Source organism: Aegilops tauschii, chromosome 5 (assembly GCF_002575655.3).
Source record: "Aegilops tauschii subsp. strangulata cultivar AL8/78 chromosome 5, Aet v6.0, whole genome shotgun sequence".
NCBI classification, from domain to species: Eukaryota; Viridiplantae; Streptophyta; class Magnoliopsida; order Poales; family Poaceae; genus Aegilops; species Aegilops tauschii.
The window spans coordinates 141,061,954-141,134,042 of NC_053039.3; positions in this window are offsets into that span (position 1 = coordinate 141,061,954).

Consider the following 72,089-nt stretch of genomic DNA (forward strand, 5'->3'; position numbering starts at 1 on the left):
ATCTCACATGTCCGTATCGGATTTCTAAAACCGGTGAACACATGGTAATCAAAGAATGGAAAAAATGTATGGGAAGTCATAAGGAGGTTCTTGGAAGCAACATTGTGCGAAAGGCAAGAATTGGAGACAGGATAATGTCCATTCTCCAAAATGGAGAGTCAGGGGCCATCTTGTTTTATGCTATTTTACCTAAGAGAATATAGTTGGTCCTAAGAGAATGTAGTAGGTCCTATGTGGTACAATGTTTATTATGTGGTACAATGTGTTAGAGTTGATGATGAGGAGTAGTTGTGATTATGACTAGTGACCAAGTTGCTATGTGATGTCTCATTGATGAAAACGATGATCATGAGGAGGTGTTATATGACAATGATGTATTATGATGATAAGTTGTTAATGATATGATGATGATGATATTTATTATATCATTGGGTGAAAGAACCGCGGATTAGTTTCAAGTGGATGTCTATCCACTTTAAACTAGTCCACGGTTCTTTCACCCAGTGATGTAATAACTCATTATGATGTAAAAACAATCTCTAAATTGCTGTTGTATGAAAACTTGTATAAAGGTGTATGAATACAACATGGAATAAAAAATAAATAAAATACGGAATAATAGTAGTAGCGCGGGCTGGGAGAAGCGCTACTAGTAATTACCAGTAGCGCTCTTTGGATAAAGCGCTACTACTAAGTCGATATAGCAGTAGCGTGGGTTAACCCACGCTACTGCTAACCTTTAGCTGTAGCGTCGTACCAGTAGCGCTCCTGCCCGCGCTACTGATAGGCCTAAAACACGCACTAGTGCTAGGCTTTTCCCTAGTAGTGTGAGCAGGCAGATGGATGTTCTTAGAATGGAACTAGCAGGCTTCACATTTGGTGACTAGCTCGACCGCATCTTGGAGGGTTATGGGCCAATAGAATCCTTGCCAGAATGCTTTCCCAACCAACGCCCTCGACCCGATGTGGGAGCCGCACATGTCTTTGTGTATTTCTGCCAGCAGTTCCTTTCCTTCTTCCCGACAAATGCACTTCAATTTCACACCATTAGGCCTTCTTCTCTATAGTGTGTCATCGACAAAATGATACATACTGGCCCTCTGGGCTACTCTTCAGCTACTTCTTGCTCTTCGGGAAGTTCTCTAGTTTGGAGGAAATGGAATATGTGCCTTGCCCAAGTTGGAGCCTGGGGCTCGGCAATGAGGACTAGCGGCACCTCCGCATTCATGGGAGCGCATTCCTCGACCGCAAGGACCAGTGGCCTGGCAAGAGGGTGCAGCCTGGCAATAAAGGGGAGTTGTTTCCGGCAGGGTCTCTGCCAAGAGCCTAGAGAGGCTCTACCGGGAGAGGCTTACTGCAGTCCAATTTTCTCGTCTTTTGGGCCATTGTTGCCGGGGATACGGAGGGCTGAGTAAGATGGAGAACAAAAGTTCCTGGTTCCATAGGAAGCTTTTGCACAGTGCACTTTGACAGATGATCAGCAATTATGTTTTCCGCACGGGTTACGTGCTCTGTTTGCAATCCATCAAAGCGCTCCTCCAGTCTTCTCACTTCCTCAACGTATGCCTCCATCAATGGACTTTGGTAATCCTTGTCGACTTGTCTCACCACAAGTTGTGAATCTCCTCGAATGATCAGCTTCTTGATCTCCAATTCTGTGGCAATCCTGAGCCCGGCAAGGAGCCCTTCATACTCTGCTGTATTGTTGGTCGCCTCCTCCCTGGGAAAATGCATCTGGACGACGTACTTCAGGTGCTCTCCAATGGGAGCAACGAGAAGCACGCCAGCCCCTGCACCTTGCAGGGAGAAGGCACCATCGAAATACATGATCCATCCTTAGGGTGCTTCCTTGCCAGGGACGACTGTCTCCAGTACCTCTTCAGCAGGGGTTGGTGTTCATTCTGCAATAAACTCTGCCAATGCTCTACTCTGAATTGTTGATGTGCTTTCAAACTTCAGGCCCAAGCTGGATAACTCCAATGCCCACTCCACTATTCTGCCGATAGCCTCAGGGTTTTGGAGTATCCTTTGCAAAGGAAAGCGGGTGACAACCGTGATCTCGTGGGCTTGGAAGTAATGGCGCAGTTTCCTTGAGGCCATGACTAGAACAAAAATCAACTTTTGCACACCAGAGTACTTGGATCTAGCCCCCTGCAATAGGGAGCCGACGAAGTACACTGGGCGCTGCATCACTCTATTCCTTGCCGCGTCCTTGGGGTTGTCTCCGCTGTCGTGCTCTTCTTTGCCTTGATCCATGTCTGGCCCTGCCGGCCGTGCTCACTCTCTCCCCCGAAAGGGACACTAGCTGGGCCTGCTGCCTCTTCCACTTCCCGCTGTGCCACTAATGCTGCACTAACCACCTGATTACTTGCCGCCAAGTATAGTAGCAATGGTTCTTGTGGTTTGGGAGTAACCAAAGTGCACACAGAGGATAAGTAGGTCTTCAAATCTTGCAGTGTTACATTTGCTTCCGGAGTCCACTTCATGGGCCCTGCCTTCTTCAAAATTTTGAAGAACGGCAAGGCGCGCTGTGCAGACATGGAGATGAACCTGCTAAGCGCGGCAACGCATCATGTGAAACGCCTCACATCCTTAACTGTCTTAGGTGCCTGAATCTGCTCAATGGCCTTGATCTTATCAGGGTTGGCCTCTATCCCATGATGGGACACGAAGAAACCAAGTAGCTTGCTGGAGGGAACGCCAAACACACACTTCTCCGGGTTTAGATTCAAGTTGATCTTGCGCAACTTAGCAAACGTCTCTTCCAAATCCTGGATGAGGGTTGATCTGTCCTTGGTTTGACCACAATATCATCCATATAAGCTTCAATGTTCCTGTGCAACTGCGATTCAAAACCAATCTGGACTACTCTTGCAAAAGTGGACCCGGCACTCTTCAACCCGAAAGGCATGCGCACGAAGCAGTATGTGCCACATCGGGTGATGAATGAGGTCTTCTCTTCATCTTCCTTGGACATAAAAATCTGATGATATCTAGAGTACGCATCCAGAAAGGAGAGCAAATCCCATCCGGAGGTGGAATCCACAATCTGGTCAGTGCGCGGCGAGGGAAATGGGTCCTTCAGGCACACCTTGTTTACATCTGTGAAATCTATGCAAAGCCTCTATTTTTCGTTTGCCTTGCGTACGACCACTAGGCTTGCTAACCATGTTGGATGTAGTACTCCTCTGACCAAACCAGCTGCCTCAAGTTTCTTGATTTCCTCGGCAATGAATTGCCACCGCTCCAAGGCTGGCTTTCGGACCTTCTGCTTGACGGGTCGGGCATGTGGGCAGACAGCAAGGTGGTGCTCGATTACCTCCCTGGGAACACCGGGGATATCAGATGGTTGCCAAGCAAACACATCAATATTCACCCACAGGAAGGCAACGAGCGCGCTTTCCTATTTGTCATCAAGGGTGGCACTGATCGTAAAGGTACCATCAGCGCCAGCTAGTCCTGCCGGGACCTTTTTCACACAAGGTGCAGCAGCCTTGGATTTCTTACTGTTGGAACTCTCTGGCAAGTCCTCAATAGGCGCAGCATACTCCGAAGATGTACGCTTCTTAGATTCCTTGCTGGTTTCCCTGCTAGCCTTCTTCTTTCCTTTGCTTTCCTTGTCGGGAACTGCGGCTTTAGCACCCTCTACCGCGACTGCATCCAGGTACATCTTATCCACGCAAATAATTGTGTCCTTCTCGTCTGACGGAATGGAAATGACACCCACCGGCCCTGGCATCTTCAAGGTGTTGTAGGCATAGTGGGATGCCGCCATAAATTTTGCCAGAGCTGGGCGTCCCAGGATTCCGTTGTATGGCAGGGGAAGGTCGACCACATCAAACACAACCTTCTCAATCCAATAGTTCAATTCTCCTCCGAAAGTCACTGGCAACATGATATTTCCCTTAAATTTAGAGAAATTAAAATCATGAGACATATCCCCTAGACCAACAGTAACAATATCTTTCTCGCAGTCTATCTTAGCATTAACAATATTCAAGAAGGGTCTACCAAATATAATGGGATAAAGCTTATCTTGTGGGGAACCAAGAACAAGAAAATCAGTAGGATATTTTTTCTTCCCACACAAAACTTCAACATCTCCAACAATCCCGATTGGTGATATAGTATCTCTATTAGCAAGCTTAATAGTAACATCAATATCTTCTATCTCGGCAGGTGCAATTTCATTCATAATTTCTTTATATAATGTGTAAGGAATTGCACTCATACTAGCACCCACATCACATAAGCCATGATAACAATGATATCCAATTTTAACAGAAACAACAGACATGCCAACAACAGGTCTATGTTTACCTTCAGTATCGGGTTTAGCAATTCTAGCAGCTTCATCACAGAAGTAAATAACATGCCCATCAATATTATCAACCAAGAGATCTTTAACCATAGCAATACTAGGTTCAACTTTAATTTGCTCAGAGGGTGTATGTGTTTTAGTATAACTCTTACGAACCACAGTTGAAGCTTTAGCATGATCCTTTATTCTAACAGGGAATGGCGGTTTCTCAATATAAGCAGTAGGAACAATAGGATCAGTATTATAAGTAATAGTTTCTTCTTCAACTTTAACAGGTTCAACTACTTTAACTTCAATGGGAGGATGATATTTAATCCACTTCTCCTTAGGGACATCAACATCAGTAGCAAATGATTCACAAAAAGAAGCTACTATCTCAGAGTCAAGTCCATATTTAGTGCTAAATTCACGGAAAGCATCGGTATCCATACAAGATTTAACACAACCGAACTTAAGGTTTATACTTGACTCCTTACCTTCGTCGAGATCCCAATCTTCAGAGTTGCGTTTAATTCTTTCCAATAAATTCCATTTGAATTCAATATCCTTCTTCATATAGGAACCAGTACAAGAAGTATCGAGCATGGATCGATCATTATGAGAAAGCCGAGCATAAAAATTTTGAATAATAATTTCTCTTGAGAGCTCATGATTGGGGCATCAATATAACATTGACTTAAGCCTCCCCCAAACTTAAGAGATACTTTCTCCTTCACGAGACCAAAAATTATAGATATAATTCCGATCACGATGAACCAGATGCATAGGATAAAACTTCTGATGAAATTCCAATTTCGATCGGTTGTAGTTCCATATCCAATATCATCCAATAGCCTATACCATGTCAATGCCTATACCTTCAAAGATAAAGGGAAGACCCTCTTCTTGACAACATCCTCGGGAATACCTGGAAGCTTAAATAATCCACAAACTTCATCCACATAGATTAGGTGCATATCGGGATGTAGCGTTCCATCTCCTGCATAAGGATTAGCTAGCAGTTTCTCTATCATACCCGACGGAATTTCATAATAAATATTTTCAGTAGGTGCAGTAGGTTGAGGAGTAACTAATTGTGGTTCCGGTCGAGGTGAACATACCCTGAACAAACCCCTCAAAGGATTATTTTCCATAGTAACAAGTGACAGTAAATTTCAGCACACTATATAAATGTTTCCTTACCAAATTCCACTTACCAAAAGCACTTCACTCTCGGTAACGGCGCCAGAAAAGAGTCTTGAGGACCCACAAGTATAGGGGATCTATCATAGTCCTTTCGATAAGTAAGAGTGTCGAACCCAACGAGGAGCAGAAGGAAATGACAAGTGGTTTTCAGAAAGGTATTCTCTGCAAGCACTGAAATTATCGGTAACAGATAGTTTTGTGATAGGATAAATCGTAACAGGTAACAAGTAATAAAAGTAAACAACATGCAGCAAGGTGGCCCAATCCTTTTTGTACCAAAGGACAAGCCTGGACAAACTCTTATATAAAGCAAAGCGCTCCCGAGGACAGATGGGAATTGTTGTCGAGTTAGTTTTCACCATGCTCATAGGATTCGCGTTCGTTACTTTGATAATTTGATATGTGGCTGGACCGGAGCTTGGGTGCTGCCGTAAGGTAAACCTAACCATAGCATGAAACGTATGGATCCAAATCAGTCCCTTACGAAGCAACGCATAAGCTTGGGTTTAAGCTTCTGTCACTCTAGCAACCCATCGTCTACTTATTACTTCCCAATGCCTTCCCCTAGGCCCAAATAATGGTGAAGTGTCATGTAGTCGACGAGAGACAACATACATCTCATCAAAATATCGAACGAATACCAAATTCACATGACTACTTATAACAAGACTTCTCCCATGTCCTCGGGAACAAACGTAACTACTCACAAAGAATATTCATAATCATAATCAAAGGATTATTAATTATCATTAAGGATCTGAACATATGATCTTCCACCGAATGAACCAACTAGCATCAACTACAAGGAGTAATCAACACTACTAGCAACCCACAGGTACCAATCTGAGGTTTTGGGATCAAGATCGAATACAAGAGATGAACTAGGGTTTGAGAGGAGATGGTGCTGGTGAAGATGTTGATGGAGATTGACCCTCCCTTGATGAGAGGATTGATGGTGTTGACGATGGCGGTGATTTCCCCCTCCCGGAGGGATGTTTCCCCAGAAGAACAGCTCCGCCAGTGCCCTAGATTGGTTCTGCCCAGGATCCGCCTCAAGACGGCGGTGCTTCGTCCCTAAAGCTTCTCTATGATTTTTTCCAGGGTAAAAGACACCATATAGCAAAAGATGGGCACCGGAGGCCTACTGGGGTGCCCACAAGGTCGGGGGCGTGCCCAGGGCGTAGGCGCGCCCTCCACCCTTGTGGCTGGCTGGTGCCCCCCCTCCGGTTCTTTCTTCGCCCAATATTTTTTTTATTCCAAAAATAATCTTCGTGAAGTTTCAGGACTTTTGGAGTTGTGCAGAATAGGTCTCTAATATTTGCTCCTTTTCTAGTCCGGAATTCCAGCTGCCGGCATTCTCCCTCTTCATGTAAACCTTGTAAAATAAGAGAGAATAGCCATAAGTAATGTGATATAATGTGTTATAACAGCCCATAATCCAATAAATATTGTCATAAAAGCATGATGCAAAATGGATGTATCACTCATCATGCTTACGGTTTCCCCATTTTATGATGACCACGATCAGCCTACGTGATCCGCATCGTAATAGCACTACTCCACCCATCAAGCTAAACAAGCTTAGTTGTACAAATTCGAATCTGATATGATGTCGATATTAGTAAAACTGAGACATGTTTAATTGGTCAGCTAAATGTTCCTACTTTAGTTTCAAATGCATGTGAGCCACATGTGGAGAGACCAGAAGGAATAGCATTTCCCTGTGCGCTCTGGTTCATCATGGGTGGAAACAGACATTTTATAGAAAGACTTGTAATATCTTCAATCTGCTTGCTCTTCTCCTCTTCTTTAACATGATCATCTTCTCTTCTTCTTCTTTAATAAGTATAGTACGTTCCTTGTTGGCAAGAGTAGCAGAGACATTTGCGGTCGACAGGTCAGGTCGAGTTGTTCTTCCTTAGTATATTTTGAATCTGTCAGGTCAGGTCGAGTCGAGTTGTTCTTCCTTACTATACGTTGAAGATGTCATCTGCGAAGTATCATTACTTCTGGAGATCTCATATTTTGAGTAGTAGGCCACATTATATTAATGCACACACCAAATTACAACATGCATGGCATCTCTTAGAGGAATTGCGGAGATAGCACATAGGGGTTTACAGGGAGGCAGTATTGGATTAGAATCACCTATGTACAAAGATAATCTCACTTATTTTTATGTTTTCTTGCATCTAAGGTATTGAACATGATCAAAATGAATATGAGAATGGGCGCACGAGAGGAATATTATGAAACAATCCACTGGCTAACAAACTTGGCATGGTGGAGGATGGCCTATCTTATTCACCCGTCAAGGTGCTTGCTCTAACTTGGCAAGGTTGTATTGGTCGCACATATCTTGCATATGACCTCTTGCATTATGTCTACTTTGTTACACCATCATCTTCTTAGTTTAAGCATCATATATGAGTATATGCCATACCTATCCATTTTCTGTACCTATTCCATGTGTCATCATACTTTGTTTTTTCATTCAAATGTTGTTCTTTCGTAATAGATGTCCAAAAGGAAGAGGGTGAGTGCAGATCCTCAAGGAGTACAAAATAAGTATTTGGAAAAGGCGGTGATACATGTTAAATCATATAGACCAGAGCCACATAAAACACATGCCCAACTATACCACACTTTACCCCTACTCCACTGGCCAAAGCCCTATTAGAACTGCAGAGAGCCCAGCGTCAGGTACTGTCTATGATATCAATTCAAAATTTGAACTCCTACATTTATGCATGTGCCTTACCATCTCTCTTGTATGAAAACTAATTTCAGATGAATCTTCTTTCTCAATGAATCATAGGATCTCACAACAATACTGGGACTGCATTGCTCTTGTCGGTACCTCTTGCCCTTTGTCGGCATACTTACACTCATAGGTGTTTGATTATGTAGCATCACTGTAAATGTTCTCTTCCTTATCCTCACTTTGCTCGAAATTATAAGATCTATATTTACTCTTACATAAATGTAGAATCAACACAATGGTTATGAAGTTCTGGATTTCTCATGTAAGTACCTGTTGTCATGTACTCCCTCCGTATCGAATTAATTGTTGCTCAATTGGATGTATTTAGAACTTAATAGTTCTAGATACATCCATTTGAGCGACAAGTAATAACGGACGGTGGTAGTATTACTGTACTTGCATTGCGAGATAGTTGTTTGTCTAGCATTACTCTACATCTTGTCTACCCTGCCCTCCACTTTCACAAATTTATCATATCTACATTTACTCTTACCAAAATGTTGAATAAAGCCAATGCCACTGCACACGTTGATGTCTGCATTCCTCTTGTCAGTACCTTTTGCCTTGTACGCTCTACTTAATTAATAGCTATTTGATTATGTATCATCACTCCGCACCTGAGCTTCATTATCCTCTATTTCTTCCAATATTATTTGATCTATATTTACTCTTTACAAAATGTAGAATAAAGGCAACGCTTGTAAAGAAGTTTCTTTGGGGAATTTCTTGAATTATCCTTCCATCGACATGGAGAAGGGTTTTGTCCAGCCCGTGTTAACATGTAATGTAAGTTCATCCTTCTCAAGCCTTCAAACTTTGTTCTAGTATATATTTGGATAGGCAACATTTCCTCCACTGCTATTTACTTTGGTGTTTAAATCTGATTGGATGTTTGCAACAACTGCCAGTTTTAAATTGTAGTTGTAAAAACATGTTCCTTATGCAGAACAGATCCATTTATTTTCTTATTTGCCAATATAAATGGGACAGAATTATCAGCACCCTGACTATCACTGCTTATATATTTGTGAAACCTGTTATGTGTCTCCTTGTTTCTCTTTCGGAGTCATATCTCTTAAGCCAGGCAGAACTTTAGGGAAGATAGTGAGCCAAACCATCTTGAAGAGAGAGAGATGACCTCAAGGTCATGTCTTGATGAAGACATTAAATTGAAGCTACTCACCAGCAGCTGTGAGACTACCTTTGTGCAGTTGCTGCCTCAATCAGTTCGACTTCTTCAGTCTCAACTTAAAGCGGAAAGTCTTGGCTCAGCTCAGCTCCGACTTGTTGTCAATGATGTAAAGAAGACCTCAGAGGACAGCCATGCGCGCTTTCTTGCTACGCATCTAGGGTTAGAGCATCTATCGTTGAGACAACTAAGGTCTCATCAGCTTGTGCTGCTGCTTGCGGTGCACATCTAGGGCAGGCCTAATGCCTTCTGAAGTGCTGTCAGTTTTGTATATTCTTTTGTCGGTGCTTTTATATGCACTGGTGGTGACCTTTGATGCCCCGTATATGTAATATGCGGTCTCGTTGCGCTTTATTATCACCGGTGGCGAAGTTTGATGCCTAATGGATGTGATATGTCGTAATTTCTTTATTGTATAGTCTAGGTTTATTCTTAGTCAGTATGTTGTAATTTAGGCCGGAAGCTTCAACGGATCTCAATGTTGTCGGTCTTCAGGTCGTCCCGTAACTCTCTATATATGGGCTAAAACATGGGCCTATAATCATCTTGGGCCATTAGCAGGTCTAAACATATAGTAGTTTTCCGCCTTTAACATGCCGAGTAAAGTTCGGGTCAGCTGGCCAGAGAATACCATGGGCTTTTAACAGGCTAAAAACTAGATTGGGCTGGTGTTGAGCCAAAAAATTCACGGGCCAACACAGGCCGAAACTGACATAGGCCCATGTTTGGCCCAAACAGCAAACGAGTCGTTAATAGGCCAAAATGTATCTCGGGCCTTGTTTGGCCCAATAAAATTATGGGCTTTAAGCAGGCCGGTATCAACGCGGGTCATCGGCCCAAATGTGTCACGGGCCATTAACAGATGGGCTGTAAGCAGGCCGGATTCAACGCGGGCTATAATTAGGCCCAACTATTACACGGGACATTAACAGGCCGGTAGGCACATTGGGCTGAAATTTATCCATGAAGACTATGGGACGTTAAGAGGCCTAAATTCACTTCGGACAAGAAATAGCCCAATTTCAGCACAGGTCATTAAATGGCCTGAAGTGAAACCGGGCCGAAAACTGCCCAGATGCACCAAGGGCCGCTAATAGGCCGAAACGATTATCGGGCCAAACTGGTAAATGGGGATTTAACAGGCTGAAATACAAACCCGGCTTAGAATGGGCCCAAAAGAACAGTGGCCTGTTAATGGGCCTGATCTGATATGGGCCGTAATTTAGCCCAAAACATGACAGGCTATGAACGGGCCAGATCTGTTATGGGCCGTAATTTGACGCAAAACAAGGCAGGCTGTTCTTGGGCCGGCCCACTAGTGTGAAAAATATGGTGGGTATTTAGCTGGGCCGACCTTTTTACCTTAAATGGGCCACTGTTGGGCTGTGCCACATGTCGACATATCATAGGCGTCTTCCGTCCATTGTAGGGATGAAATATGTCTCAACAATGAGCTGACATGTGGATCCTCCGGCGAATGAGAATTTTACACATGGAAAATCCCCATTAGTCCGGGCTGTTAACGGGTTATATGATCCAAACCGGAACCCGATAGCTTAATGGCGACCGGTTATGATGGATGCCACGTGTTGGTTACCCTTGACGAAAACACTTCCGTGACGCGCCATTTATTGTCATGGAAGTGGACACTTCCGTGATGATAATTTTGGTATTGTCATGCAACACTTCTACAACAGCACAGGTATGACTATCTTGATTCTGTCATAGAATCGTCATCGATGTACATGCATGACAGAAAACATGACCTACTGTGACAAACACGTATCATCACGGAAGTGATTTTTTGTAGTGTATCCTGACAAAAAGGCGGTCTTTGCCTGCCCAGCGACCGTCCATGATGCGCCGGTGGGCTCGAGGATGACCTCCGCCCTGTGCACCCTCCCTCTTGGTCCTCTTTCACCGATCAGGCAACCTTTGGGGGTTGCTTTGGGAACTAAATTGATGGCCTTGCTCCCTTAGCACAAAAGGGGTAAACCTCTTCATCTGCACCTGCTGGTACGGCTTCTGCTACCGTTCGTCGCCGCGCACGTCACTGACATGATGGACACGAGAACGCGCGGCCGAGCCGAACAACCCTTGCCTAGCATGCCTCCGGGATGGTGCCTTGGGAGGCAACCTCGGGAAGCCACCTCGCGTGGCTCTCGGTGAAGCCGCTATCTTGCTTGTCCTCTCCAAGAGGAGGGGTCCTCAGGTGGCCAGGGCCTCATGAGGGGTTTTGCTCGAGGTGCCCGCTGGTGGGCCACCTAGTGGGCCTCTACCATGAGTTGCACCCTAGGCCGAAGGCAGGCAGGCCTAGATAACCTAGGCTCCACGGGTCTGACAGTAGCCCCTAGACCCGCGGCGCGCACGTTCCAGCCTATTCAGGGGCAAAACAGCATGGGCCCCAATTGCCTGTGGGCCAGGCACGACGTGTGGTGCATGATGTGACAATAGACGCCCCCACTTCTCCCACAACACCTCGGTGACTGCCCCGCTGACATAAAGCCTGCCCGCACATGACGTGAGACCATCATTACCTTCCTTGTGTGCATGCCGTCATGCCGCGCCTTCCTTCTTGCGCACAACTCCTTCCTCTTTGAAGCTTCGCCACCCCAGATCTTGGTTGCACCACCATGGGAACCTCGGGTAGGAAGGGAAGGGTGAAGGAGGTGGCGGTCGTGGAGGTGGTGCCAGAGCCCGCTGTGCGTAAGCCCATGATCATCAATGCCGAGGGGCTTAGCAAGGTGCTCCCAAAGACCGCAGTTGCCTCTAACGAGTGGGGGGCCACTCAGATCTGGTCGGCTTCGCACCCGACCACCGACCTCGACGCCACCTCCGCCGTCCTCCACCTTCACTCACACTTCCCCGGTCCGCTGCCACCATTCTCCAACTTCTTTCAACGCCATTCTCTTACACTACGAGGTCCATGCGCTGCATCTCGAGCCAAAATCCGTTCTCCCCTTTTCCGCCTTTTCCTTTTTATGCGAGGCCTTCCTATGCGTGACACACTCGGTGGCGCTTCTCTGCCACTTTTTCAGCCTACGGCTGACCGCAGCAAACCAATGCTTCGGGTGTGCCTCGCTCTGCATCGTAGAGGAAACCTGTAACGCCCACGATGTGGCTATATCTCCCACGTGTCGAGGCACGACTTAGAGGCATAACCGCATAGTGGTTTTGTCGCAAGAAGGGTCATCTTCACACAATCCCATGTAATGAACAAGAATGGGATAAAGAGTTGGCTTACAATCGCCACTTCACACAATACATAAATATCATCATACATCATCCAAAATACAATCATATAGACCGGCTACGGTCAAAATCCAGATGAAAATAAGACAACCCCAAATGCTAGATCCCCGATCGTCCCAACTGGGCTCCACTACTGATCATCAGGAAAAGACACATAGTAACGACCAAGTTCCTCGTCGAACTCCCACTTGAGATCGACGCCATTGTCTGCACTGGCATCGTCGGCACCTGCAACTGGTGTTGGAAGTATCTGTGAGTCACGGGGACTCAGCAATCTCACACCCGCGAGATCAAGACTATTTAAGCTTATAGGGAAAAGGAGGTGCAAGTGGTGGAGCTGCAGCGGCAAAAGCATATATGGTGGCTAACTTGCGCAAATGAGAGCGAGAAGAGAAGCAAAGGAACGGACGTCATCTAGTAATGACCAAGAAGAGGTCCTGAACACCTACTTACGTCATACATAACACAGACCGTGTTCACTTCCCGGACTCCGCCGAGAAGAGACCATCACGGCTACACACGCACTTGGTGTATTTTAAATGGATCAAGTGACAAGTTATCTACAACCGGACATTAACAAATTCCCATCTGCCTCATAACCGCGGGCACGGCTTTCGAAAGATAATACCCTGCAGGGGTGTCCCAACTTAGCCCATCATAAGCTCTCACGGTCAACGAAGGATAAACCTTCTCCCGGAAAGACCCGATCAGTCTCGGAATTCCGGTTTACAAGACATCTCGACAATGGTAAGACAAGACCAGCAAAGCCTCCCGAATGTGCCGACAAATCCCGATAGGAGCTGCACATATCTCGTTCTCAGGGCACACCGGATTGTCCAAGCTTCCGATAGGCCAGACCAGAGTTGCCCCTGGTGGCCACCGGCGACTGACAGTTTGGACCAATACTCAGAGGAGCACTGGCCCGGGGGTTTAAAATAAAGATGACCCTCGGGCTCTAGAAAACCCGGGGGAAAAAGGTATAGGTCACAAATGGTAAAACCAAGGTTGGGCCTTGCTGGAGGGGTTTTATTCAAGGCGAACTCTCAAGGGGGTCCCATAAATCACGCGACCGCGTAAGGAACGCAAACTCAAGGAACATAATCCCGGTATAACAGTAACTAGGGCGGCAAGGGTGGAACAAAACACCAGGCATAAGGCCGAGCCTTCCACCCTTAACCAAAATATATAGATGCATTAATTAGATAAGAGATATTGTGATATCCCAACATGTCCATGTTCCGGCATGGAACAAACTTCAACTTCACCTGCAACTAGCAACGCTATAAGAGGGGCTGAGCAAAAGCGGTAACATAGCCAAACAACGGTTTGCTAGGAAAGGATGGTTAGGGGCTGACATGGCTGAAATAGGAGACATGATATAGCAAGTGATAGGTAGCGAGCATGGCAATAGAGCGAACAACTAGCATAGCAAAGATAGAAGTGATTTCGAGGGGTGGTCATCTTGCCTTCAAGATTCTCAGAGTTGTCGAAAGCTTGATCCTCGTACGCGTACTCGACAGGTTCCTCGTTCACGAACTCGTCTCCCGGCTCTACCCAAGACAAGAACACAAACAAACGGAACCACAATCAACAACGAGAAATGCACAAGCAACATGATGCAAGACATGTATGATATGCAAGATATGATATGCGATGCATATGCGTGCTCCGGAAGGAAAATGATGAACATGGCAGTAACTTGGCAAACCAAACATGCCACTGGAAAGATGAGATGATTTCGGTCGAAATCGATATAAAGATCACCGGAATCGGATGCACGGTTTGCAAATGGCAAGCAAAACAAGTATGACACCAATCTGCGATAAACAGCAAGATAGCACTTAAAATGCAACAAGTAACAATGCTACAGCACCCCAACATAGCAACAAAGCACATGGCAGTAATCTACAGGAGATGCTTGACAAAATATGAACACTGAGCTGCGGCTAGTTCACAACATATCAAGCCCAAACAAGCATGGCAAAAGTGCAAAAGATTACATGTTCACAGACTTGGTGAAAAACTGGACATGGCAGAACTCAGCATCAGGTAGCAATGTTCAGAGCACGAAATCAACATGCTACAGGAACTTAACATAGGAAAACAAGGCATGGTAGTGTTCTACTAAATGCACATGACAAAAGTACCTTACTGACCATAAGCCAAAAAGGACCAGAAGATATGATGGAAAGCATGTAAACTTAGCAAGTTTCGTTATCAGGTTTCAGACTTGGCAGAAAACAGAGCATGGCAGAAATATTAATATGTAGGCCTCTTTGTGATCTTTATGCACTCACTACAGAGCAATGAATGACAAACCAAACACACCTACCGCAAGATGGCATGTTTATGAAGCTATCCATGCCAAGAACAATTGCATAGCATGTATGGACCAACTACAATAAGCTTGGCAATAATGCATGTCATGTTAAGAATCTGTCAGAAATATTTTATAGCAAAAGTAGAGCAAGATTGAGTCATGCTATGGTGCTCTAAAATTGCAAACAATTGCAGGAATGGATCACTTACAACTATAGCTACAAAACATCCTTACTGAACATTTCCAAAATATGCATGGATCTCTCTCTAGCATCAAGTTTACATGGCAACAAAATTACAGCAGACAAGGACTTAGAAATCACCAAGTCCCTGAAATCAGAAATATTACGGGCCTACTTTGCATGCTTGTGCTAGTCACCACAAAGACCACAAAAATACATGGACTAAACCACTGGAAATATGGAATGGCATACTTCAAAACACTTGTAGAGCTCATGCTCAAAAGATGCACAGAATAAATGATACAAAAATGACAAATCTCCAAGTTCTGATAAGAACCAGAGATTAACAGCAACTAGCCCTCTTCCAACGAAGCTTTGGGCATCAAGATGACCTCTAATGAACATGGTGCAATTGAACAAATTGTAGAGCATTACGAGACGAACAATTTGACATATTACACGCGCGAATCGGAGCTACATGCAAGAAGTTACGGCATCGGGAACATAGGCACTTGCTGATGGAATTCTGGGACTTGGGAAAAAAACGAGCGAGGGAAGTCAACGGGGAGGCTACCGTACTGGATCGGGTCGAGGTCGGGCGAGCTCGAGGCGCTCGGGTCGGCCGGAGGCAAGGCAGGGGCCGGCGGCGGCCTGGCCGGAGGAGGGCCCGGCGGCGGAGGAGGACGCCGGAGGAGGCGGGAGCCGGCGCGGCGGCGGTCGGAGGCGGGGCCCGCGGCGCGGCGGCGGCCGGCGGACGTCGGGCGGCGGCGGAGGAGCTCGGCCGGCGGCGAGGAGACCGGCGGGCGCGCGCGGGCGCGGAGGAGGCGGCGGCGGGCTCGGGCGGGCCCGCGGCGGGCTCGCGGGCCGGCGCGGAGGGAGAGGCCGGCGGGACACGTGGCGCTCGCGGGTTGGCCGGGCGGCGCGGGCGGACGCGTCCGGCGCGGCGCGGAGGGAGAGGGTTAGGGTTTCGTCTGAGATTTCGTTTTTCGGGATGCCCACTCATTTATAGGTAGAGGGAGCTAGGAGACTCCAAATGAGGTGCGGTTTTCGCCCACACGATCGTGATCGAACGACCTAGAGCATGGAAGAGAGTTTGGTGGGCTTTGGGCTGGTTTTGGAGGGGGTTTTTGCTGGACACTTAAATGGACATTGCGGATGCCCGGTTGACCATTGGAGTACCAAACGACCTCCGAATGGAACGAAACTTGACCGGTAGTCTCCGGGTGGTATAATAAGACCACTTGACAAGCCTCGGTCCATTCCGAGAAAGTTTGACACACGCACACGAAAGAAAACTAGAAGGGTGCACCAGAGGAGATATGAGACGAATTGGAAAACGGACAACGGGGAAAATGCTCGGATGCATGAGACGAACACGTATGCGAATGCAATGCACATGATGACATGATATGAAAATGCATGACATGACAAAATACAAAACGAAAGACAAAACCCGACAACGGAGGGAAAAACATAACACATAGCCGAAAATGGCAAGAGTCGGAGTTACAAATATGGCGAGATACATGCGGGGTGTTACAACACTCCACCACTAGGAGAGGATCTCGTCCCGAGATCTAGGACTGAAAGAACTCCGGATATTCGGAACGGAGATGGTCCTCGCGTTCCCAGGTGGCTTCCCGGTCGGAATGGTGCGACCACTTCACTTTGAGGAATTTGATAGACTTGTTTTGAGTCTTGCGCTCAGTTTCTTCAAGAATAGCAACTGGGTGCTCATGATAAGACAAATCTTCTTGGAGGTCAATCTCTTCGAAGTCGATAGTGCGCTCAGGCGTCTTGAAGCACTTGCGGAGCTGTGACACGTGGAACACATCGTGCACGTTCGCGAAGTTGGAAGGAAGCTCAAGTTGATAGGCGAGGTCGCCTCTTTTGCCAATGATCTTGAAAGGACCCACGTATCTAGGGGCAAGCTTCCCTTTGATACCGAAGCGACGAGTGCCTTTCATTGGAGAGACGCGGAGGTAGACATGGTCTCCGATCTCGAAAGCCAAATCACGATGCTTACTATCATAGTAACTCTTCTGACGCGATTGCGCCGCTTTGAGATTATCACGGATGACTTTACACATTTCTTCAGCTTCAGTGATTAAGTCATTGCCAAGAAGTTGGCGTTCACCAGTCTCTGACCAATTAAGAGGAGTACGGCACTTTCTGCCATAGAGAATCTCGAATGGGGCTTTGCCCGAACTCGCTTGGAAGCTGTTGTTGTAGGAGAATTCAGCATATGGAAGACAATCTTCCCATTTCATGCCAAAGGAAATGACACAAGCCCTGAGCATATCTTCAAGAATTTGATTGACTCGCTCGACTTGGCCACTAGTTTGAGGGTGAAAAGCTGTGCTGAAGCGAATGTTAGTGCCCATGGCCTTCTGGAAGGAGTCCCAGAACTTAGAGGTGAAGATACTTCCACGATCTGAAGAAATCAATTGTGGAATGCCGTGCAAGGAGACAATTCTGGAGGTGTAGAGCTCTGCCAGCTGAGCTGCTGTGATGGATTCTTTGATAGGAAGGAAATGAGCCACTTTAGAGAGCTTGTCAATGACAACGAAGATAGTGTCATTTCCGCGCTTGGACTTGGGAAATCCAGTCACGAAGTCCATTTCGATATGGTCAAACTTCCATTCTGGGATAGCAAGAGGTTGGAGGAGACCAGCTGGTCGTTGGTGTTCTGCTTTCACTCTTCGGCAGACATCACATTCATTCACGAATTGAGCAATTTCTCGCTTCATTCGAGTCCACCAATATGACTGCTTGAGGTCAAGATACATCTTCGTACTTCCAGGATGAATGGAAAGGAGAGAATTGTGCGCCTCGTTCATTATGACTTTCCTTAGATCACCTTTCGGAACCACAATTCGGTCCTCGAAGAACAAAGTGTCTTTGTCATCAATACGATAGCACTTGTATTTGGAAAGACCCTTGTCGATACCACGTTTCACCTTCTTCACCATGGCATCAAGGAGTTGTGCCTCACGAATTTGATCTTCCAAAGTAGGAGATACTATGAGGTTGGCAAGAACGCCTTGAGGAACAACTTGGAGATTCAGCTTGCGGAAAGCTTCACAAAGATCCGGCTGGAAAGGCTTGAGAATTAAGTTGTTGCAATAAGCTTTCCTGCTTAAAGCATCTGCAATGACATTTGCTTTGCCTGGAGTATATTCAATACTCGGATTGTACTCTTGAATCATTTCGACCCATCGAGTCTGCCTGAGGTTGAGGTTGGGCTGAGTGAAGATATACTTGAGACTCTTGTGATCAGTGAAAATGTCCACTTGTCTTCCCAACAAGAGATGTCTCCACGTAATCAATGCATGGACAACTGCCGCCAACTCAAGATCGTGAGTGGGGTAGTTCTTCTCGTTGGGTTCAACTGCCGAGAGGTATAAGCCACAACTTTCTTCTCTTGCATTAACACAGCACCGAGAGCTTGGAGAGAAGCATCACAGAAAACTTCATATGGCTTGGATTCATCAGGAGGAGTCAAGACAGGAGCTGTGACTAGTTTCTGTTTGAGAGTGTTGAAAGCAACGTCACACTCAGGAGACCAGACATACTTCACATGCTTCTGTAGGAGGTTGGAAAGAGGCTTTGCAATCTTGGAAAAATTCTCAACGAATCTTCGGCAATAGCTTGCAAGACCCAGAAAACTGCGGAGCTGTTTGACATTTTGAGGAGGTTCCCAATCCAGAACTGCGGACACCTTTTCGGGGTTTACAGCGATGCCTTTGGCAGAGATGATGTGACCAAGGAAAAGAACTTCATCGAGCCAAAACTCACATTTGGAGAACTTCGCATAGAACTGATACTCTCTGAGCTTGTCGAGCACCAATCGCAAATGTTTGGCATGATCCTGCTTATTCTTGGAGAAGACCAAGATATCATCGAGATACACCAAAACGAATTCATTGGTATAGGGGTTGAAGATGAAATTCATCATCCGAGAGAACACCGGAGGAGCATTGACAAGGCCGAAAGACACGACAGTATATTCATAAGAACCAAAGCTCGTTCTGAATGCTGTCTTGGGAATATCTTCTTCACGAATGCGAATCTGATGATAACCCATACGAAGGTCAAGCTTCGAGAATACTTTAGCGCCTTTGAGTTGCTCAAATAGCTCATTGATGTTGGGAAGTGTGTACTTGTTCTTGATTGTCTTCTTGTTCAATGGACGGTAGTCGACACAAAGTCGGTCCGTGCCATCCTTCTTCTTGACAAAAAGAACACCACAACCCCATGGAGAAGAACTCGGTCTGATCAAACCCAGACGTTCTTGTTCATCGAGCTGCTTCTTCAATTCCTTCAGCTCGTTTGGTCCAAGCTTGTATGGACGCTTGCAAACGGGTACAGTACTAGGCTCTAGTTCGATAACGAACCCAACTGGCCGGTGCGGAGGCATACCCGGAAGCTCTTCTGGAAAGACATCTTGATACTCGCAAACGACTGGAATTTGAGAGATGGCATCCAATTCTCCCTTCTCATTGAGAGAGAAAAACCGAATGGTTTCATCACGAGCGGCAAAAACAATCACATCCTCAGACGAGTGTGTCAGTTGAATTTCTCTGGCAGCACAATCAAGTTGAGCCTTGTGCTTAGAAAGCCAGTCCATCCCGAGAATAAGATCAATATCCGAGTCACCAAGAACAATTGGAGAAGACTGAAATGCATAATCGCCCATCTTGATGGTAACATTCGGAACCATGGAACTTGCATTCATGCATTTGCCCGGAGAGACAACTGCTAACGGCCTAGGCAATCCTTGGAAATGCAATTCATGCTTGGATGCAAAAGGTCTTGAAATGAAAGAAAGAGATGCACCAGTATCAAAAAGAACTTTTGCAGGAATATCGTTAACAGGAAGATTACCCATTATCACATCAGTAGATTCCTCCGCTTGAGCTGCATTCATCATGTTCACCTTTGCAAACTTTGGGTTATGCTTGACCATTGCATTGCTGGAAGATCTGACAGGAGGAGGAGGAGGAAGACGCCTCTGGTTGAAGCACTTGTTAGCATAGTGACCTTTCTGCTGACATTTGTTGCAAGTCACCTCTGAGAGTGGACGGTGATAAGGAGCATTGGACTTGGGAGCTTGATTCTGAGACTTGTTCTGATAGCCAGAGTTGGAAGAGTTTGAAGAACCATGGCCACCTTTGTTCTTCTGCTGGTAAGGCTGACGAAACGGAGGAGGAGGAGGCAACCAGAACTTCTGTTGCTTAGCTGTCACAAGTGAGGAAGAAGAAGACTGAACTGCGTCCCTGACTCTCTTCTTAGAAGCCTCACACTTGAGCTGAGCAGCCTCTTGCTTCAGTGCCATATTGTAGAATTGATCAAACTGAGTGGGCTCAACAAGAACGAGAGCTAACTGCAGATCCTCTTTAAGGCCACCTCGGAAGTGATAGATCATACTCTTCTCATCAGGAACGTCTTGTTTAGCGAAGCGAGCAAGTTTCTGAAACTGAATGTTATATTGATACACAGACATGTTTCCTTGCTTGAGATTGCGGAACTCCTCACGCTTGCTCTCAACAACACTTTGTGGAATGTTGTGCGCTTTGAAGTCCCGACAGAAGTCAGTCCAAGTAATCACACGACCTCCTCTTGAATCTTTGTATTGTTGAAACCAATCAGCAGCTTGGTCCTTGAGCTGGAAAGAAGCGAACTTGACAAAGTCCTCAGGCCTGACATTGCTACATTCAAAATGCTTGTTGATGTCCACGAGCCAATCATCGGCATCCGTGGCCTCGGCACAGTAGCTGAAAGACTTAGGCTGATTTGCGAGAAACTGGTTGAGAGTGGCAAAGTGAAACTGATTGTTGCCTTGACCTTGAGTACGTTCTTGCAAGAGTTGCAGAATCATTTGAGCATTGGCGTTGGTGGCTGCCATGATTGCTTGCCATGCCTCCGGAGGTGGAGGTGGTGGCGGAGGGTTCGCTTGACTCCCTTCATTGCGATCCGGATTCTGACGCGTTGGCGGAGCCATCCTGAAGAGGGTGACATCCGTTAGCATCTCAATAGACAAAAGATAAGTAGAATCAACGGACAGAAATTGCAACATATAGTCTTCACAATAAACATTCGAACGAAGATGAACGAATGAATTCCGTAGTAAATCATCACACTTCCATAAGTTGAGAAGCCACTTGAAAAGGTATGGAATGAACATATGAATTCGAAGTAACTCGAATACCACAATACAAAATAAAACAAAGTATTGGCTTGCAAAATAAGCCGGAACAAACATATGATAGAAATTTCGTCTGAAGTTTTCGTGGTGGGGCCCACACGGGCTCAATCATACAGCACCATCATGTACAAGGCTGTGCACATGACATACGAAGCGTCCCCGAGTCGGCAAAGCCATGGACTCTTTAAGACACAACGAGACCACTGTAAAATCAACCGTATACAGGCGGACCACTAGACGTCGAACCCCAATCTCATATCATGCATTTGTCGGAAAGATATCCTAAGGCTACTTGAATTCCCACTTATAAACTCCCGAAACTTTCTGGTTATGCAATCTGGTGTAGGGGATACAGGGGACACAAATATATATCACCCAAACTAGCAATCCCTAGATCCAGCTGTATCCATCCGTCAACACATAACCAAGAAACCTTCAGAAATCGTTTACCTCAACCTTCGAAAAACATCCGTTATACAAGTTATGGCAATACTCCCGAACTCCCGCCCCAGTACTGGGTGGCGTCGAGGTGATCTCACCAACAACTGCATAAAAGAGATTTCGATGTCGGCGAAACTCAGGTATTCCAGAACTGCAACGATAAAATTGTGACGACAACACCTCGGAGCTCAACTCCCCGGGACACTGCCACAACCCCTAAATGACAGGAGGCACCAAGAACAATGTTCTCGTCACAAATCGATCGGAACGATTCCAAGATACCCGCGTGATCCTAAAAAAAAATTTAGTGAAATTTGAGGAGAGAGTAGTCAAAACTTCTACGTCAGGAGACCTCACCAGAGCGACGAAGGGACTGAGGAGTAAAAGAATCCTACTCTCCGATATATATAATCCTAAGACTCAAAACATTTTTATTCTAGACTCAACAACGTCAGCGATTCGATCAAGCAGGGGGCTCCTAAGTCGGGGATGGCTCTGATTACCAACTTGTAACGTCCACGATGCGGCTATATCTCCCACGTGTCGAGGCACGACTTAGAGGCATAACCGCATAGTGGTTTTGTCGCAAGAAGGGTCATCTTCACACAATCCCATGTAATGAACAAGAATGGGATAAAGAGTTGGCTTACAATCGCCACTTCACACAATACATAAATATCATCATACATCATCCAAAATACAATCATATAGACCGGCTACGGTCAAAATCCAGATGAAAATAAGACAACCCCAAATGCTAGATCCCCGATCGTCCCAACTGGGCTCCACTACTGATCATCAGGAAAAGACACATAGTAACGACCACGTTCCTCGTCGAACTCCCACTTGAGATCGACGCCATTGTCTGCACTGGCATCGTCGGCACCTGCAACCGGTGTTGGAAGTATCTGTGAGTCACGGGGACTCAGCAATCTCACACCCGCGAGATCAAGACTATTTAAGCTTATAGGGAAAAGGAGGTGCAAGAGGTGGAGCTGCAGCGGCAAAAGCATATATGGTGGCTAACTTGCGCAAATGAGAGCGAGAAGAGAAGCAAAGGAACGGACGTCATCTAGTAATGACCAAGAAGAGGTCCTGAACACCTACTTACGTCATACATAACACAGACCGTGTTCACTTCCCGGACTCCGCCGAGAAGAGACCATCATGGCCACACACGCACTTGGTGTATTTTAAATGGGTCAAGTGACAAGTTATCTACAACCGGACATTAACAAATTCCCATCTGCCTCATAACCGCGGGCACGGCTTTCGAAAGATAATACCCTGCAGGGGTGTCCCAACTTAGCCCATCATAAGCTCTCACGGTCAATGAAGGATAAACCTTCTCCCGGAAAGACCCGATCAGTCTCGGAATTCCGGTTTACAAGACATCTCGACAATGGTAAAACAAGACCAGCAAAGCCTCCCGAATGTGCCGACAAATCCCGATAGGAGCTGCACATATCTCGTTCTCAGGGCACACCGGATTGTCCAAGCTTCCGATAGGCCAGACCAGAGGTGCCCCTGGTGGCCACCGGCGACTGACAGTTTGGACCAATACTCAGAGGAGCACTGGCCCAGGGGTTTAAAATAAAGATGACCCTCGGGCTCTAGAAAACCCGGGGGAAAAAGGTATAGGTCACAAATGGTAAAACCAAGGTTGGGCCTTGCTGGAGGGGTTTTATTCAAGGCGAACTCTCAAGGGGGTCCCATAAATCACGCGACCACGTAAGGAACGCAAACTCAAGGAACATAATCCCGGTATAACAGTAACTAGGGCGGCAAGGGTGGAACAAAACACCAGGCATAAGGCCGAGCCTTCCACCCTTAACCAAAATATATAGATGCATTAATTAGATAAGAGATATTGTGATATCCCAACATGTCCATGTTCCGGCATGGAACAAACTTCAACTTCACCTGCAACTAGCAACGCTATAAGAGGGGCTGAGCAAAAGCGGTAACATAGCCAAACAACGGTTTGCTAGGAAAGGATGGTTAGGGGCTGACATGGCTGAAATAGGAGACATGATATAGCAAGTGATAGGTAGCGAGCATGGCAATAGAGCGAACAACTAGCATAGCAAAGATAGAAGTGATTTCGAGGGGTGGTCATCTTGCCTTCAAGATTCTCAGAGTTGTCGAAAGCTTGATCCTCGTACGCGTACTCGACAGGTTCCTCGTTCACGAACTCGTCTCCCGGCTCTACCCAAGACAAGAACACAAACAAACGGAACCACAATCAACAACGAGAAATGCACAAGCAACATGATGCAAGACATGTATGATATGCAAGATATGATATGCGATGCATATGCGTACTCCGGAAGGAAAATGATGAACATGGCAGTAACTTGGCAAACCAAACATGCCACTGGAAAGATGAGATGATTTCGGTCGAAATCGATATAAAGATCACCGGAATCGGATACACGGTTTGCAAATGGCAAGCAAAACAAGTATGACACCAATCTGCTATAAACAGCAAGATAGCACTTAAAATGCAACAAGTAACAATGCTACAGCACCCCAACATAGCAACAAAGAAAATGGCAGTAATCTACGGGAGATGCTTGACAAAAGATGAACACTGAGCTACGGCTAGTTCACAACATATTAAGCCCAAACAAGCATGGCAAAAGTGCAAAAGATTACATGTTCACAGACTTAGTGAAAAACTGGACATGGCAGAACTCAGCATCAGGTAGCAATGTTCAGAGCACGAAATCAACATGCTACAGGAACTTGACATAGCAAAACAAGGCATGGTAGTGTTCTACTAAATGCACATGACAAAAGTCCCTTATTTACCATAAGCCAAAAAGGACCAGAAGATATGATGGAAAGCATGTAAACTTAGCAAGTTTCGTTATCAGGTTTCAGACTTGGCAGAAATATTAATATGTAGGCCTCTTTGTGATCTTTATGCACTCACTACAGAGCAATTCATGACAAACCAAACACACCTACCGCAAGATGGCATGTTTATGAAGCTATCCATGGCAATAACAATTGCATAGCATGTATGGATCAACTACAATAAGCTTGGCAAAAATGCATGTCATGTTAAGAATCTGTCAGAAATATTTTATAGCAAAAGTAGAGCACGATTGAGTCATGCTATGGTGCTCTAAAATTGCAAAAAATTGCAGGAATGGATCACTTACAACTAGAGTTACAAAACATCCTTACTGAACATCTCCAAAATATGCATGGATCTCTCTCTAGGATCAAGTTTACATGGCAACAAAATTACAGCAGACAAGGACTTAGAGAAATCACTAAGTCCCTGAAATCAGAAATATTACGGGGCCTACTTTGCATGCTTGTGCTAGTCACCAAAAAGACCACAAAAATACATGGACTAAACCACTGGAAAGATGGAATGGCATACTTAAAAACACATGTAGAGCTCATGCTCAAAAGATGCACAGAATAAATGATACAAAAATGACAAATCTCCAAGTTCTGATAAGAACCAGAGATTAACAGCAACTAGCCCTCTTCCAACGAAGCTTTGGTCATCAAGATGACCTCTAATGAACATGTTGCAATTGAACAAAATGTAGAGCATTACGAGACGAACAATTTGACATATTATACGCGCGAATCGGAGCTACATGCAAGAAGTTACGGCATCGGGAACATAGGCACTTGCTGATGAACATAGGCACTTGCTGGTTTTGGAGGGGGTTTTTGCTGGACACTCAAATGGACATTGCGGATGCCCGGTTGACCGTTGGAGTACCAAACGACCTCCGAATGGAACGAAACTTGACCGGTAGTCTCCGGGTGGTATAATAAGACAACTTGACAAGCCTCGGTCCATTCCGAGAAAGTTTGACACACGCACACGAAAGAAACTAGAAGGGTGCACCGGAGGAGATACGAGCGCCGGATTGGAAAACGGACAACGGGGAAAATGCTCGGATGCATGAGACGAACACGTATGCGAATGCAATGCACATGATGACATGATATGAAAATGCATGACATGACAAAATACAAAACGAAAGACAAAACCCGACAACGGAGGGAAAAAAATAACACATAGCCGAAAATGGCAAGAGTCGGAGTTACAAATATGGCGAGATACATGCGGGGTGTTACAAAACCGCTGGCTATGGTATCGACATGAGACTCGCCAAGGAGGTAGAGGGATTCAGGTGGCAATAGGTGTATGTGGACGTGGCCCAATTCAGCCCCCTGCTGCAGCTACCGTCGTCTCCGATGGCAAGGAGCTCTAGATGGGGACATAAGAGCCTCGCCGATACAAGACTGGCGCGGGTGTGAGGAGGTTGGCTGAGCTGAGGGCCGCGAAAGTGAAGGTGGTCACGGTTGTGAGGGAGTTCCTCCACCGACACATCGCTCCCCTCCAGCAACACTCCCGCCCCATGTGGGCCTTCACCGTCCTGGAGGACCCAATGTGGCTAAGCATGGACAGCCTGTTGCCCGAGGTATTGAACGGGGTGTTCCACACCCTGACGGTCGAGGAAGTAGATGAGCCACCTGAGGAGGGGCTGCCATCGTATCGCTACCAGAACAAGGTGGCACTGGCCGGGGCGATGTCGTGCTTCGACCAGTGGGGACTGATGAAGCTACGTACCTAGGGTAGGGTCATAAGCCTGTCCTAGACACCCTCCCCTAGGACATCACCCTAAATACATAAGCATTCAAGGGATACCATCATCCACTTGACCAGAAGCATTCCACTCGGAAGAGTCAAGAGATGATACTCACTCGACCATAACCAGAATCACTCGACGGACAGAAGATCTAAAGCCACTCTGCGCAACAACGGTCGGACGTTTACTCTGTAGGCTTAATGGTCATTTATGTCACTTTATTACTGGCGTTACCAGAAACGCCCCACCTTTATGTACCTTAAACCCTGTGTAACTGAGGGCGGGAGGGGTTTGGCGAACTCTATATAAGCCACCCCCTCCTCAGGGACAAGGGTTTGCACCCCCTGTAACTCAACACACATATAATCTAGTCAACCGCCTCCGGGGACCGAGACGTAGGGCTGTTACTTCCACCGTGAAGGGCCTGAACTCGTAAAACCTTGTGTGTAGAACTTCACCATAGCTGGGATCTTGCCTCCTCATACCTACCCCCCATTCTACTACCAGTCTTAGTACCACGACAGTTGGCGCCCACCATGGGGCGGGTGTCTTAGCGACTTTTTGGTGAAGTTGCAATTTTCCGATTCCCATCATCATGGTTTCCGGCGGTGGATTGGCTGAGGGCCGTGAGATCCGTCTCGGTGCGCTCGTCTTTGTTGCCGGCGACTCCGCCTGGCTTCAGGAAGCTCCCCTCGACGTCGAGGCGCTCCCCGTCCGTGGGGCGACGCACTTTCACGCGTGCGTCCGTGGCGTCCTTCTCCAGCAGCCGTCGACCCAATACCGGTCGGCTCCTGTGGTGTCCTCGCTCCCCGCTGTTTGCCGAGGCAAGCGACCCGGTTGGTCGCGGCTTCAGTGGTGGGTGGGACACGCGGTGGCCCGTCAGTCGGCCACCCCACAAGTCGCGGCAGTCGAGCCCGACGAAACTCTCTACGGCCTGTTCGACTGGCTCCGTCGAGACCGCATCCGAGTGCGATAGCAGCGATCCTGCGGCTGAAGTCTTGATGGTCAACGGACCAAGTAGTCCTCCTGGCTTCCCCCGCGACGACGGCGGTGATGGTGGCGGCGATCCATCACGCATCCATGAGGAGTACCGCCACGAACCCATTTCTTCGCAGCAGAGGGAAGAACTTCGCCGCTGCAACATGGATGCACTCCACACGCCCATCGTTGGAGAAACCCCCGAGGCCCGGGCCTTGGAGGAGGCGCGCATAGCCAACTTGGCTGAGCGCACTCGATTGGAGAACCTTCGGCATGCACTCGATGAGCGTGCTCGGCGGAGGATTCCAGAATCCAGTCGACGACAGCTTTTTTCGCCTCAACCTCAGGTATACCGTACTCCGATTCAAAATCTCACTGCTGCGGCCCGTATAGCAGAGTCAATTCAGCCTTCCCAGTCAGAAGCTGGTCGAGGTTTGATGCATATCCGAGCCTTACTCCGGGCAGCCGGTGAACAGAACACAGCAGTGTCTCAGTCACGAAATAGGATTCATAGCAGGTCTGTGATGGCAGATACAGTTCAGTCGGCCCACAACCCAAGATCGCCCCCGCGGCATGAGGGACGCGGGCACCGGCAAGATCAGTACAGAAACCACGAGCAGTAGGATCACCGACTGGGCCGTAATGACCGTCGTCGAGTGCCCACACCTCCTCCGAGGAGTGGATCATATGTGCCTCGGCAGCATGATGACAGACGTCCTCATAGTGGCGAGCGAAGAATACCAGTCGCCCCAAGGTGGTCGCCTACACCCAGTGGGTGGCTTAGCTGTGAATCCGTTTCACCTAAGTCCAAAAATCCTATCGAGTGGTGAGCAAGCCTCTCACTCGGGGGCTTAGCTGTGAATCCGTTTCGCCTAAGTTTTGAAAAATCCTACCAAGTGGTGAGCAAACTTCTCACTCGGGGGCTTAGCTGCAGTCCAGTAGTCGCCTAAGTTTGAAAAGTCCTACCGAGTGGTGAGCAAGCCTCTCACTCGGGGGCTTAGCTGCAGTCCGGTACGCGCCTAAGTTTGAAAAATCCTACCGAGTGGTGAGCAAGCCTCTCACTCGGAGGCTTACCTGCAGTCCAATACCCGCCTAAGTTTGAAAAATCCTACCGAGTGGTGAGCAAGCCTCTCACTCGGGGGCTTAGCTGCAGTCCAGTACTCGTCTAAGTTTGAAAATTTCTACCGAGTGGTGAGCAGCCCTCTCACTCGGAGGCTTAGCTGCAGTCCAGTACTCGCCTAAGTTTGAAAAATCCTACCGAGTGGTGAGCAAGCCTCTCACTCGGGGGCTTAGCTGCAGTCCAGTACTCGCCTAAGTTTGAAAAATCCTACCAAGTGGTGAGCAAGCCTCTCACTCGGGGGCTTAGCTGCAGTCAAGTACTCACCTAAGTTTGAAAAATCTGCAGTCCAGTACTCGCCTAAGTTTGAAAAATCCCACCGAGTGAAGAGCAACCCTCTCACTCGGGGGCTTAGCTGCAGTCCAATACTCGCCTAAGTATGTAAAATCCTACCGAGTGGAGAGGAAACCTCTCACCCGGAAGCTTAGCTGCAGTCCAGTACTCGCCTAAGTTTAAAACATATCCCGATCCGCAAAGACGACAAGGTGCAGGTCGACTGCGACCTTCTCCTCAGAGCTGCGCCATAAGTACAATATGCGCTCCATCCCGATCCGCAAGGACGACGAGGTGCAGGTCGACTGCGACCTTCTCCTTAGAGCTGCACCATAAGTACAATGTGCGCTCCATCCCGATCCGCAAGGACGAATGAGGTGCAGGTCGACCGTTACCTTCTCCTCAGAGCTGCATCACAAGTACAAAAACTATTCCGAGTAAAGAACAAGTTCCACTCGAAGACAAACACAAGCATATTCAGAGATAAACCAAGTTAGGATGAATCCTAAGGTTCCAGACCACAGATTAAAGTACTCGGGCATCAAGCCCGAAGGAGTTTAAGGGTTACAAAACCACTCGGCATCCCGAGGAAATTTAAGGTGAGGCATAAAGTTGGTTCACTCCGCAGGAGGTGGGCTAGCGGGCCCGACAAAGTCATCCAAGTCGATTCCGTTAGCAATCCTAGTGGCGGCAGCAATGAAGGTTTCCATGAAAGATTGGAAGTCGTGCCTTTTGGTATTGGCAACCTTGATTGCTGCTAGCTTCTCTTCTCGCGCTTCCTTGCTGTGGACACGAACCAGGGACAGAGCCACATCAGCACCGCATCAAGCAGAAGACTTCTTCCATTCCTGCACTCGACCAGGAACCTCGTTGAGTTGAGCCATCAGAGACTCGAGGTCATTTTGGAGCGTCGCCCTTGGCCAGAGTGTTGTGTCGATTCGTGACACTGTGACTTTCAGTCGAGCAAGGTAGTCGACAACACCAGCGACACGGGATTCCAGTTGGAGCACATTCATGGCAGCTTCGTCCTTCATAGGAGAGAGGATGGGGTCCAAGCTTCTCTCAACTCGCCCAGTTTCTTCCTCGAAGTTTCGGCAAAATTCTGCACACACAATACAACGATGAGTCAATGGTTATATGTCGAGTCGACAGCAACAAGTCATTCGGACAAAGGAAAGCACCTTCAAGCATGATGAATAGCTTCTTGGCAAGACCTCCCAGATAGTTCTCCAGGTCGTCCCGCTTGCGAGCAATGCCTTCCATCTTTTCAGTCAGATTGTTCGTGTCCTTCTTCAGACGAGTCGCCTCCTTGTTGGCTTCATCAAGTGTAGTTTTTAGCTCGGCATTCTCTTCCTCCAGTTTACCGACTGAAGCCAACTTCTGGTCAGCAAGTGCAGTTTTCTCTTCAGCTGCTTTCTGCACGGCTGCAAGGTCCTGATCCTTCTTCGCCAGAGCTTGGTACATTGTTTCTGAAAGAAACAACACTCAGTTCAGAAAAAGCAAATAACACCCAGTTCAGCAACTAAGCAGTCGACAAGTATTTTACCAGCAGCTTCATCCTTGGCCTTCTGCAAGTTCGTCTTGGCTAGCTCCAGATCGAGATTAAGCTGAATCTGCTTCTGCTCTAGGTCAGCAAAACGAGCTCCAAGTTCACAGGATTTCTGTAATCAACAGATGGTCAGTCGATCGATGGAAAGATTGGTTACTTCAGAGCAATAGAGAGATAAATTCAACAAGTTCTAAGACTACTGCCGAATCAAACATCCAACAGTAGTCTCGGGGACTACACCCAGTGGGTGCATTTAGCGTGCCCCCACTGGTTCAGTTTCCACTCGACATCGTCTGTCCAGGCCGAGTAAAAAAACAATGATGAAGAAGAAGATCGTTCTCAGACCATAATCGACTGCCCGCAGTCGACCACGGTCTCAGGGACTACACCCAGTGGGTGCACTAAGCGTGCCCCCACTGGTTCAGGTTACACTCGACCTGGTCTGTCCAGGCCGAGTGAGAAAATTCCGACTCTCAGACCCCAGTCGACCGCCCGCAGTCAACTACGGTTTCGGGGACTACACCCAGTGGGTGCACTTAGCATGCCCCCACTGGTTCAGGTTCCACTCGACCTGGTCCGTCTAGGCCGAGTGAGAAAATTCTAATTCTCAGACCACAGTCGACTACCCGCAGTCAACTATGGTCTCAGGGACTACACCCAGTGGGTGCACTTAGCGTGCCCCCACTGGTTCAAAGACTCAACCGACATAACTTAGTCGACTCAAGATACAAAATGTCAGGACCGGATTTTCGGGATATTAATTTCCCAGAAAACGGGCTTTGTACTAACCAGCCCCAGGATTACTGTTAGCTGATGAGGCACCAACTTGATACAAGAATTCCAAGCAAAGTACAAAATATGTAGTACAAGACCATTGTGGCCTAGGAGTACAACACTTGGTTTCTAGTGGTTGATGGCGGAAGCGGTTTGTGGTACATCTGCGTCTATGGGACTCCATTTCCCACAAGAACAGCTGACTAGGATAACTCCTATCTTCGCGAGGCTGCTATCGTCATTGCATAGGTTCCGGGGCTGTCATCGCGATGCTTATCTCCATGCGCGAAATCTGGCCAAGACAATAGCCAGGGACAAGCCAGTGAGTACGTTTGAATGTACTCGCAAACATTATGAACACGGGTATAATATAACAAGGGATAATTATGCTCCGAAATATTTAAGATCATAACATCTATCACGAAATAAGGGAAAATCCGTAAATGCACGCATGCGGGAAAAATATGAACATGCAATACGGGGTAGTAATAGAATGCACTGATCGAGTATCTGAAATGACTCCTCGAAAGGGTGCAAATCAATTAGTAATGCCGCAGTCGGGCGTCTGAGCGACACCACATAAAGGGCTTATAAAGGATAATTAAATAACAAGCATGCCGCAGTCGGGCGTCTGAGCGACACCACATAAAGGGCTTATAAAGAATAATTAAATAACAAGCATGCCGCAGTCGGGTGTCTGAGCGACACCACATAAAGGGCTTATAAAGAAAAATTAAATAACAAGCATGCCGCAGTCGGGCGTTTGAGCGACACCACATAAAGGGCTTATAAAGAATAATTAAATAACATGCATGCCGCAGTCGGGCGTCTGAGCGACACCACAGAGAGGGATTATATAAGAATAATCACAGTGAATATCTAGGAGGTAGAACCGTCCCAAGGATATTCAATAATTCAAATAATGTAAATGGTTAGTCCATAATAATGATAAACATAATCCTCATATGTCACAGGTCATAAACAATATCTAGTCTAGCCGTTTCTCCATCCGAAGGCCGTCACTACCATAATCATAATCCCATGATCTAGTCTAGCCGTTTCTCCATCCGAAAACCGTCACTAGACCCATCTCAGATTGAAGTCCTTACCCATGTACATGGCTATCCAAATAGATATGACCTCTGCAGAGGGTGTACTCCTTACCCACGAGTAACGGATTTATTTAGTCCATCGGGACTAATTCCGCCTACGGCCTTTTAATTGAAAACACGCCTGACCTGCACACACCAGCTTAACTTACCGGTGTCTGGAATCACCCACAACACCTGTCAAGCCAAACTCTAAGTGGGGAGGCTACAACCTCGACGTAGCATGGGATCAAATTTATATCGCGCGCTCTAAGGGGTGCCCCCCTCTCGGTCCCAACCGGAAACACCCATGCCCCCGGACCAGGTGGCATGCCTACCGGATGCATCCGGTATCTTCCACCATGGCCTCTCTGTACAGTGTGTGCTTTGGTAAGGGGTTGACAACTTACTGAACCATACCCTACCTGCGGCAGGGACAAGTGGTAGTACAAAACAAGTAGGGGAAATTACTAATCAAGACTCAACCTACGGCCGACTCAGGAGGTCCAAGTATTCTCCGAATAATTAGCATAACCCAAATATTTCCATTACAGATAAACTCACCACTCATCAAGCCTCACCATGCCATACCGGACATACTCGTCTCAACGAGCAACTAGGGACAAGCTCGTGTCTACCCAAGACCACGACTTTCCCGGCTTCCTTCCGGTATGCATGGAAAGCTCACGAGGATGATCACTAACACTAGTATATCCATTTCTAACAGCAAAGCATCTCCAATATGCACTCATGCGTGTGACTTTACCGTTACATAAAAATAACGTATGCTCCAAGTCAAAGTGGTGTTGTAACCGTATCAAAACACCTCACGAAAATATTATGCCAGTGTTCAGAATGCTTGCCTTCAAGAGTATGCAAGGGGTGCACTCTTTGGAAAGCTTTCCTTTCTCTCCATTTCCTATTTTGAAAAATATTCAAATAACAAATATTTCAAACACAGTGCAAAAATTTGTCCCAATTATTTTTGAAATAAATCTTAAAATAAACTAGATGAAATTTGAGAGAGGTAGGAAAAAGAATCAACTCATTTGGAGTTTTATTTTAAAAGATGTAGCCAGTCAAAGTTTGGTCAAAGTTCTGTTTTAAAATAAAACAGAAAAAGGAAACGTTTCGATACAGAATACGCTTTCGAAGCATAGGAGACGTACTCCGGGGTTTTACGCGACCACTTGAACTCGCGGAGGCGGGGCTGGGTCACTGACAGTGGGTCCAGGGGGCCCACTGGTCAGGTTTGACTATTCCCCCCTCTCCCTCCTCTTCTCTGTCCGAACGGGAGCGGGACTCCGGCGATCGCCGTCGACGAACAGCGGCTCCTCGAGGGCACCTGAGGGCAGGGATGGACCCGCCAGACAGGGGCGGTCCTCTCGGTGGTCGTTGGGTCGACGGTGGTGGGAGGAGTCGCCGGCGGCGAGCTCCGCGGCGGAGGGGGCTATGGGAGTGAAGTGGGTTTTGGGCTCCGGTGGTTTCCGATCGAGGCTGAGGCGCTGGGCAGCTCCGCAAGAGCAAGGGGAAGTGAGTGGTGGCGCTGGATGGGCGAGGGAGTGCCCGGTTGCGATGAATGGCACTGGAAGGCAGCGGCGGCTGAACCGGCCGGAGTTGGGGGAGATGGCCTCTTCCGGTCAATCCACGGCTAGGGGAGCACTAGGGGGGAGGCCTGAGGTCGCCTGAGCACTCGGAGGGGCTCGGGGTCTCCTTTTATAGGCGTTCGAGGCTGATCCCGCGGCGGCCGTGGATAAGAACGCCGGCGACCATCGCTCTGTAGCCGCAGGGCGACGTGGCGGCGACGAGCGCGTGCCGACGGGCTCCAGGATAAGCTTGAGCTGTTCACAGGGGCAGCTGGCGCGCGCGGGTGGCTTGGGCGGCGCCGTCCATGGCAGGAGCTCACTGCCGACGCCGGCGTGCCGCCAAAGGCCCTGACGGCAGCGCTGTAGGGCGCCAGGGGCGGCTTGGCTGGTACTGGCGAGTGGCCAAGGCTAGTGCGCGGCTCTGTAGGCGAGCAAGGGCCAGGGGCGGGACGCGGCGAGGGCGGCAGTGCGACGCGGCGACTCGGTGCGCGCGCGTGCAAAACGTGCGCTCTGGGCGCGCCCAGAGCACGCACGGGATGTGTTCGACGAAATGCCAAGGCAGCCTAGAGTGCGAGAGGGAAGCTGGCAATTAACAGGACTAGGTTGGGAGTAGCTAGGGTCTTAGTGGACAAGGTTGCTGGGTCAGTGGATCAAATCCATAATGCAAACTAGAAACTCATGTCAACCTGCTGTGCACACCAAGTGTTCGACAGAATGCTAAGTGCATCTAGGCAACTCTTGGAGTGGCCAAAAACTCCAGATCAGGGTCTCTCTAGATGTAGGTGATGATGGCAAAATCATTTGGGCAAAACCAGAAACTTGCTAGTGCAAGTTTTGCAAAACTCCAGTTTTGGACAGAAAGAAAAAGGTCTCATTGCATGCACTTAAAATCCTCCAATGGGTCCACTCTCCTGGACTTAAGGGTTTTGTAGGGAGGGCTACGAGCAGGAAAAAGCTCATGGGCACTAGAGTAAAATAAAACAGGGTTGCAGTACAAATCACCAAACTGGACCAGAATGAAAAAGAGGTTGATTCACTCAAATTTTTCAAAGAACAACACTGGGTTTTTGCATGAAGTTGAATTATATGCATCTACTGACATCTCCAAACACTTGGAAGGATTTTTAAAGGAATATTTAAATAGGTTGCAGTGCAAAAATGCCTACTGGACCAGATTTGAAAAGTTGATGTAGAGCTCAAAATCTCCAATAACCAAAAGATATTTTTGCATAAAAGTGATGTGGAAACATCACATGACATCCCCAAATTTTGGTGGAAATTTTAAAGGCATTTGCCAAATGGTTGCAGTGCAAAACAGGCTCCAAATTCATGAAAGATCATTTTAAAAGAGTAAAGCTCAAGAAAAAGCAAACCTTGCAATCAAATCCACTGATAAAGAATTGTTCCAAAGAGAGAGTATACAAGTCCAATAATACCTTAGGAAAGTTTTCCACTTGAGGTAAAAACCCACAATATCCAAAGGTAAATCTAGACAAATGGAAAAGTTTTAATTTCCTGGCAAAATTTTAATTAAAAAACAAGGTCAAAATTTTGGGGTGTCACACAAAACTACTCAGCGGCATGTCAAAACACCCACTGGGTGTACCAATGCAAAACGCAGACTGATGGAAAGATCCTTCAGAGAAAGTTTTCAGGTAGCATATCTTAACAAAACAAGCGACAAGCTAAAGAGTTAGTCGGTAATCAGCTAACTTGGACGTTGCTCTGGAGAGCTAAGCTGGCGTCATAAGCAGCTTGGCTGGCCTCCCGGACCACCTTCATCTGCTCCATCATAATTCCCGCCTGACGTATAGCCTCCTTGGCAGCACCCACCTGGTCCTCTGGGACGTGATGTGCAGCAAAAAGTGAAGATGGATCGGCTGGAGTCTACGCGGTTGACGCTGAAGGCTGAGCACTCGACGGTGGTATGGCGAAGGTGACATAAGTCCGATTGGCATCGCCGGCCTCCTGGATTACCGGTTCCATCCCCGGCGTCGACTGAGACGTCTTACCAGTTGACGTCTTCCTGTTTCTTCTTCCCAAGGGCCTCAGCGGCACATCCTCGTCGTCGTCTAGAAGATCAATGACATTAGGAGGAGCTGCAAAAAGATCAGTCGCCAGAATTCAGTCGACCGCAGTTCAATCGACAAAACAAAGACAAGATTGCGAAGGTCATACCCGGGTTAGAAGTAACTGCATCTTCCATAAACTCGTCCTCGTTTTTGTAAGTAGAAGTCCCAGAGATAGCGGCACTGCTGGTTTCAAGATTCATTCGGTCAAACCAAGAAAAGAGTAGACAGCACAGAACCTCGGGTAAAAAATGAAGACAAAACACTCACGCAGAAGCAACGGGGATATTGATTTTGATTTTGGGCAGGGTCTTCCGAGACTTCGATGCTACAACTTTAGACTGCTCCGGGGCCTTCTCAGTCGGCACTGGAGAAGACATCCGAGGGCGCTTCGAGATCTGTCCAGTCAGCGTTGTCGCTTTGCCACGGATACTCGCCGGGTCATGGGAGTGCTTGGATCGCCTTTCAGTGCGAGGAGGCAAGTCGACTTCCTCACCGTCGCTAGAGTCATCACTTTCGTCGTCCTCTCCTTCGTCAGAATGCCACTCGCCGCTCTCGCCTCCGCTCGCCTCCCCTTCCGGGTCCTGCTCTTGCTCTCCGTTGGGCATCGAGTACATCTCAATGAGGGCCTAAAAGACAACAAGTGGAGCAAATGTCAGTCGGTTGGCCGAAAGCAATTGCACGATAGATCAACAAAACACTCGGAAATTTGGAGTTGGACCTTGTCTCGTTCATACGAGTTGTCGAGTGGAGGGATCCTCCTGGACCCTCTGGGGTTATCCTTGTTGCCAGTGATGCCCCTCAACCACTGCTCCACCGTATCCTCGTCGACTTCCTCTAGGTGGATCCGAGTGGTATCGTCGATGCCCGAATACATCCACATCGGATGGTCACGAGCTTGAAGCGGCTCAATGTGTCGTCTGAGGAAGACCTCCAGCAGATCCATGCCAGTCACGCCATCACGGACGAGCTGGACCACTCGCTCGACCAGCACCTTCACCTGCGCGTTCTCCTCCAGAGTCACTTTCAAGGCAGAGGGCTTCTCAACTCAAGCCACGGAAAAGGGGGGAAGCCCAGTCGACTGGCCTGGAGTCGGCTGGTCTTTGCAGTAGAACCAGGTCGACTGCCACCCTCTGACTGACTCGGGAAGAATCATGGCTGGGAAAGTACTCTTACCTCTCATTTGGATCCCAAGAACCCCACACATCTGGATCACATGTGTCCTCTCATCACTCGGATTGGCTTTTTTGACCGAGTGAGAACGACAGGTGAAAATGTGTTTGAAGAGACCCCAGTGTGGTCGACAACCCAGGAAATTCTCACACATGGACACGAATGCAGCGAGGTACACGATGGTGTTGGGGGAGAAGTGATGAAGTTGTGCTCCAAAGAAGTTCAAAAAGCCATGGAGGGCGCGAAGAAGGCGACGGCGAAGGCGAAGGGGAAGAAGACCAGCCCGGGCGGATCTTCGTCGAGATCCGGTCTGCCGCGCGGCTGGATCCAGGGCGATTGGATTCGGTCGATAATCCGGCAAGACGATCCTGCAGTCCCCGAGACCGTAGTTGACTGCGGGCGGTCGACTGGGGTCTGAGAGTCGGAATTTTCTCACTCGGCCTGGACGGACCAGGTCGAGTGTAACATGAACCAGTGGGGGCACGCTAAGTGCACCCACTGGGTGTAGTCCCCGAGACCGTGGTCGACTGCGGGCAGTCGATTATGGTCTGAGAACGATCTTCTTCTTCATCATTGTTCTTTTTACTCGGCCTGGACAGACCATGTCGAGTGGAAACTGAACCAGTGGGGGCACGCTAAGTGCACCCACTGGGTGTAGTCCCCAAGACTACTGTTGGATGTTTGATTCGGCAGTAGTCTTAGAACTTGTTGAATTTATCTCTCTATTGCTCTGAAGTAACCAATCTTTCCATCCGTCGACTGACCGTCTTTTGATTACAGAAATCTGTGAACTTGGAGCTTGTTTTGCTGACCTGGAGCAGAAGCAGATTCAGCTTAATCTCGATCTAGAGCTAGCCAAGACGAACTTGTAGAAGGCCAAGGATGAAGCTGCTGGTTAAATACTTGTCGACTGCTTAGTTGCTGAACTGGGTGTTATTTGCTTTTTCTAAACCGAGTGTTGTTTCTTTCAGAAACAATGAACCAAGCTCGGGCGAAGATGGATCAGGACCTTGCAGCTGTGCAGAAAGCAGCTGAAGAGAAAACTGCACTTGCTGACCAGAAGTTGGCTTCAGTCGGTAAGCTGGAGGAAGCCAATGCCAAGCAGAAAACTGCACTTGATGATGCCAACAAGGAGGTGACTCGTTTGAAGAAGGACAAGAACAATCTGACTGAAAAGATGTAAGGCATTGCTCGCAAGCGGGACGACCTGGAGAACTATCTGGGAGGGCTTGCCAATAAGCTGTTCATCATGCTTGAAGGTGCTTTCCTTTGTCCGAATGACTTGTTGCTGTCGACTCGACATATAACCATTGACTCATCATTGTATTGTGTGTGTAGAATTTTGCCGAAACTTCGAGGAAGAAACTGGGCGAGTTGAGACAAGCTTGGACCCCATCCTCTCGCCTGTGAAGGACGAAGCTGCCATGAATGTGCTCCGACTAGAATCCCGTGTCGCTGGTGTTGTCGACTACCTTGCTCGACTGAAAGTCGCAGTGTCGCGAATCGACACAGCACTCTGGCCAAGGGCGACGCTCCAAAATTACCCCGAGTCTCTGATGGCTCGACTCAACGAGGTTCCTGGTCGAGTGCAGGAATGGAAGAAGTCTTCTGCTCGATGTGGTGCTGATGTGGCTCTGTCCCTGGTTCGTGTCCACTACAAGGAAGCGCGAGAAGAGAAACTAGCAGCAATCAAGGTTGCCAATACCAAAAGGCACGACTTCCAATCTTTAATGAAACCTTCATTGCTCCCGCCACTCGGATTGCTGACGGAATCGACTTGGACGAGTTCGTCGAGCCCGCTAGCCCACCTCCTGCGGAGTGAACAAACTTTATGCCACACCTTAAATTTGCCTCGGGATGCCGAGTGATTTTGTAACCGTTAAACTCCTTCGGGCTTGATTCCCGAGTACTTTAATCCGTGGTCTGGAACCTTAGGATTCATCCGAACTTGGTTTATCTCTGAATATGCTTGTGTTCATCTTCGAGTGGAACTTGTTCTTTACTCGGAATTGTTTTTGTACTTGTGATGCAGCTCTGAGGAGAAGGTAACGGTCGACCTGCACCTCGTCGTCCTTGCGGATCGGGATGGAGCACACGTTGTACTTATGGCGCAGCTCTGAGGAGAAGGTCGCAGTCGACCTGCACCTTATCGTCCTTGCGGATCGGGATGGAGCGCACATTGTACTTATGGTGCAGCTCTGAGGAGAAGGTCGCAGTCGACCTGCACCTCGTCGTCCTTGCGGATCGGGATATGTTTTAAACTTAGGCCAGTACTGGACTGCAGCTAAGCTTCCGGGTGAGAGGTTTGCTCTCCACTCGGTAGGATTTTACAAACTTAGGTGAGTACTGGACTGCAGCTAAGCCCCGAGTGAGAGGGTTGCTCTTCACTCGGTGGGATTTTCCAAACTTAGGCGAGTACTGGACTGCAGCTAAGCCCCCGAGTGAGAGGGTTGCTCTGCACTCGGTGGGATTTTTCAAACTTAGGCGAGTACTGGACTGCAGCTAAGCCCCCGAATGAGAGGCTTTCTCACCACTCGGTAGGATTTTTCAAACTTAGGCGAGTACTGGACTGCAGCTAAGCCCCCGAGTGAGAGGCTTGCTCACCACTCGGTAGGATTTTTCAAACTTAGGCGAGTAGTGGACTGCAGCTAAGCCCCCGAGTGAGAGGCTTGCTTACCACTCGGTAGGATTTTTCAAAATTAGGCGAGTACTGGACTGCAGCTAAGCCTCCGAGTGAGAGGCTTGCTCACCACTCGGTAGGATTTTTCAAACTTAGGCGAGTACTGGACTACAGCTAAGCCTCCGAGTGAGAGGCTTGCTCACCACTCGGTAGGATTTTTCAAACTTAGGCGAGTACTGGACTGCAGCTAAGCCCCCGAGTGAGAGGCTTGCTTACCACTCGGTAGGATTTTTCAAAATTAGGCGAGTACTGGACTGCAGCTAAGCCTCCGAGTGTGAGGCTTGCTCACCACTCGATAGGATTTTTCAAACTTAGGCGAGTACTGGACTACAGCTCAGCCTCCGAGTGAGAGGCTTGCTCACCACTCGGTAGTGTGACGCCCCCGATTAGACCGTACACTAATCGTACACGCCAACGTGTACGATCAAGATCAGGGACTCACGGGAAGATATCACAACACAACTCTAAAAATAAAATAAAAAGTCATTCAAGCATCATAATACAAGCCAGGGGCCTCGAGGGCTCGAATACAAGTGCTCGATCATAGACGAGTCAGCAGAAACAACAATATCTGAGTACAGACATAGGTTAAACAAGTTTGCCTTAAGAAGGCTAGCACAAAAGTACCAACGATCGAAAAGGCATGGCCTCCTGCCTGGGACCTACTAACTACTCCTCGAAGCCGAACTCCATGTAGAATCATCCTCGGGATCTCTAGCTCCTGGACTCCAGCATCTGGTTGCGACAATCAGGTATAGAAAGTGGAAAGAGGGAGAAAGCAACCGTGAGTACTCATCCAAAGTACTCGCAAGCAAGGAGCTACACTACATATGCATGGGTATATGTGTAAAGGGTCATATCGGTGGACTGAACTGCAGAATGCCAGAATAAGAGGGGGAAAGCTAATCCTGTCGAAGACTACGCTTCTGGCAGCCTCCATCTTGCAGCATGTAGAAGAGAGTAGATTGAGGTCCTCCAAGTAGCATCGTATAGCATAATCCTACCCGGCGATCCCCTCCTCGACGCCCTGTTAAAGAGCGATCACCAGGTTATATCTGGCACTTGGGAGGGTGTGTTTTATTAACTATCCAGTTCTAGTTGTCATAAGGTCAAGGTACAACTCCGGGTCGTCCTATTACCGAGGGACATGGCTATTCGAATAGAGAAACTTCCCTGCAGGGGTGCACCACATAACCCAACACGCTCGATCCCATTTGGCCGGACACACTTTTCCGGGTCATGCCCGGCCTCGTAAGATCAACACGTCGCAGCCCCACCTAGGCTCAACAGAGAGGTCAGCACGCCGGTCTAAACCCTATGCGCGCAGGGGTCGGGGCCCATCGCCCTATGCATACCTGCACGTTGCGTATGCGGCCGGAAGCAGACCTAGCCCCCTTAATACAAGCGCGAGCTTACGGTCCAATGCGGCGCGCGCCACTCAGTCGCTGACGTCAAGAAGAGCTTCGTCTGATACCACGACGCCGGGATACCCATAACTACTCCCGCGTAGATGGTTAGTGCGTATAGACCAAATGGCCAGACTCAGATCAAATACCCAGAACTCGTTAAGCGTGTTAAGTATCTGCGAACGCCGACCAGGGCCAGGCCCACCTCTCTCCTAGGTGGTCTCAACCTACCCTGTCGCTCCGCCACAAAGTAACAGTCGGGGGCCGTCAGGAACCCAGGCCCACCTCTACCGGGGTGGAGCCACCTGTCCTTTCAGCCCCCTCATCAGAATCACTTGCGGGTACTCCTCGAGCCAACCCGACTTTAGTCACCACATGTGTCATGTATATAATGTATATAGTATATACCCGTGATCACCTCCCGAAGTGATCACGACCTAGTAGTATAGCATGGCAGACGAACAAGAGTGTAGGGCCACTGATGGAACACTAGCATCCTATACTAAGCAGTAGGATAGCAGGTAAGGGTAACAACTGTAGCAACAATGACAGGCTATGCATCAGGATAGGATAAACGGAAAGCAGTAACATGCTACACTACTCTAATGCAAGCAGTATAGAGAAGAATAGGTGATATCTGGTGATCAAGGGGGGGCTTGCCTGGTTGCTCAGACAAGAAGGAGGGGTCGTCTTCGATGTAGTCGAACACACGAACAGCGGCAGCGGTCTCGGAGTCTACCGGAAAGAAGTAACGGAGGGGGAACACAATAAATAACAGAGCAATCAAATGTAACACAAAGCAAGACGCGGCGATACGTTGTGCTAGGGGTGGCCTAACGTAGGTATAGGTGATACCGGCGAAGCGGTGAAACATCCGGGAAAGTATCCCCGGTGTTTCACGTTTTCGGACAGATGAACCGGAGGTGAAATTTTGCAGGTTCACTATGCTAGGGGCGCGTGGCGGACGAACGGACTGCGTATTCGGATTCGTCTCCTCGTTCTGAGCAACTTCCATGTAGAAAGTATTTTCATCCGAGTTACGGATTATTTTATATGATTTTCTAAAGATTTAATCATTTTCTAAATTTGAATTAATTATTTAATTCAACATTATCCAAAACAGTGTTGCGATGATAGCAGCATCACATCATGCTGATGTCAGAAGTCATCTGACACGTGGGTCCCACATGTCATAGACTGATTAGGGTAATTAGGGTTAACTAATTAATTAACTATTAATTAAACTAATTAATTAAATTAGATTAATCTAAACAGGGTTAATTAACTAATTAATTAATTTTTATTTTTATTTATTTATTTAATTCTTTTATATATATATATATAAACGTTCTCAGGGGCGGGCCCCACTTGTCAGTGGGTCAACCCACTGTTAGAACATGTGTGCGCGCGTGCGTGCCCGTCGGTGAGTTCAGAGAACGGCAGCGCGAGCGGAGCCGGCGGCTCCAGCGACCAAAAGGGGCAGCCCCGGGTGCCAAATGGATAAGCGCCTTCGTCTGTAGCTAGGAGCGGCTGAAATAGCGTCGGGGGCGACGGAAGGCGGCGACTACGGAGGAGCTAGCGGCAAACGGCGCTGGAGGGCACGGGGAGGAGAGGGAAAAGGCCGTGGAGGGCCGGAGGCTCACAGCAGAAGCGGCAGGGTGCTCGATGGAGCCGGAGGATGATGGGGCCGAGCGGATCGACGACGAGGTTAGCGGCTGCGGCCGACGGTGTCGGAGGAGGGGGCGCCGGTCGACGAGGGGACTCCGGCGAGGGGAGCAAGGCGAGGGAGGCCGGATCCGCGACGGGGCCTCTGGGATCCGTCCCTCTCCGGCGAGGAGGCGGCTTGGGCGAGCGCGCGCTGGCAGGCGCCGGCCGGGCGCGGCCAAGGGAGCGGCGGGCGGTCGGGTGCGACGAGGTGTCGGCGGGGGAGGGCTCTGGCGCGACGGAGGTGGGCGTAGGAGATCGAGAGGGAGTGCGGGGGGGTCATGCGGGAGGAGTGGGGGAGTGGTTGACCCGATCTAGGTCACGGGGGGGAGTGGGCATTAAGGGGGCGCCGGCTGGGCCTCGGGTTAGTTGGGCCGGTGGCCAGCTGGGCCACTTGGCCCGGGGGAGAGGGGTTCTTCCTTTTTTTAGCTTTGTTTTATTTCTACTTTTTCTTTTCTGCTTTCTTTTATCTATTTAGTAAATTATAGTTTTACAAAAGTAAAACCCGTACCTAAAATAGAGTTACAACTCCAACTACTTTCACAGAAAGTTTTACCCCTGATCAAAATAGCTTAGCAATTTATAATATTCAAAAGGTATGTATTTAATAGGTTTACCTACTGTTTTAATCATTTAAGTGCATTTAAACCTTTTATAAAAATGTGGTTTCTCCACAATAATTACCTATGCATTATTTGGCAACACCCCAACATTTTAGTTTTAATATTTGAAAATCTTTACCGTTTGACTTTATTTTTAGTTTGAATTTTGAATTGATTTTGAACTAACACGAGATTAACAACAATAATCGTGGTGACGTGGCATCATTAACGTGGGATTACTGTAGCCTAATTATCCGGGCATCACAGGTAGGATTTTTCAAACTTAGGCGAGTACTGGACTGCAGCTAAGCCTATGAGTGAGAGGCTTGCTCACCACTCAGTAGGATTTTTCGAACTTAGGCGAGTACTAGACTGCAGCTAAGGGTTGCTCACCACTCGGTAGGAATTTTCAAACTTAGGTGAGTACTGGACTGCAGCTAAGCCCCCGAGTGAGAGGCTTGCTCACCACTCGGTAGGATTTTTCGAACTTAGGCGAGTACTGCACTGCAGCTAAGCCTCCGAGTGAGAGGGCTGCTCACCACTCGGTAGGAATTTTCAAACTTAGACGAGTACTGGACTACAGCTAAGCCCCCGAGTGAGAGGCTTGCTCACCACTCGGTAGGATTTTTCAAACTTATGCGGGTACTGGACTTCAGCTAAGCGTCCGAGTGATAGGTTTGCTCACCACTCGATAGGATTTTTTGAACTTAGGCGAGTACTGAACTGCAGCTAAGCCCCCGAGTGAGAGGCTTGCTCACCACTCGGTAAGAATTTTCGAACTTAGGCGAGTACTAGACTGCAGCTAAGCCCCCGAGTGAGAGGTTTGCTCACCACTCGGTAGGATTTTTCAAAACTTAGGCGAAATGTCGGTAGTATTTTCAAAACTTAAGCGAAACGGATTCGCAGCTAAGCCCCCGAGTGAGAGGCTTGCTCACCACTCGGTAGGATTATTTAGACTTAGGGAAAATAGATTCGCAGCTAAGCCACCCACTGGGGGATTTTAAACATATGAATAAGCAATGATAATCATTTCACAGGACTGTAAAACTCTGTCTTTGATAAACAAACTAAATGTTATTTCTTATTACATCTCAACAGACTGAGTGCTTAAGTATAAAAACGGCAGAGCAACTCCGCATTCCAAGCGTGTGGCTCGTCCTTCTTGTGCTCGACGTTGTAGAGGTGATACGCTCCGTTGTGGAGCACTTTAGTGATGATGAAGTGGCCTTCCCAAGAAGGAGCGAGCTTGTGTGGTTTCTGCTGATCCACTCGAAGAACCAGGTCTGCCTCTTGAAATGCCCGACCTTTCACGTTTCTAGCGTGGAATCGACGAAGATCTTGTTGATAGATGGTCGACCTGATCAAGGCTATCTCTCTTTCTTCTTCTGGAAGATCAACATCATCTTGCCGTGCCAGCTCTTCTTCGGCTTCTGAGAAAAGTTCTACTCAGGGTGCATTGTGAAGCAAGTCACTCGGAAGCATAGCCTCAGCCCCGTAGACAAGGAAGAACTGGGTCGACCAGTCGACCGATTTGGAGTTGTTCTCAATCCCCGAAGTACTAACGGCAGTTCATCAACCCAAGCTCCTACAGCATGCTTGAGATCATGCATCAGTCGGGGTTTCAGCCCTTTGAGGATCAAACCATTTGCTCTTTCTGTTCGTCCATTCGACTGTGAGTGGGCGACTGAAGCATAGTCGACCCGAGTGCCTTGGGAAGCACGGAAAGCTCTGAATTCATCTGAATCGAAGTTTGATCCATTATCCGTGATAATGTTGTGTGGGACTCCATATCTGAAAGTTAACTCACTGATGAAGCTGACAGCGGTACTCGCTTCGAGGTTGTTGATGGGCTTAGCCTCAATCCATTTGGTGAACTTGTTGACTGCTACGAGCACGTGAGTGAAACCAATTCTGCCAGTCCTCGGGGGTCCGACCATATCTAATCCCCAAATAGCAAAGGGCCAGACGAGTGGGATGGTCTTCAAGGCTGATGCAGGTTTGTGAGACATGTTGGAGTAGAACTGACAGCCTTCACACTTGTCTACTATTTCTTTAGCCATCTCATTGGCATGTGGCCAGTAAAGTCCGGCTCGGTATGCTTTGGCCACGATGGTCCGAGATGACGCATGGTGACCACAGGTCCCCGAGTGAATATCATTGAGGATCATTCGGCCTTCTTCTGGCGTGATGCATTTCTGGCTGACTCCAGATACACTTTCTCTGAACAGCTGTCCTCTTATCACAGTAAAGGCTTTGGATCGATGGACGATCTGTCGAGCCTCTTCTTCATCCTCTGGGAGTTCCTTCCTAAGAATGTATGTAATGTATGGTACTGTCCACTCGGGAGTGACGAGCAAAACCTCCATGATCAAGTCGACCACGGCTAGGACTTCGACTTCAGTCGGATCAGTGGCACTCTTAGGCTGTGGGGGCTCTTCAGTGAAAGGATCTTCCTGAACTGAAGGTGTGTGAATATGCTCCAAAAATACATTGCTAGGAACAGATTCTCTCTTGGAACCTATCTTTGCCAAGTCATCAGCAGCTTGATTTTTCAGTCGGTGTATATGGTGGAGCTCTAACCCCTCAAACTTCTTTTCCAGTTTTCTCACTGCATTACAATAACCGGTCATAGCCGGGCTTCTGACGTCCCACTCCTTCATTACTTGATTAACCACCAAATCTGAGTCGCCATAAACCATTAGGCGATGGACGCCGACTGAAATGGCCATACGCAACCCGTACAGAAGTGCTTCATATTCAGCTTCGTTGTTGGAGGAATAAAAATGAATCTGAAGAACATAGCTGAGTCTGTCTCCTCGGGGGGATACCAATACCACCCCAGCACCAGAACCACTCAGCATCTTGGATCCATTAAGAACATGGTCCAATGCTCCGAGTGAATCTGAGTCGGTTGTTGCTCTCAACCCACTCGCCGAGGAAATCTGCTATTGCTTAGGACTTGATAGCTTTCTTTGCCTCAAACTTGATATCCAAGGGAAGGAGTTCAATTGCCCACTTTGCCACTCGCCCAATTGCATCTCTATTGTTCAGAATTTCTGACAATGGTGCGTCGCTGACGACTGTAATGGAGTGATCAGAGAAATAGTGTGCAACCTTCTTTGTGGTCATGTAAATTCCGTAAACAAGCTTCTGATAATGCAGATATCTCTGCTTGGACGGAGTAAAAACTTCAGAAATATAGTACACTGGGCGTTGAACTTTATAGGCTTTTCCTTCTTCCCGCTCGACCGTGAGTACTGTACTGACAACTTGTCCAGTGGCTGCAATATAAAGCAGTAAAGGCTCTTTGCTGATTGGGGCAGTAAGCACCGGCTGGGTGGAAAGCAGGGTTTTGGGCTCTGCTCGCTGCATCAGCTTCAGGAGTCCACTCGAACTTATCATATTTCTTCATCAGTCGGTAAAGAGGCAATGCCTTTTCACCGAGGCGAGAGATGAATCGACTCAAGGCGGCCAAACAACCAGTAAGCTTCTGAACGTCATGCACACGCATAGGGCGTTTCATCCGGAGTATGGCCCCAACCTTCTCTGGGTTCGCGTCGATCCCTCGTTCGGAAACAAGGACCCCGAGTAACTTTCCTCCTGGAACTCCGAATGTGCATTTCGACGGATTAAGCTTGATATCATACCTTCTCAGGTTGGCAAAGGTTTCGGCGAGGTCAGTCAACAGGTCAGAACCTTTACGCGACTTGACCACAATGCCATCCATGTATGCTTCCACATTCCGACTGATTTGAGTGAGCAAGCACTTCTGAATCATCCTCATAAATGTGGCACCAGCATTCTTGAGACCGAATGGCATGGTGACATAACAAAAGCACCCGAATGGAGTGATGAAAGCTGTTTTTATCTCATCAGGTCCATACAGTCGGATCTGATGGTACCCGGAATAGGCGTCCAGAAAAGACAAATGCTCACACCCCGCAGTCGAGTCGACGATTTGGTCGATACGGGGGAGAGGGAAATGATCTTTCGGGCAGGCTCGATTGATATGCTTGAAGTCAATGCACATACGAAGTGAGTCGTCCTTCTTGGGGACCATGACAACATTGGAAAGCCACTCGGAGTGGTAAATCTCTCCGATGAACTCAGCTGCCAGGAGCCGAGCCACTTCCTCGCCAATTGCTTTTCTCTTCTGTACGGCGGACCGTCGAAGATGGCTGGTTTCACTTTTGGGTCGACTCGCAAACAGTGCTCAGCCAGTCCCCTGGGTACACCCGGCATGTTAGAAGGTTTCCATGCAAAGATGTCCCAGTTCTCACGGAGGAACTGGATGAGCGATTCTTCCTATATGTTGTCGAGTGAGGTCAAGGTATGAGTAGGAGCAGCATTAGGATCGGTCGGGTGAATATGAATCGGCTTTGTTTCGCCGGACGACTGAAATGCAGAATCTGTGGCAGGCTTCTTGGCTTGCAACAAATCACTCGGATCTGCATTTTTCTGATACTCTTGCATTTCAACTGTTGCCATCTGTGCATCGGCAATTTTAGAACCCTTTTGGAACCATTCCTCCGCCTTCTGCCGATTGCCAATGACCGTGATCACTCCTTTGGGACCAGGCATTTTCAACTTGAGATACACGTAACATGGTCGAGCCATAAAACATGCATATGCAGGCCTTCCCAAAATAGCATGATAAGCACTCTGGAAATCCACTACTTCAAATGTCAACTTTTCCTTACGGTAATTCTTTCAATCACCGAAAACTACATCCAGGGTTATCTGGCCGAGTGATTCAGCCTTCTTGCCAGGGATGACGCTGTGAAAGCTTATGTTGCTCTCACTAAGTTTGGACATCGGAATGCCCATCCCCTTCAATGTTTCAGCATAAAGGATATTTAGGCCGCTACCACCATCCATTAGCACTTTGGTCAGTCGAGTGCCTCCAACAACTGGGTCGACCACCAACGCTTGCCTCCCAGGGGTGGCTATGCGTGCAGGGTGATCAGACTGGTCGAATGTGATAGCTGTTTGTGACCACTTCAGGTATGTTGTCGTTGCTGGAGCAACCATATTCACTTCCCTGTCGATCACTTTCAGTCGACTTTTGCTCTCGACATCAGCAAAAATCACTAGGGTGGAATTGACATTGGGAAAACCATCATCTTCCTCTTTGTCCTCATCCTTGTCTGATTCCTTTTCCTTCTCATTAGGCTATTTCTCTCAGAATTGCTAGATCAGAACCCGACACTGTCGACTGGTATGCTTACGATAAATCAGATTGCCTTCTTCATCCTTCTTGGTGTGAATGTGACATGGCAAATCCAACACATCGTTTCTGGCTTGATCTTGCACTTTCTTGGGGGTCCAGGGCCCCTTAGGTTTCCCTTTAAACTTTCCTTGGATCACTGCTGCAGTTTCACCAGGTCCTGCAGGCTCAGCTTTATGTTTTTGTTTCTGATTGGAATTACCTCCACCAGTGTCCTGACCGACTGGTTTGCTCTTTCCACTGCGGAGTTGATCCTCTTCTTCCCCGTTAGTGTACCGAGTGGCTATTTCCATCATCCGAGTCAGAGACATATCTCCCGTCCAACCGAATTTCAGGACCAACTCTCGATACTTAACGCCTTCCTTGAAGGCACAAACTGCTTGATGCTTGGACACATTTTCCACTGTGTGATGCAAAGTGGTCCACCTCTGAATGTAATCTCTCAGAGTTTCACTCGGTTTTTGCACGCAATGCTGCAATTCTGTTAACCCTGCTAGCCGTTTGCAAGTACCCTCAAAAGTTCTAACAAACACTCGGGCGAGTTCCTCCCAACTGAATATACTGCCAGGTGCTAACTGAGTCAACCATGCCCTGGCCGAGCCTTCCAACATCAGGGAAAGTGCTTCATGGCCACTTCATCATTGCCGCCACCAATCTGTACAGCCACTCAGTAATCCTCAAGCCAAGTGTCAGGCTTGGACTCACCAGTGAACTTACTCACTCTAGTCGCCAACTTGAAGTTGGGAGGAATCACTGCGGCCCTGATGGCTCTGTTGAAACACTCTGGACCTGAAACATGCACTCTGCTGCCAATCGGGTTATCTCTGTCAAGGACCTCTATGTGTGCTCTCTTCCTGTCAACTAGACCTTGAACGAGAATAGATCTCGCATCAAAGTCTGGCTCCCTTGGGTCGCCTGGTATTCTTCGCTCGCCATTGTGAGGACGACTGTCATCATGCTGCCGAGGCACATATGATCCACTCCTCGGAGGAGGTGTGGGCACTCGACGACGGTCATCACGGACGAGTCGGTGATCATACTGCTCGTGGTTTCTGTACTGATCTTGCCGGTGCCCGCCATCCCTCACGTCGCGGGGGCGATCTTGGGCTGTGGGCTGACTGAACTGTATCTGCCATCACAGACCTGCTATGAATCCTATTCCGTGACTGAGACATGATGTCTACTACGCAACCTTCTTCTTGTAGACGTTGTTGGGCCTCCAAGTGCAGAGGTTTGTAGGACAGTAGCCAATTTCCCTCAAGTGGATGACCTAAGGTTTATCAATCCGTGGGAGGCGTTGGATGAAGATGGTCTCTCTCAAACAACCCTGCAACCAAATAACAAAGAGTGTCTTGTGTCCCCAACACACCCAATACAATGGTAAATTGTATAGGTGCACTAGTTCGGCGAAGAGATGGTGATACAAGTGCAATATGGATGGTAGATATAGGTTTTTGTAATCTGAAAATATAAAAACAGCAAGGTAGCAAGTGGTAAAAGTGAGCGTAAACGATATTGCAATGCTAGGAAACAAGGCATGCTAGGAAACAAGGCCTAGGGTTCATACTTTCACTAGTGCAAGTTCTCTCGACAATAATAACATAATTGGATCATATAACTATCCCTCAACATGCAACAAAGAGTCACTCCAAAGTCACTAATAGCGGAGAACAAACGAAGAGATTATTGTAGGGTACGAAACCACCTCAAAGTTATTCTTTCGGGTCGATCTATTCAAGAGTCCGTAGTAAAATAACACGAAGCTATTCTTTCCGTTCGATCTACCATAGAGTTCATACTAGAATAACACCTTAAGACACAAATCAACCAAAACCCTAATGTCACCTAGATACTCCAATGTCACACCAAGTATCTGTGGGTATGATTATACGATATGCATCACACAATCTCAGATTCATCTATTCAACCAACACATAGAACATCAAAGAGTGCCCCAAAGTTTCTACCGGCGAGTCAAGACAAAAACGTGTGCCAACCCCTATGCATAAGTTCACGAGGTTACGGAACTCGCAAGTTGATCACCAAAACATACATCAAGTGGATCACGTGAATATCCCATTGTCAGCACAGAAAAGCACATGCAAGACATACATCAAGTGTTCTCAAATCCTTAAAGACTCAATCCGATAAGATAACTTCAAAGGGAAAACTCAATCCATTACAAGAGAGTAGAGGGGGAGAAACATCATAAGATCCAACTATAATAGCAAAGCTCGCGATACATCAAGATCGTATCACCTCAAGAACACGAGAGAGAGAGAGAGAGAGAGAGAGATCAAACACATAGCTACTGGTACATACCCTCAGCCCCGAGGGTGAACTACTCCCTCCTCGTCATGGAGAGCACCGGGATGATGAAAATGGCCACCAGTGGGGGTTCCCCCCTCCGGCAGGGTGCCGGAACAGGGTCCCGATTGGTTTTTGGTGGCTACAGAGGCTTGCGGCGGCGGAACTCGCGATCTATTCTGTTCCCCGATGTTTTTAGGGTATATGGATATATATAGGCGAAAGAAGTCGGTCAGGGGAGCCACGAGGGGCCCACGAGGGTGGGGGCGCGCCCAGGGGGGCAGGCGCGCCTCCCTGCCTCGTGGCGACCTCGAAGCTTCCTTGACTTCAACTCCAAGTCTCCTGGATCATGTTCGTTCCAAAAATCACGCTCCCGAATGTTTCATTCCGTTTGGACTCCGTTTGATATTCCTTTTCTGCGAAACACTGAACAAGGGAAAAAACAGGAACTGGCACTGGGCTCTGGGTTAATAGGTTAGTCCCAAAAATAATATAAAAGTTTAAAATAAAGCCCATAAACATCCAAAACAGATAATATAATAGCATGAATACTTCATAAATTATAGATACGTTGGAGACGTATGAGCATCCCCAAGCTTAAATCCTGCTCGTTCTCGAGTAGGTAAATGATAAAAGAAATAATTTATGAAGTGTGAATGCTAGCAGGTGCACAAGTTTGATCAATGATAATTTCAATCACCTTTTCTAGCATCATTATATATCATAATAGTAGCTCATCTCATAAAACTTCTCATGATCAAGTAACAAGCTATTCACATGTTAAAGTATAGATCATAAACTTTCTTGAAAACTAACAAACCGTGTTATCAGTCATCAAACAATTACAATTCATCTTATTTTCAGGAAGAGTCTATGTCAGAGCTTTGATTTAGCAAACTCCACATACTCAACTATCATTTAGTCTTTCAAAATTGCTAACACTCACGCGATATTTATGAGTTCAAAGTTTTAACCAGACACAGAGAAAGATAGGGGCTTATAGATTCGCCTCCCAACCTTTTACCTCAAGGGTAATGTAAACAATAATAGTTCATGATGCCTTACATCCAATTGGATATATATATATATCAGAATCTTTCCAACACAATGTGCTTGCCAAAGGATAAAATGTAAAAAGGAAAGGTGAAGATCACCATGACTCTTGCACAAGAATAAAAGATAGGCCCTTCGCAGAGGGAAGCAGAGGTTGCCATGCGCTTTTATAGTTGGATGCACAAAATCTTAATGCGAGGGAACGTCACTTTATATTTCCACTTGTGATAGGGACCTTTATTATGTAGTCCATCACTTTTATTGCTTCCATATCACAAGATCGTATAAAGCTTATTTTCTCCACACTAAAAGATCATACATATTTAGAGAGCAATTTTTATTGCATGCACCGATGACAACTTACTTGAAGGATCTTACTCAATCCATAGGTAGGTATGGTGGACTTTGATGGCAATACTGGTTTAAGGGATGTTTGGAAGCACAAGTAGTATCTCTACTTGGTGCAAAGAATTTGGCTAGCATGGGGGAAAGGCAAGCTCAACGTGTTGGGCGATCCATGACAATATACTTTATTTCGGATATAAGAAAAAATAACCCATTACGTTTTCTTCCTTGTCCAACATCAACCTTTTAGCATGTCATATTTTAATGAGTGCTCACAATTACAACAGATGTCCAAGATAGTATATTTATATGTGAAATCTCTCTTCCTTCAATATTCTTTCATGAATTGTTCAAGTGACCAATACAATGTTTGCTAACCTTCAATAAATTTACCACCTCTACTTCTTATATGTACAGTCATTACTCCCCATGGGATAAGCATATGAAACATATATAATTTCAGATTTATGATACTCGCTCATTCAACTATTTACTCATAGGATATAAGTGAAGCGCACGAGTAGATGACAAACTACTCCAAAAAGAACTAAGTGAAGATCAATGAGTAGTTAAATAATTATTTAGCTATGTGAAGACTCTCCCATTTAATAATTTCAGATCTTGATACTTTATTCAAACAGCAAGCAAAACAAAATAAAATGGCATCTAAGAATAGCAAACATCATGTGAAGAAGCAAAAACTTAGGATCAACCGATACTAACCGATAGTTGTTGAAGAAGAAAGGTGGGATGCCAACCGGGGCATCCCCAAGCTTAGACGCTTGAGACTTCTTGAAATATTATCTTGGGATGCCTTGGGAATCCCCAAGCTTGAACTTTTATGTCTCCTTAATTCCTCTCATATCACGGTCTCCCTAAATCTCAAAAGCTTCATCCACACAAAACTCAACGAGGACTCGTGAGATAAGTTAGTATAAACCAATGCAAAAACCTTATCATACTCTACTGTAGCAAATCACTAAAATTATTATTCAACATAGCATACTAAATGCCTCTGCATATTTAATAGTCCTATCCTCAAATAGAATCATTAAAGAAGCAAACATATGCAAAAAATACAAACATAACAGCAATCTGCCTAAACAGAACAGTCTGTAAAGAATGCAGCAAGATCCATACTTCCCTAGATCCAAAAATTATGAAAGAAAATTCCCACTGTGGTAAATTTATCAGAGCTTATTATGCTAAAGGTTTCAACATTTTATCATTTTCTGACTTTTCTAGGGAATTTTTGCAACAGCGGTAAACTTTCTGTTTTGAAACAGCAACATGTATACTTGCAAAATAAGCATGGTAAAGGCTATCCTTGACATTTTTATTGAAAATATAGATGCAAAACATTATTCTAAATAACATAAAGCAAAACTAAATAAAATAAAATGACGCTCCAAGCAAAACACATATCATGTGGTGAATAAAAATATAGCTCCAAGTAAAGTTACCGATGAACGAAGACGAAAGAGGGGATGCCATCCGGGGCATCCCCAAGCTTAGGCTCTTGGTTATCCTTGAATATTACCTTGGGGTGCCTTGGGCATCCCCAATCTTAGGCTCTTGCCACTCCTTATTCCATAGTCCATCAAATCTTTACCCAAAACTTGAAAACTTCACAACACAAAACTCAACAGAAAACTCGTGAGCTCCGTTAGCGAAAGAAAACAAAACACCACTTCAAGGTACTGTATTGAACTCATCCTTTATTTATATTGGTGTTAAACCTACTGTATTCCAACTTCTATATGGTTTATAAACTATTTTACTAACCATAGACTCATGAAAATAAGCAAACAACACACGAAAAACAGAATCTGTCAAAAACAGAACAGTCTATAGTAATCTGTTACTAACGCAAACTTCTGGAACTCAGAAAAATCTACCAAAATAGGACGACCTAAATAATTTGTTTATGGACGTGGCTAGGGAGCGCCGCTGCGCTCGTTTGTTGTCTGGAGCGCACCGCCGTATATAGTAAGTGCATGTCCTTATGTCCATCTGCCTACGCTAGAAAAGGAAATTGTTTGTCCACATCCCGTAGCGCACATGGGTGCCGATTGAATCAGCCTAAATCCTATCCCACGTGCATTTATTTGGGGGTTTAAAAAATTGTAAAAGCCATAACTTTTGATTCAAGCATCGAAATCCAGTTCCGTTTTCACTGTCAGATTTCTGACGACGAGTTCTTCAAAACTAGATCTCATATGAGTAGGTTTTGTCAAACATTTTTTGAGGGCAACTTTGGATGCAATGAAGGCAACTATAGTGCTACACGGAAGCAACTTCTTCTTTTTCGCCTAGTTGGACTGACTATTAGGTTGGTTTGCATAAAAAAAGGAAAAATCACACAAAACATAAGGCATCTATAGTTCTACATACAAAGCAACTTCACTGCACTATGTGTATCTATGAGTTCGGTAACGTTATCCCAACTTGCCTATCATGGCTTCTCAATTGCCTATTGTTGATGCTTAATTGCCTACGGTTGATGGTCAATTGCCTATAAATGATATAAACTGCCTATATTGATGCCTAGTTGCCTGCTATTGGTAATTAGTTACCTACAATTGTTTCTTAGTTGCCTAACTTTGCAAAAATAGTTGCCTACAATATTATGAAGTTGTTTATCATTGTTTTTCTAAGTTGCCTACAAACACTCTGAAGTGGCCAAGATTCACCACCATGTTGTCTACCATAACTAGCAATAGCAGACACAAGAGCATCATCGGTAGACGACATCGTAGTATTATGGGCCATTTAGAAACAATGACGACATATGAGCATGAACAATAGGCAACTTAGAAGTACCGATGAGGAAGTTAGGAGAATGTTACATGAATTAACTAGGACACAAAATGTAGTGAAGTTGCCTGCTTTTAGCACTAACCTTGCCTCTTATCAAAGGAAAGTTGCTTACGAAGGTGATGTCATATTATCCACCTCTGTTTCGAAGTTGTTCTGTATTATTAGTTAGTTTCTTATTGTTGCTAATTAGTTATTTTTAGGAGTGAAGTTGCTTCTCTTTAGTACTAAAGTTGCCTCCGTCTAAGCCGTCTGATCCCAGTTTTTTTAATGTAATTGCATTGCTATTAGTGTCTGTCTAATACCTAACACGGCTGGCTAGCGCCGCGGCGCTCGTTTGATGTTCCGAGCGCACCCTCCACCCCACGCACGCACGGAACGAAGCAGCTCCAACATTGTGCTCCACAGCGCATGCATCTATTTGGGGTTTCGAAAAAATTTAAAAGCCGTAACTTTTGATTCGAGCATCAGAATTTAGATCCGCTTTCACCATTGGATTTATCGCGCCGAGTTCTTCAAAACTAGATCCCATATGGGCAGCTTTTGATGAATTTTTTTCTTGAGCAACTTTGGGTGCAATGGAGACAACTTTAGTACTTTAGGAAAGGAACTTCTTCTTTCTGGCCTAGTAGGACTATCTATTTGGTTGGCCTGTGTAAAAATAAGAAAAAAACAAAAAGCATGAGATATCTGTAGTGTTGTTAACAAGCAACTTCATTGCACTATTTGTTGACTATGGGCAACTGGATACTTTGCTTGAGGCAACTGTATGGTTGATTGTGGGTAACTGGATACTTTTTTAAGGCAACTTTGGGTGTGAAGGAGGCAAATATTGTGCTATAGGGGAGCAACTTCTTCTCTTTGGCCCAGTAGGACTTCCTATTAGGTTTGTTTGCGTAAAAACTAGAAAAATCAAACAAAACATAAGGCCCCTTTAGTGCTACATACAAAACAACTTCACTACACTATATGTACCAGTGAACTTGCCTATTTTTAGCACTAAAGTTGTCTCTCGTAGCGGGATGTTAGAAACATAAGGCCCCTTTAGTGCTACATACAAAACAATTGAAGTTAGGAGAATGTTAGAAAAAATTAATTAGGAGAAAGTGAAGTGAACTTGCCTATTTTTAGCACTAAAGTTGTCTCTCGAAGAAAGAAAGTTGCTTATAAAGGTGATATGATGTTGTCTACTTTTGTCCAAAGTTATTCTCTATTACTAGTTGGTTGCTCATTGTTGGTTATTAGTTACTTTAAATTGGAGTGGAGTTGCTTCTGTTTAGCACTAAAGTTGTCTCATCCAGCATCTAAGTTGCTTTCTGAAAGAAAGAAAGAAAAATCTTCAAAACATATCCATGTGGTTTTAGTTTTCAAGATCTCGTCACGACCTGGCTAGCTAACACAAGTGTGCTCGGTAGGGTTGGCGGGCAGACTCCCCTAGAAAAAAAAGCACACAGATCTCATACCACCCATCCCCACATAGTTCAAAATTTGAAATCATGATAGTTGACTTAGATCCCACAAATTTTTTTGATATTGTAGGCAACTTAGGTCCCTTGATGGACAACTTTTATAGTATTGTAAGAAATTGAGGATCACTCGTAGGTAACTTCGTAGTGAAAGGGCAACCTGGTTTCTGAGGTAGACAACTTAGATGCCATGTTAGACAAGTTTCTACTCTACGATAAGAAACTTTCAGAGTATGATAGGCAACTAAATAATTCACAACTTATTTTTCAATGTATGCAAGTTAGAAACCATGATGACCAGCTATTACACTGTTGCACACAACTAACTAGGTGGCTACTAGGCGAAGTTAGTTATACACACGGTGCAATTCATCTTGCATCAGAGTGGCTCATGTTTAGCACTAAAATTGCTTCATCTAGCATCAAAGTTGCTTTTAAAAAAAATCATCAAAACATATTCATATGGGATCTAGTTTTGAAGAGCTCGTCACGAGAAACCCAACGGTGAAAACGGTTCTACGTTCTGACACTCGGTTCAAAAGTTGTAGCTTTTTGAAAAATTGAAACAGAATAAATAGATGAAATCAGCACATGCATGCGCATGGGTATTCTTTACACTACGCACTGGATAACGCGTTTGTTCCAGACAGTGACCTAGTTTTTTGTCGTCTAGCGCGTGCGCTCGCAGCATCCAAATAGCGCAGCTGCGCGTTTAAGTTTTTAGGTTTGTTTATTGATCTGATGCAATTGGAATCAGTATTTTATCATGTTCTGGTGATTTTTAACAATTGTTTTCATGAACAGAAAGTTTCTGGAATTTTCAGCAAGATAAAATAACTATCATTCAAGAAGATCCTATAGGTTTTACTTGGCACAAACACTAATTAAAACACAAAACCACATCTAACCAAAGGCTAGATGGATTATTTATTACTAAACAGAACCAAAAAGCAAGAAACTAAAATAAAATTGGGTTGCCTCGCAACAAGCGCTATCGTTCAACGCCCCTAGCTAGGCATGATGATTTCAATGATGCTCACATAAAAGATAAGAATTGAAACATAAAGAGAGCATCATGAGGAATATGACTAGCACATTTAAGTCTAACCCACTTCCTATGCATAGGGATTTTGTGAGCAAACAGCTTATGGGAACAATAATCAACTAGCATAGGAAGGCAAAACAAGCATAACTTCAAAACTTTAAGCATATAGAGAGGAAACTTGATATTATTGCAATTCCTACAAGAATAAATTCCTCCCTCATAATAATTTTCAGTAGCATCATGAATGGATTCAACAATATAACCAGCACCTAAAGCATTCTTTTCATGATCTACGAGCATAGAATTTTTACTATTCTCCACATAAGCAAAATTCTTCTCATTCGGAATAGTGGGAGTATCATAAGAAACTCGAATACTATAAATTGTATCCACATTAAAAGAGTAATGTTCAGAAAAAGGGTAATCATAATCATGACAAGTTTTATAAATATAATCATCACTACTTTTAATAGTATAAGTTTCATCACAATAATCATCATAAGTAGCAACTTTGTTCTCATCATAATCAATTGAAACCTCTTCCGAAATAGTGGATTCATCACTAAATAAAGTCATGACCTCTCCAAATCCACTTCCATAATTATCACAATAAGAGTCAACATCCTCCAAAATAGTGGGATCATTACTTCCTAAAGTTGACACTCTTCCAAACCCACTTTCATCAATATAATCATCATAAGTAGGAGGCATGCTATCATCATTATAAATTTGCATATCAAATCTTGGGGGACAAAAATATCATCTTCATCAAACATAGCTTCCCCAAGCTTGTGGCTTTGCATATCATTAGCATCATGGGTATTCAAAGAATTCATACTAACAACATTGCAATCATGCTCATCATTCACATATTTTATGCCAAGCATTCTATGTAATTCTTCTTCTAGTACTTGAGCACGATTTTCCTTCCCATCATTTTCACGAAAGACATTAAAAAGATGAAGCATATGAGGCAACCTTAATTCCATTTTTTTATAGTTTTCTTTTATCGACTAAACTAGTGATAAAACAAGAAACTAAAAGATTCGATTGCAAGATCTAAAGATATACCTTCAAGCACTCACCTCCCCGGCAAAGGCGCTAGAAAAGAGCTTGATGTCTACTACGCAACCTTCTTCTTGTAGACGTTGTTGGGCCTCCAAGTGCAGAGGTTTGTAGGACAGTAGCAAATTTCTCTCAAGTGGATGACCTAAGGTTTATCAATCCGTGGGAGGCGTAGGATGAAGATGGTCTCTCTCAAAAAACCCTGCAACCAAATAACAAAGAGTCTCTTGTGTCCCCAACACACCCAATACAATGGTAAATTGTATAGGTGCACTAGTTCGGCGAAGAGATGGTGATACAAGTGCAATATGGATGGTAGATATAGGTTTTTTAATCTAAAAAAATAAAAACAGCAAGGTAGCATGTGGTAAAAGTGAGCGTAAATGATATTGCAATGCTAGGAAACAAGGCCTAGGGTTCATACTTTCACTAGTGCAAGTTCTCTCAACTATAATAACATAATTGGATGATATACTATCCCTTAACATGCAACAAAGAGTCACTCCAAAGTCACTAATAGCGGAGAACAAACGAAGAGATTATTGTAGGGTACGAAACCACCTCAAAGTTATTCTTTCGGATCGATCTATTCAAGAGTCCGTAGTAAAATAACACAAAGCTATTCTTTCCGTTCGATCTATCATAGAGTTCATACTAGAATAACACCTTAAGACACAAATCAACCAAAACCTTAATGTCACCTAGATACTCCAATGCCACCTCAAGTATCCGTGGGTATGATTATACGATATGCATCACACAATCTCAGATTCATCTATTCAACCAACACATAGAACCTCAAAGAGTGCCCCAAAGTTTCTACTGGAGAGTCAAGACGAAAACGTGTGCCAACCCCTATGCATAAGTTCACGAGGTTACGGAACTCGCAAGTTGATCACCAAAACATACATCAAGTGGATCACGTGAATATCCCATTGTCACCACAGATAAGCACATGCAAGACATACATCAAGTGTTCTCAAATCCTTAAAGACTCAATCCGATAAGATAACTTCAAAGGGAAAACTCAATCCATTACAAGAGAGTAGAGGGGGAGAAACATCATAAGATCCAACTATAATAGCAAAGCTCGCGATAGATCAAGATCGTATCACCTCAAGAACACGAGAGAGAGAGAGAGAGAGGTCAAACACATAGCTACTGGTACATACCCTCAGCCCCGAGGGTGAACTACTCCCTCCTCGTCATGGAGAGTGCCGGGATGATGAAGATGGCCACCGGTGAGGGTTCCCCCCTCCGGCAGGGTCCCGATTGGTTTTTGGTGGCTATAGAGGCTTGCGGCGGCGGAACTCCCGATCTATTCTGTTCCCCGATGTTTTTAGGGTATATGGATATATATAGGCGAAAGAAGTCGGTCAGGGGAGCCACGAGGGGCCCACGAGAGTGGGGGCACGCCCAGGGGGGCAGGCGCGCCTCCCTGCCTCATGGCCACCTCGAAGCTTCCTTGACTTCAAATCCAAGTCTCCTGGAACACGTTCGTTCCAAAAATCACGCTCCCGAAGGTTTCATTCCGTTTGGACTCCAGTTGATATTCCTTTTCTGCGAAACACTGAACAAGGGGAAAAAAACAGGAACTGGCACTGGGCTCTGGGTTAATAGGTTAGTCCCAAAAATAATATAAAAGTGTAAAATAAAGCCCATAAACATCCAAAACAGATAATATAATAGCATGAATACTTCATAAATTATAGATACGTTGGAGACGTATCAAGACACTGCTGTGTTCTGCTCTCCGGCTGCCTGGAGTAAGGCTCGGATCTGCATCAAACCTCGACCAGCTTCTGACTGGGAAGACTGAATTAACTCTGCTATACGGGCTGCAGCAGTGAGATTTTGAATCGGAGTACGGTATACCTGAGGTTGAGGCGGAAAAAGCTGGTGTTGACTGGATTCTGGAATCCTCTTCCGAGCACGCTCGTCGAGTGCATGTTGAAGGTTCTCCATTCAAGTGCGCTCAGCCAAGTTGGCTAGGCGCGCCTCCTCCAAGGCCCGGGCCTCGGGGGGTTCTCCAACGATGGGCGTGTGGACTGCATCCATGTTGCAACGGCGAAGTCCTTCCCTCTACTGCGAAGAAAGGGGTTCGGGGCGGTACTCCTCATGGATGCGTGACGGATCGCCGCCACCATCACCGCCGTCATCGCGGGGGAAGCCAGGAGGACTACGTGGTCCGTTGACCATCAAGACTTCAGCCGCAGGATCGCTGCTATCGCACTCAGATGCGGTCTCGACGGAGCCAGTCGAACAGGCCGTAGAGAGTTTCGTCAGGCTCGATTGCTGCGACTTGTGGGGTGGCCGACTGACGGGCCACCACGTGTCTCACCCACCGCTGAAGTCGCGACCGACCGGATCGCTTGCGTCGGCGAACAGCGGGGAGCGAGGACACCACAGGAGCCGACCGATACTGGATCGACGGCTGCCGGAGAAGGACACCGCGGACACACGCGCGAAAGTGCATCGCCCCACGGACGGGGAATGCCTCGACGTCGAGGGGAGCTTCCTGAAGCTAGGCGGAGTCGTCGGCAATGAAGACGAGCGCACCGAGACGGATCTCGCGGCCCTCAGCCAATCCACCGCGGAAACCATGATGATGGGAATCGGAAAAATCGCAACTTCACCAAAAAGTTGCTAAGACACCCGCCCCACAGTGGGCGCCAACTATCGTGGTACTAAGACTGACAGTAGAATGGGGCGTCGGTATGAGGACGCAAGATCCCAGCTATGGTGAAGTTGTACACACAAGGTTTTACGAGTTCAGGACCTTCATGGTGGAAGTAATAGCCCTACGTCTCGGTGCCCGGAGGCGGTCGACTGGATTATATGTGTGTTGAGTTACAGGGGGTGCAAACCCTTGTCCCTGAGGAGGGGGTGGCTTATATAGAGTTCGCCAGACCCCTCCCGCCCTCAGTTACACATGGTTTAAGGTACATAAAGGTGGGGCGTTTCTGGTAACGCCAGTAATAAAGTGACATAAATGACCATTAAGCCTACAGAGTAAACGTCCGACCGTTGTTGCGCAGAGTGGCTTTAGATCTTCTGTCCATCGAGTGATTCTGGTTATTGTCGAGTGAGTATCATCTCTTGACTCTTCCGAGTGGAATGCTTCTGGTCGAGTGGATGATGGTATCCCTTGAATGCTTCTGTCTTTAGGGTGATGTCCTAGGGGAGGGTGTCTAGGACATCACCCTAAAGACAGAAGCATTCAAGGGATACCATCATCCACTCGACCAGAAGCATTCCACTCGGAAGAGTCAAGAGATGATACTCACTCGACCATAACCAGAATCACTCGACGGACAGAAGATCTAAAGCCACTCTGCGCAACAACGGTCGGACGTTTACTCTGTAGGCTTAATGGTCATTTATGTCACTTTATTACTGGCGTTACCAGAAACGCCCCACCTTTATGTACCTTAAACCCTGTGTAACTGAGGGCGGGAGTGGTCTGGCGAACTCTATATAAGCCACCCCCCTCCTCAGGGACAAGGGTTCGCACCCCCTGTAACTCAACACACATATAATCCAGTCGACCGCCTCCGGGCACCGAGACGTAGGGCTGATACTTCCACCGTGAAGGGCCTGAACTCGTAAAACCTTCTGTGTACAACTTCACCATAGATGGGATCTTGCCTCCTCATACCTACCTCCCATTCTACTGTCAGTCTTAGTACCATGACAGGGACCGCTTCCGGAGGGCCTCGAGGGGCCTTGGGATAAACCCTTTTTGGTGGTTCCCCTTGCATCCGGGGTGTCACACGTGCTTGAGTCTCTACTCTACACAGGACCTCCTCGAGTAAGAAGAGGTAGAACAAAAGGTCACGCGGCTTGGTGGGGGCCTCCCCGCCGATCACCGGGGCCAAGGGTTGCGAGGAGAATGCTCACCGCCTTGGTTTTAGATCTTGGCTCGTGAGGGAAGAGGAGCAGGTGACCCCTCCTGAGCCGTAGGAGGGCGAGACTCAAGAGGTCTAGGCGGTCGAGCCTTAGGGGCCACCTCGGGAGGCAACTCTGTGGCCCCTGGGGCGCCCGCTGCAGGGGCGGACGTCATGATGGTAGGAGCGGGGGCACCAGCTCTCCCACCAAGCTCCATGGGTGGCAAAGGCGGCGCGGAAGGCCGATGTGACTCGCCGGTGCAATACCCCAGCACCTCCGCCCCAGCGAGCGGCGTCGGGCCCTCGTGAGCCATGATGGGAGAGGGCGTCGAAGGGCCAGACTCGGACCGAGCCCTGGCGCTTGTGAGCGGTCCCACCATGATCAGGTGCGGGGTCTGGCGGAATGTCATCGATGCGCTAGGCTAGCTCGGACCGGAGAGCTAGCCAGGGGCAAGAAGGTCGCCGCCGAGGCGAGGGAGGTCAGTGAGCGCGCTTTTCAGGAGGCTGAGGCAGTAGTCCGGCGTCGCGGGGTGGCGGAGGCCCGCGGACAGGAGCTCCTAGATCAGAACACCATGCTGGAATGGCAGCTTCAGGCATGAATAAATGCCATCTCCGCCCGTGAAGAGGATCTGGCGGCCCGCAAGGCCGACCTCGAGATCTGCGAGCGGGAGCTTGCATGGACGGCATTTGCACAAGACCTGGAACGCGAGCGGATGGAGGCGCTGGAACACAAGGTAGCCGCCGCCCAGGGTTCCTAAGCACCTAGACAAGGCCAACGCCAGCCTGCGGCCAAGGAGAAGAAGATCTAAGAGGATGCCGATAGGAGGGTCGCACATAACTGGAAGACGCTTGCCGAGGAACACAGCAAGAGACTGAAGCTGCATGAGGACTGCTTTAGGGAGCGGCACAAGGAGCTCCAGCACGAGATCGCGGGCCTTAAGGAGATGTTGACCAAAGCATAAACCCGGTAAGGAACCGCACTGAAGGCCGAGGCCAACGCCGAGATTGAGCTGGCCTCCCTCCAGCAGCAGGTGGGGGACATCACTGCTGCCGTGGAGCAGGCGAGGGACAAGGTGACCCAAGCGCGGGGGTGGCAGCTTGAACGCTCCAAGATGTTCTGCACCCTCGAGTTCTAAGCCTGCCATGCCTTGGGCTCCATTTGCAAGGACGACGTCGATAGCCCCCTCGAGACCCCTGACGCCATCTACCTTGACTTCTTCGCCAAGATCATGGAAAGGCTCGAGGTCGGTGCCAAGAAGATGGACGGAATCGTCGTGGAGGAGTGTCGTGATCTCCTCACCCAGGCAGCTACACCCATCTTCAGCCACCTTCTCCACGCCGATCCCAATTTCGACTTCGAGATGGTGATAGCTCCCGTCCCGGAAGAGCTCCGCGGTGAACTCGGGAAGACGGTGGAGGACCACATGGACGTGTTGCACGTGCAGTTTGCCCACGACAGCAGTGAGGGCCCAGGCGGAGCCGAGGAAGGTGAAGACAACGATGGCAGCAGCAGTGGCAGTGATGACGCGTCCTCATAGGCCATTTCCTCATCATCCTGCTCATAGTTAATCGTGGCCCCATGGGGGAGTGAAGACAATGACTTTTGCCTAAGTATATTACGATTTGCAGTACATGTATGTTTATGCCCCCGTGAAGCTTTCTCTTGAGGCATGTTTTTTCCCTTTTCTTTCCTTCATGCTCTATGTCGTCAGGGCCCAGCCCCCGGGCAGGCTACAGCTTTAACTAGTATGTCAGGTCGCGATGCCTGAACAAGGCCAGGAGGTGAGGGCACCAGGAGCTAGTAAGGGACCCCGATGCGTGATGCTCGAGGAGCCCCCTTTGACTGCAAGAGGCTCACGTGAAGGAAAATGCTAGTGCTCGTGAGGTTGCTCGAAAGGAAGGCTTGGGAGATGGCGAGGGCGGCTCGCGAGTTATTTAGACTTAGCTTTTATGGGGTGCAGCATCGAGCGAGCCATGGCTCATGAGGAGTTCAGGCGGCTCAGGAGGCGTGTCTCTCGAGGATCGGCCTTCGAAGTTTCTGTCTCATGAGGCCTTCCGATTAGGCGACCATCGCAGGCCGGCTCGTGGGATGCTGTCTATGGAGCTTCCGAGCGGCTGGCTCCTGAGGTAACTGCATGTTGACAAATCACAATAGGGGAGCGACGTGCACTTGCCAACTCGCTCATGGCCATTGCGTGAGGAGATAATGGACGAAGGACCTTGGTGAGGTGACATGCACGGGAGTAGGCCCGCGAGCCAAAGCTTGGTCACTTGGATTTTGCGGCGCTGCGGGGAGGATCCGAGCACAGGCGTCGTGCCTAGCCCCCGCTCATGGAAAGGTCAGGAGAGGGGGCGCGACATTGTACCAAATACACAATTACATAGCCAACGCAAGTTTATCAGAGCATAATCAGCCAGATTCATTACACAACCAAAAAGAGATGCGGCTGTTGTGTCCAGCACAGATCAGCTTGAGGTTGGTGCAGCACATGGAGTGACCTCAATTCGAACGAACCAAAAATCACCTGGCAGAATTGTGTTGTAGAAGTGTCGACTCACTTGGTGAGGCATGCCACGGAAGCTTGCCCCACAGGGGTCGAGGGGCCCCTGAGGCCCGGGGGGCTCGCGAGGAGCAGGGGGCGTGAGGACCCGGCACGAGCGTGCCAGCCTTTGGAAGGTGGCGCCGGTGTTCCTAAGGCCGCAGGGCATGCGGACGTAGTTGGTGGTGGAGTCTATGCCCTGGCCGGCGCGCAGTAGTCGAAAGAGGTCTTGAGGGCAGGCCTTGTTGAGACTCATGAAGTCGGCGCACATACGCTCCTTGCCGTCCTTCTTGTTGATGATGACTGGATTGGTGAGCCATTCGGTGATGCACCTCGCGGATGACTCCAGCTTCTTGCAGCTTGCATACTTCTTGGACAATGTACTCTTGCTTCTCGGGCGCCTGGTGCCGTGCTTTTTGCTTGATGGGGCGTGTGTTGGGGCACAACACTAAGTGGTGCTCGATCACCTCCCTCGGTACACCGGACAAGTCAGACGCTTTCTCGATAAAAACATCCGAATTTCCCCGAAGGAAGGTGACGAGCACGCCTTCATATGCAGGAGGAAGGCAGGCGCCGATGGTGATATCAGGGCCTGAGCTGCTGCCGTCAACTGACACCTTCTTCGTCTCGGGCGGTCCTAAGAGAACAACTATTTTTTCTTCATGGGCGCGGCCTCAGGAGGCTCAACCGCGTCCTCGTTAGCTGGATGCGTGGCTGCAGCAGCCTTATAGGCATGCTCAAGGGAGCAGACCGTGTCTTTTTCATCGCGAGTGACGGTGATGATGGCGCTGCAGCCAGGCATCTTGAGGATGTTTTCGGCGTGATGAGTCGCCTCTATGAACTTGGCGAGAGCCGGATACCCCAAGAAGGCATTGTAGGGCAGGGCAATGTGCGCCACGTTGAAGTCAATGATCTCAGTGTGATAGTTCTTGCGGTGCCAAAGGTGACGGGGAGGCGCACTTGCCCCAGAGGGATGGTGGAACCAGCAGTCACTCCAGAGAAGGGCCTGGTCGGCATCAGCTGGTCGTAGGGCACTTGGAGCATCTTCAAAGGTCTCGATGGGGATCACATTGAGGCTGGCACCCCCGTCGATGAGGGTCTTGGTGACCGTGACGTTGCTGATAGTAGGAGTGCACAGCATGGGGACCACTCCTGCGGTGGCTGCGGACTTGGGGTGGTCCTTGTAGTCGAAGGTGATGGCGTATTGTGGCAACTTGAGGGGCCATTCAGCCTCAGGCTTTGGGAGGGCGGCGTTCACTGACACGTCCATTTGCATCATGTTTACCTACTGTTATTTACTATGTATTTATGCATAATAATGCTTTTTGGAGTAATTCTAATGCATTTTCTCTCATAATATGCAAGGTTTACACAAAGAGGGAGAACGCCAGCAGCTGGAATTCTGGACCTGAAAAAGGTGCGTCAGAGTTACCTATTCTTCACATCTCCAAATGAGCTGAAACTTTATGAAGAATTGTTTTGGAATAAAAGAAAAATACTGGAGCAAATAATTATTCGAGGAGGCGCACGAGGCGGGCACAACCCACCTGGGCGCGCTAGGCCCCCCAAGCGTGCCCTGGTGGGTTGTGCCCTCCTCGACCCACCTTCGGTGCCCCTCTTCTGGTATATAAGTCATTTTGACCTAGAAAAATACAAAGAGGACTTTCCCGATGGAGCGCTGCCGTCTCGAGGCGGAACTTGCGCAGGAGCACTTTTGCCCTCCGGTGGAGCGATTCCGCCGGGGGAACTTCCCTCCCGGAGGGGGAAATCATCGTCACCGTCATCACCAAAAACCCTCTCATCTTTGGGAGGGCAATATCCATCAACATCTTCAACAGCACCATCTGCTCTCAAACCCTAGTTCATCTCTTGTGTTCAATCTTTGTACAGGAACCTCAGATTGGTACTTGTGGGTGACTAGTAGTGTTGATTACATCTTGTAGTTGATTACTATATGGTTTATTTGGTGGAAGATTATATGTTCAGATCCATTATGCTATTTAATACCCCTCTGATCTTGAGCATGATTATCATTTGTGAGTAGTTACTTTGTTCTTGAGGTCACGGGAGAAATCTTGTTGCAAGTAATCATGTGAACTTGATATGTGTTCGATATTTTGATGCTATGTATGTTGTGATTCCCTTAGTGGTGTCATGTGAACGCCGACTACATGGCACTTCACCATATTTGGGCCTAAGGGAATGCATTGTGGAGTAGTTATTAGATGATGGATTGCTAGAGTGACAGAAGCTTAAACCCTAGTTTATGCGCTACTTCGTAAGGGACCGATTTGGATCCAAAAGTTTAATGTTATGGTTAGATTTTATCTTAATACTTTTCTCGTAGTTGCGGATGCTTTGCGAGGGGGTTAATCATAAGTAGGAGGTTTGTTCAAGTAAGAATAACACCTAAGCACCGGTCCACCCACATATCAAATTATCAAAGTAGCGAACATGAGTCAAACCAACATGGTGAAAGTGACTAGATGAAATTCCCGTGTACCCTTAAGAACGCTTTGCCTATTATAAGAAACCGTATTGGCCTGTCCTTTGCCACAAAAGGATTGGGCTACCTGGGTGCACTTTATTTACCATTGTTGTTACTTGCTTCTTACAAATTATCTTGCTATCAAACTACTCGTTACCAACAATTTTAGTGCTTGCAGAAATTACCTTGCTGAAAACCACTTGTCATTTCCTTCTGCTCCTCGTTGGGTTCGACACTATTACTTATCGAAAGGACTATGATTGATCCCCTATACTTGTGGGTCATCAAGACTCTTTTCTGGCGCTGTTGCCGAGGAGTGAAGCGCTCTTGGTAAGGGAAAATTATTACTATGTGCTGAAATTTATTGTCACTTGCTACTATGGACACTACACCACAACACTACATTCCCAACAACCTAGTTGATCGGGAAAACAACTTCCGTCAACAAACAGTCAGTCGGGAAAGACTATTGCTGACCGATCGTGTCTGTTGGGGAAAGTACAGACGGGAAAACCCTTTCCCGACTGACATATCTTTCCCAACCGACTGCTTGACGTCTATGGTGCGTCTTTCTCGACCAACAATCTGTTGGGCTTGCCATGGGTCTTTCCCGATGAACAGTCCGTTGGGGTATGTGCGGGGTATTTCACCTCGACCGGAACCATAATTAGTTGCCCCTCAACCTACCGCTCCTACTGAAAATATTGGTTATGAGATTCCTTCGGTATGATAGAACAACTACTAGCTAATCCTTATGTAGGAGATGGAACTGAACATCCTGATATGCACTTGATATACGTGGCTGAAATTTGTGGATTATTTAAGCTTAAATGTTTACCCGGAGATGAAGCTAATAAGAAGGTTTTCCCTTTATCTTTGAAGGTAAAAGCATTGGCATGGTATAGGCTATGCGATGATATTGGATCTTGGAACTGGAATCGGTTGAAATTGGAATTTCACCCAAAAAATATATCCTATGCATCTAATTAATCGTGATCGGAATTTTATATATATAATTTTTGGCCTCATGAAGGAGAAAGTATCACTCTAGCTTGGGGCAGGCTTAAGTCAATGTTATATTCATGCCCCAATCATGATCTCTCAAGAGAAATTATTATTCAAAAAAATTTATGCTCGGGTTTCTTGTGATGATCGATCCATGCTCGATACTTCTTGTACTGGTTCTTTTATGAAAAAGACTATTGAATTCAGGTGGGATCTTTAGAAAGAATTGAATGCAACTCTGAAGATTGGGAACTCGATGAAGGTAAAGAGTCAGGTATTAAGCTTAAGTTTGATTGTGTTAAATCTTTTATGAATACCGATGCCTTTCATAAGTTTAGCACTAAATATGGACTTGACTCTGAGATAGTAGCCTCCTTTTGTGAATTTTTTGCTACCCATGTTGATCTCCCTAAGGAGAAGTGATTTAAATATCACCCCCTATTATATAAGAAATTAAAGAACCGGTAATAGCTAAATAAGAAACTATTATTTACAATGTTGATCCAGTTATGCCTATTGCTTATATTGAAAAACCACCTTTCCCTGTAAGGATAAAGGAACATGCTAAGGTTTCAACTATGGTTCGCAAAAGTAATATCAAAGCACCTAGACCTTCAGAACAAATCAAAGTAGAACCTAGTGTTGATATGGTTAAAGATCTCTTGGTAGAAAATATTAATGGGTATGTTATTTACTTCTGTGATGAAGCTGCTAGAATTTCCAAACCCGATGAAAAACATAAACATAGACATGTTCTTGGCATGCATGTTATCATGGTTTATGTGACTTGGGTGCTAGCGTGAGTGCTATTCCTTTTACTTTATATCAAGAAATTATCAATGACATAGCACCCGCTAAAATAGAAGACATAGATGTTACTGTTAAACTTGCTAATAGAGACACTATCACACCACTTGGGATTGTTAGAGATGTTCAAGTCTTTTTTTTGAAGGTTGGACAGTAGGAGCACGTCCTACTGCATGTATATATTAAGGACCCAAAAGGGTGACTATGTTACAAATGTACAAGGAGAGAGGGGGTGTCTTAAGCAATTACAAAGGACAGTCAGAGAGCTAGGAGGTTAATATAGTTAGGGGATAGAAGCTAGGATCGCAGAGATGAGGTGTCTCTTATCTACAGGGAGTCTATGAACAATGTTGGCAAAATCGTTTCTAAACCTGGCTAGCCAACTGTCAACCGAAGGGGCCACATGCCGAAAGTAATTATTGTTCCTTTCCTTCCACAGACTCCACGCAGCCACTAGGAAGGTGTCCATGAGCATTTTACGTTGATTCCCGGTCTTCAGGTGTTTCAACAAATGTAGTCGATCTCCAGTAGCAGGCTAGGTGATATTGAGCTTGAGCCAGCATTGTGTGCTAAACGTGCAGCGAAAGAAGAGATGCTCAAGGGTTTCTTCCACATGTTCGCCACAAAGGAGACAGTCCAGGTTGGTCCCAATGTTATAGTGTCTTCTGCTGAGCATATTGCGAGTGTTGAGACGATCCACCAGAAGAAACCAACCAAAAACTTTGATCTTGGGGACACTTTTAGCTTTCCAAAGCCAATGGAACGCCTCGTGGACCTGAAGCTCTCGGAAACAAAATTTGTAGTATGGCGTGGTTTTGAATGTGGACTAGCCCCAGGTGCATGTCCAAATATCTCTCTCATCCGATAGTTCAGTGGAGGAGACCATACTTTGGAGCCTTCTAAGTTCATCATGGGCTTGAGTTGAGAGAGGTAGATGAAAGGCTTCACCGATTTCGGATATAGTAAGCATATTGCGGACTGATGCATCTTCTCCTAAGGTATATGAGAAAGCCCTAGGGAATTGCTCCTCGAGGATGAGATTAAACCAGACATCTTTCCAAAAGAGGGCCGTCTCCCCACTTCGAATTTGGATCTTGGTCACACCTCGGTACGTGGGCATGAGTTTGATCAACTCCCGCCACCAATGAGAGCCACAGGGGGGAAGCATGCGGTATAGTGGCCACGTAATAGGTTTTCCAAATCAAACTAACCCAAGGGATGTCCAGGTGATTGTAGAATTTGTGTAGAAGTTTGAGCAGCAAGGCATCGTTTTGGACTTTGAGATTGGGAACTCCCAGACCACCTTTCTCCTTAGGGCGACAAACCATGTCCCATGCGGCCAAAGAGTTACACTTGTCACCATCATCCGTTTTCTTGATCCATAGGCAATGTCGCCGTATCTTGTCTAGTTGTTCAATAATTTTTCTAGGGAGATGGAGAACACCCATGGGATAGATAGCCAGGGACGTGACAAGTGAATTCATCAGAGCCAATTTGCCAGCGTAAGACATGAGCGACATGGCGGCCGTAATCTTGCACTCGGCTTTGCAGATCCAGGGGGTCATGTCTGAGATAGAGGTTTCGTCGTACCAAGGGGGAGACCAAGGTAGGTGAACGGCATCTTAGCAGTGGTACAGCCAAAGATATTTGCAATATCACCACATTTGTCAACAGGGGTATTTATAGGGATCAAAGTAGATTTGGAGAAATTGATGTGGAGACCCACAGAATCAGCATAGTCTGTGAGAATTTTTTTCAAACGTATCGCTTGATGCAAACATGCTGGCAAGAGAATTATCGTGTCATCTGCGTACTGAATGACCGGGTAATTAGATGGCTCGGCTGAGGGGATAGGCAATTGCAAAAGATTATCGGCGAGGGCAGCATTAATTGTAGTTTGAAGAAGATCCGCTGCCAGAACAAAGATGAGTGGGGAGAGAGGATCTCCCTGCCTAACCCCACACTTGCACCAGAATTGTCTCCCCGGTACACCGTTGAGCAGCACTGAAGATTTGCCAGAAGAGGAAATGCATTGGAACCAAGAAATCCATCGATCGTTGAACCCCATGCTCTTCATGATCTGAGTGATGGCCGCATGCTCAACCGTATCAAACGCTTTAGCGAAGTCCAGTTTAAGGAGAACGATTTCGCGTTTCGAAGCTTGACATTGGTGTATATACTCAAAGGCCCATGCAAGACAGTCGTGGATCGAACGTCCTTTTAAGAACCCATATTGGTTTTTGTGAACAATTCTCAGAATCACACGCTGCAATCTATTAGCTAGAATTTTGGTGATTAGCTTAAGGCAGCAATTCATTAAGGTGATTGGGCGAAATCATTGACAGATTCCGGAGCTCTAGATTTGGGGATCAAAGTGATGTACCCGTAGTTGAGGCTTTCAAGGTTTAGCGTCCCCTGATGAAACTCCTCACAGAGCCTATAAAAGTCCAGCTTGATTATGGGCCAACAGACTTTCAAGAATGCACCATTGAAGCCATCTGGGCTAGGGGCCCGATCCGACGGCATTTCATTGATCGCAGCGTCAATTT